Consider the following 72089-nt stretch of genomic DNA (forward strand, 5'->3'; position numbering starts at 1 on the left):
ACGTTTGCACATATGTGTTAATATTGGTCTCATAGGTTGAAGGAACGATAGGGTCTGGAAAACATGAGGAAGGAAATGTAAATGCACAGTGATATATCAAATATGCAGTAATTACAAGCCACTGATTATTATATAAGCCATCAAATCATCAGCTGCTCAGTAATCATGTCTGTTTGCAACAGGGTCTGAAGATTTTGCACAACTATAATGTTTCCTACTGCTCAAGTTTCAGAACAATCATAGCATTTTACACATTTATACTCCAAAAGCTGGCTTCATGACATTTGCAGATACAGAGAAATGTTTTTTTGTCCGGGAATGTTTTCCATGGGTCTGTTTGCTTTACACAAGATATTAGTTTCAGGAGAAGTTACACGCTGCATTATTCATTCATACTATGGATTGTGATACTGAATATGTCAAACTGTGTTTATCATCAAACATAAGAAGTATTAGTATCATCATGTATAGCTTATTCTGTGAAATCCTAAATAAAGTTCAGATGAAGCTGATGAAACTTCAGTCATACACTGACTTTGATATTAGTTTGTTTGATTTTAGCTTTATTAAAATAAGTGTTAATTAGCTCTATTAGTAATCACTGTTATAACTCATGTCCCTCCTCCCCTGCTCATGCACTAAAAGAGAAAAGACATTTTCTGCTTTGCCTGCCCCACTTTATCCAATCAGGACAGAGAACTCCACAACCAAGCGATCCTGTCTGCTACCATTTCCAGCGCTCCCGGCGACGGCTTATATTACCAAACAAACCAAGTGAAGAAAGGGGCTTCAAGAAAAGAAAGAGGCAAAGACAGCTGCCTCGAAAAAAAGAAATGAGAGGTGAAAGTGTGGTGGCGTGGAGAGGAGGGAGGGGATTGCTATCTGCGAAACGGACAGGAAGTTGGCTAAAGTGACGACAACGCTTACAGCAGCTTTAATAGCTAAACTATAGAAAATCAGCAATGGTGCAAGACACAAGGCGTAAGCCTGCACAATCATACAGGTTGTAAACAAACCCCATGTTTAGCTAGACAGTAAGAACAAAATAACAAAAATAAAACAAACAATGACAAACAATTAGTTAGTTAGCCAGCTAGTTAGGCTAGTGATTTTTTGTTTAGCTGGTTAGCCAGCCAGCTAGTTAGTTATTATGGTAGTTAGTTAGTTAGTTAGTTAGTTAGTTAGTTAGTTAGTTAGTTAGTTAGTTAGTTAGTTAGTTAGTTAGTTAGTTAGTTAAGAATTTGGCCACTTGGTTATTTGCTACTTAATTGGATTGGTTGGAAAGTTGGAGTAGTAAGTCAGTTAGTTAATTAGTTGGTTAGTCAGTCATTCAGGTAGTTAGGTAGTTGGTTAATTAGTCCAACTGGTAGCTGGTTAGCCAGTAAGTTACTTAGCCGGTTTGCCCACCAGCCAGCGAGCTAAGAATTTATCATGTAGTTATTGGTCAGTCAGTCAGTCAGTCAGTCAGTTAGTTAGTTAGTTAGTTAGTTAGTTAGTTATGGAATCCACCACTTTGCTTTTTTCAAACAGGGCTAGGATGAGAACAACAGTAGGGACACACCATCAATAATAAAACTTGCTTTAAAATAGGCTACATAGATACAAAAATGAAAAAGTATTTGTGGTTTTACCTCCAGATAAAGTGATTGATCTGGCTCAACTTGTTTTTTGATTTTGATCATCATTAAAAACAATAAACAGTTATCGTAATAGACTCAAGTGAACACATGACAAGGTAGGTGAGCTTCGATCATTCAGGATTTTGGAAATTTGTGGTCTGCTGGGAGCATGAAGTCATATTTCTAGAGTCCTCGGTAGTTGTGGTATGACCCTCTTCAGGCTACAGGAGGCCATCTTGGGAGGTGGATGAGCTTAGAAGTTGTGATGGTCCCGATCACCGGCCAAATGCAGGCGCCTGGGCAGGGGTCGAGACAGAAATAAAAACTAATGGTGTGTCATAGCCAGGAGGGAGGGGGTATACCATGCCTTGGCTTTACAACAAAACAGCCGTTTCTCATTACCAAAAGGGAGGGCAGGGGGAATGGTAGCGTATGCACCGTAAATTACACATTCATCGCTCTTCCTGACCATAAATTCTTACCCTGGCTCCATTGGACGGAGCTCTCCCTCACCTCCCACTCTCTCTTTTTCACTCTCTTGCTCCCCACTCCCATGTTTTCCAAGAGAAATGAATGGTAAATCTTTAAAGTATATGGGTGCCCTTGATTTGCCAAGATCCATAACACTGAGTGATTTTCATTACTTTAGTTTGGCCTTTAAGACAGACCCCCAGGGAGTGCATCACTTCAATAGAGAGCATCAAGTCCATGTCTGCTTGACCTAAATGTACAAACCCTGATCCAAATGTAAATAACAGGGTACCACCCACCACTATACAAAAACTCAAAATCAGAGGCCTTATATCACTCTCAAAATGACCGACAGGTCTGTAAATACAAACATAGACAAAGCCTTGTAGTCTAAATCTAATTGATTAATGTTTTCTAATGCTGGTTATGTTTTGGGAGACAAAATAATCTCAAGTCAAAGGTAGCTTTTTCAGAGCTCTCCGTTGCATTTTACAGTCTTCATTAGCAAACGGAGCTGGCTCAGGTGCTATCATGTGGAACATAAAGATGCAGTTGGAAGCTCCGGAAATTGATAGAGACGTGTGACAAAAAGATTTGCTAAAATCAACAAATAATAAGGCACCCCCTCTTCAATGTTGCCAGCAGAGCAGTGCCATTATCCAATCTTGTCGCACATACTTTTCCTGGGTCAAAACTAAACCTCTACGCTCTTGTGAATAATTTGTTTGTACCAGTAATGATTTCAAAAACAGTGAACTTGGGAGACGTGCAAAGATTTTCAATTGTGTTCATTTAAAAAACATCAAATTCTGATTTTGCTTAGCAAAGTACACATAAAATGGCAATTTCATAAGGAACAGTTTCCTTTTAAATGTGATCTAATTTGTTTTTGTAATAAATTATAACATCATTCACCTCATTTAACCCGTATTGGGACACCAGTGAATATGTCAAAATAAAGGTGGCCTGACCCTTCAGACTCTTACTCTGGTTTCTACTCATTATTTCAGCGAAGATAACATTTCCTTGGCCATGTTCTTCAGTTGAATTATGGAAATTATCAGTGACATAATTCTTGCAAAAATCTCTCTACAGATGTCCTGTCATCAGGCGGGTGGATGAGAGGTCCGGGGCACATGAGGCCATAGGAGTCTTCTATGGAGTCACCAGTGACTGCCAGCAGCATCTACTGGACCCTCCCAGTATAGTGGCTTCCAGCTCTTTTAAGATTAGCCTTCGGAGACGTCCTGTCAGCAATTCTACTGATCCATGATAATTTCCATCTCTAATGCTCCACAACCGTCCTCTTTCTATGGCTCAAGATCTGAGAGGTCGAATCTGGAAATCTACAAAGAGAAAATGTCCTCTTCGATTCGAAAATATTCCAAAAATTGTACATCAACACTGACAGCCTGGCATGTTTGATCAGCAACAGATATCTATAAAAATAGGGCTGCTAAATCAAAATAACAGAAATATTTCATGTTTTGAGAAAGCCAACACTCTTTGTGTGAAGGACAAATCTACATCTGACTGTTATTAAGAGACATAAGTCACTTGAAATGGAAGTCATAACTATGGCAGAAGTGTACGGTGTAGTGAGTTCAATGGTCACTGTCAATGCCAGATGTTCAGTTGTCATTGAGTGATTCGCCAAACTTCTACAGTGTTATCTGTAAGGTCAGTAGCTGAATCTATGCTGAATGAAGCGAGGAACTGTAGGATTTCCCAGAGAAACAATGACGTAGCAAGCCATTCTTTTTAGCAAGCAAGTGGAAAACCCGAGGTATGCATGGGGCAAGCAGCACTCCTAATGAGGTTTGGTTGCTATTTACAAAGCTAATTTAATCCAAATGTGTCTCAGGCTGAGGAAAGGGTCAGAAACTCCTGATACAAGAGAAGAAAGTTAAAAAAGATGCTTGGAGAATTGTAGACGTGATAGTTAACATGTACTGCCACCTTTTGGAACCAATCAGTACTGCATGGGAAGAAACCTAGAACGTCTTTAATATGGTTGATAGATATTAAGGATGTGTGCTTATAGGGAGAGTAAAATAGAAAAAAAATGCTGTCAAAGTTGTTGTTGTTGTTACAATAATCACATCATTCTTTCATAAAGTTATTTTAATCAACTAGAGTCCTCGCTTGTAAAAGTACTGCTTTGATTTCAGTACAGAGAGTGTATACATGCAATGTATCGAAGTGGAAAGAGTATATTTATGTATTTGGTCTAATTGTTTGTGCAGTAATGAAGTTCATCCCTGTGGAGGGCTTTTCATCTGTGATATAGGTCTAACCTTGCTGCAGACCAAGAAGAAACCAGATATAATGTCAAATACCAACACATTTCTTACATTTAATTTAATGGAGAGATATAATGCTCATTTTCAGGCTCATAATTTTATTTTGGGTTATAACTAGAATAGCTTTAGGTGCTTTAATTCTCAAAAAACGCATCAGATTTCTCATACGGTCCTCTGTTTTAGCTCCTGTCTCTTTAAGGACCCCCCGCCCTTCCAAATACCCAGTCTGCTCTGATTGGTCAGCTCACACATGCCTGAGCCATCACAGCTCACCGTGTCTCCTGTCAGCTCTGTCTCGGTTTCAGCTTCCAGTTACCTTGACTTTAACTTTCAAGACCTTGTTCACGCACATGAACCAATAACCAATGAAAACCTCCATTCTGTCGGGCCTCTGTGGCACAGAAACACTGATGTTAATAAAATAAATTGCAGCCTAATGGGAATGAAAACATTTAGAATGAATCAGCATTATGTATTACAAAATTAAATCTTAACATTACTCCTCTCACTCTTACATGCAGGTCTTTGGATCTAAACTCATGAATCATGACTTTAAATCAACAATGTTATGACAGTATCAGCTCATGGTGAGGATCAACAATGTTGCGGCGGAGGGTTAGACAGCAGGGTATCATTTCATGTCATGTATTTTGTTTTATTTACACAATAACATCTTGCAGATTGTGGTTTTTATGGTGCACAAATGCAATTGCAATGAAAGAAATAACCACAAGAGGGGGCCACAAACACATAAAATAATCATTGCACAAATAAGCCACGGGGAGACAGGCATTATCAACTGAAATCGACGGTACGGTTGCCACATTATTCATGAGATCGTAGTAAAGGTCATGTAAAATTTGGCAACGCATATATGTAATAAAAAGTCTCTTTTCATTTCCAGGGGCTTGTCAAAAGAGTTGAAATGGTTTTGGACAAGGACAGAGAGCCACAAAGCCAAAAGAAAAGAGAAAAACAACAAAAGAGGGGATTATAATGACTTCAACCATAATCGTCCTTGTTACAGTCCATCACTGTATTGAAGTGCCATATTTTATGATTAATCTGTTGATATTTCACAAAGAATCACTCTTTTTTTTTTTCACTTTTCCATTGTATCCAAGGAAAATCAGTCACAAAAAGCTTTTTACGCCTACATGTTTTTCCATTCATGACAGTTGGCTTGTACTGGCGTCCTTGTTGAACTTTCGATGATGATGCGTGACTTTTAGTTCCTTCCCTGACACATCATTCCACACAGAGCACGTTGGGTGTGTTTTATGTCTAAATGAGCTGATGAAGATGATGTAAAAATGTTTCAATTCTATCCAATCCGTATTTACAGCATCAATAAACTCTCATTCATCATCGTCATAGTTTGCCAGTCCAAGTAAATCCTTCAAATGACTGATCTCAAATGGATAATCACTAGATATCCAAACTCTGTCTACTTGCTTTTTCTTTTGTTCTGTCAAAATCCAACACTTATCCAATTCTCTCTTTAAACTGAACTGAGACAGGAATCAGATCACTCCTTGACAAAGAGCTGGAGAGCTTGACTGCTTTTTTTCAATGCTAAATCTTCCTGACATTTTGAATTATATAGTCAATCATGGTCAATCCACCCCTCTGAATTTTTGCATTCCAAACATCTTATCTCCAAACAACTGTTCCAGTAGAGCTACCCAGCTGCCAGCAGTAGAGGACTGCAGTTACACTGCTGCTGCTCCAAGATGGAAAGCAAAGCAACTGTAGGAACATTTGAGATAGAAGCATGCACGCTCTGCAAATTCAGATCTTCACATCTTGCGTCAGAAATGTTTTCATTGACAACCATGAATCCCACTGAAGCAGAGAAGTAATCAAGACATTTCTCGTTTCCCGTCAACAGCTTTGCCTCATTTGATCTGTCTTTCATCCTCCTGACCGTTGGCCCAGTTGTGACGGCTGTATTTTCTCCGAACAATCACCAGAGAATCACTGAACTGGGAACCACGATCAGCAGTTTAAACCCTCCTATGACCTTCTTTTATACCACTGACAGGATGAATTGTCCAACACCTGCACCGCCTAACCTTAGAGCGAGGTTAAAAGGGAAAAAAATAGAATTTTATGTCAGGGACATCTTTATTCGTTTCACTCTTTGAATATTGCCTTAAAAGGCGACATGTTGTGCTTTTCATTTGTTTCTTTCCTTCAGTGTTTTAAAAATGTTCATGTGCATGTTGAAGGTCATATAGTTAAAAAGCCTAACGTCTGCGCCAACAGGAGCTCCTCTTTCCCACAGAAAACACTGCTCCTGAAGGGCCCTAAACGCCCTGTCAGTAGTCCCACCTTTAATTCCATGACTTTGGGACATCATCATGTACACATTTGCATAATTTATTGCTGGCAGCTAGTTTGCCATGTAAGAATTAATTTAGCACAGTTGCTCTGTTGTTGTTATGGTGCTGGCTCAGGCGTGCGTGAGCTGACCAATCAGAGGACACTGGGTATTCAGGAGGAGGGGCCTTAAAGAGACAGGAGTTAAAACGGAGCGTTATAGACAGAGGGCGAATACAGAGCTGCAGCACTGGACAGCATGAGAAAACTGATGCGTTTTTTGTGCATTAAAGCGTGTAAACCTATTCTAGTAGTAACTCAAAATAAAATGAAATGAGCTTAATATGACTCCTTTCACTGCTGCCAAAGTTTGGTCTTAAGTCTCCAAGCTTTAGTGCTTCAATTTCAGCATCATCCACTTCATCTCTGACTTTTCAACATTATAAGTAAACAAATACATACTCTAGCAGATAATAATCTGCTGCCACAGACTGCTTTTCTCTTCAGAAGAAGCTTTTACTGCATACTACACATTTCAGGCATTTATATTTTTTATTTCTTTCACCAGAGCAATTATCCAGAAGGGCAAAGCTCAAAACCGCAGTCAGACAATAGATGTGACTAATATTCTTGTGTACCCGAAGATGTCCAAGTCTAAATTGCTTTTTAAGAATTCATCACATTCCTACGCACCCACATTTATAAACTGTTTTAGTTCCAAAACCACATCAAACTCTTAAAAGTGTTAAAAAGAAAATAAAATAAAAATGTATGGGGAGGGAGAAAATGGTGACAGAACAAACAAACTGTGTGCTAACACATTTTGCACTGTAGAATGTGTGAAATACAGTGTGGGTGAGAAATTCAATGTTCAAAGTACAATGCATATACTGTGTCTATATACAGAACATTTACAACACATTTATCATCATAAGGCGATTTTTGAATACAAGCTTTTATAGCTTTTTACAGCGGAGATGTCAGTTATCCCTTGTAAGAATATTAAACAGTACACATGTCATTCAGAGTTGCAGTTGTCATCAGTCGTCCTCAGGAAAGGAGGGCTTATAACAGAGGTTGGATCAGAGCGGTGGACGCATCCGACCCTGAACTCTGGAAAAACAAGGCCTTGTTTTCCTGCTGAGAGCGCTCATTATAAGACAGTGTAAGAGCTTCCCACAAGCAAGCACAACTCCTTGACCTCAGCTGGGAGTGAATGGAGAGGACGAGAGCTCGGGCCAAGCCACAGAGGCAGACTCCAAACCTCGCCAACAAGCGGCAGCCCCGTGAGTGTCAGCTTGGGACACAGATGTATGTTGTTTTTTTCTCTTCTCCATCCACAGCAGATAGGCCCTCAGCACGCAGAGTGGCCCTACAGCTGCTCTGCTGGGGGGTCTCACTTTATGTTGTGGTACTGTTTTTCAGCTGAAGGAATGCAACAAATTTAGAAGAAAAGTAGAAGTGGTATTATGAAGAGTGTCTCTTGAGCACTCAGTGGAAAGTGGAAATGAGATAGTGTTCAGAAGTTGTCTATAACCAGGTGTCTGTGAAAGCTTCAGGTGGTGATGAGTGTGAATCTACCTCCCCAGAAATGAGACTAGGAGTCACAGGGAGTAACTTCGTTCATCATTTTAGTTTAGTGTGTTCTCATATTCTTTAAAACTAAACAACAAACACAGGGTACAACTGACACAGCTGATGGTGAAAAGTCAAAGGATCATCAAAGTCATTAAAGTGCATCTTGAGTGGGACATGAATGTCCGAACCAAATGTAATGGCAGTAGACCAAGCCTAAAATATCTCCAAGTGGCGTGAGAGGAAAAGTCATATGATCATCAGAGTCATAACGATTCATCCTCCGGGCACCATGAATGTCCACGTCCATCGCCTTAGGACTGTAACCCAAACTGTACTTTGATTCAGTACAGTTAGTACACAGAGTTTGAACTTAATTGTGTCTTAATTTCAAAACAAGAGGGTTTCTACCAGCACAAGCAAGACCTCAGATACTAAGATAAATTAATTTTGAACTAACATGAACAGGGCTTATTTTTGGAGGCAATGGGTTATCTTTAAAAGCAAGAAAAAAACCTGTATCTCACAAATATTGAAACAATCAAGCGAGGGCTGTCATATCATCAGAATTTCACCACACGATTATGGTGGCCAAACTCATCCAAGAAAACGATATTATTGGTACATCTATAGAAATTTGAAAAAAATCCTAGCAATCAAATCTGTTTTTAACTTCGTTTTATGAACACAATGTCAATATTTCATTTTTTAATATCACATATATCAAGAATATCATGATGTTGTGATAGTCCTGAGCCAAACTTCAAAATACAAAATCATTCATGTAACTAAATACCAAAATACCAATTTGCTCCTCAATAGAAGGACTATAAGCAGTTATCGGTATTGTTGTACTTTACACCTACAAAAGGATTTTAGGCAGCTTAACAGTCCTTTTAAAACCAAAATTAAAACAGAAATTACAGTATAAATACCTACAATGCTATAGATAAAATTATCAACAAAAAGTTTAAAAGTGAAGTTGTGAACTCGAGGTTTCCTGTGTCTTTGAGGTTATTAAATGGAAACGTTTCAGTATTTGAGTTAAAATGTAAACTGACATGCTTTATGACTTAATTTTACTCTGACTCTGCTGCATCACTCCATTCTGCAGCTTCTCCAGTAGCAAACATGCAGTTAAGTAGTCACTGAGGTATGCTGAATTACCAATGAGAGTATAATCTCACAGACATTTGGGGTTAACCTATGTCTGCTGAGGTTACATACTACAGACATGACTGCGGTGGACCAGTGCACTTTGTCAAGTGAACACCTAACGCTAAACTGAGTAATGACACAGGCCAGGGGAGAGCGGGAGATGTATGGCCCTGCTTTAAATGTCTTGTGACAGCTATGGCAGCCTCCATGTTCAACTATGGAAAATTTTCTGTCACAGCCCGACTCTTTTGGATCTCAAACTTCGTACAGTAAACCCTAAATATTATGGTTTTCTGATTAATTAACATGAACTCATGTTTAAACCAGCCTGTCCTCACCAGAAAAACGGCTTTATAGGTCATCTGCGCAAGCAGCTTCAGTTGACCCATATTCACCTTCATTGTGAGGTGGCGACCTCTATTGGTTGTAGCAATTATGACGGGAGCAAGAGAGAAAGTCAGGTGACAGAGTATAATGCTGCGTTCACGTGCTCCTCAGATGGTCCCATTTCCGGAGTTGGGAAGTCGTTCTTCTGACTTCAGTGTGTTGATGTGCATCATGTTGGAACGTGGGAGTAACATGGACACCAAAAATAACTTGTTTAGCATTTTATCATTCAGAGTGTATAAACATGTTGACAGCTGTTTCCAGTATTTGAATGACAAGGAAACACGCACAGGAAACGATACAATGACTGTACAATACATGACTTCGGTAAAAGGCCCAACGTTTACTTTTGTTTGCCATGTTTCAGCGTCATATGACAACAACTCGGCAACTCGTGAAGCAAAATTTTCTCAGACTTTCAGAGTTGTTGTTCCTACTTGAAAGGGAACTCGTGAATTATTTTTTGGGAAAAACGTTTTTCTGAATATTCTGATGCCACATGAGCGCACAGTAAAGATGGAGGGGGTGGGGTTGAACGATGTTTCAAACAAACAGGACTTTCGTTCACTCAGGAGACCGCTGTTCGCTAGTTATTTAAACTTACATAACGGACATAACTCACGACGTGTACGCAGCGTAACTTTTAGGCAAGTAAAATACTTATTTTAACCCAAACTGTGATCTTTTCCTAAACCCAAAAAAGTTTTTTTTTCCCATGTCATTGATGAATTGACATATTCAGTCATTTAGGTACGAGGAAGTTTTAAACACTTTTTCGAGTGGCTTAGCTGCTCCTGTTGCTTGTTAACTAAATTCATATTCTTGCTTCTGATACACAGTTTTTTCCATGTTGACCTGTAATCATACATTCAGTGGTCAAAAGGCTTCCTCGATTTATCTGATTCTTTCAAGAGTTCTTCAATCAATGAAAATCCCAGAAAATTCCAGTATTTGATTGTGGAATTGAAGCTAATCCCTGAAACAAATGACCACAAATTTGATTCCCACATGAATCAAACTTGCCTCTACAATGCACCTGGATCTTTTTCTTTTCTTTTTTTTTTTGCACTCACTTGTCGAGTGACTCATTCACAAAACAGAAACCAAGCAATGTGTCTGGTGTGAGAGGAGAGCTCACCTCACTGCCTGTTTTTCAGCTTTTGTTCTTGTGTTGCGTCACTGCTGATAACTGAGCTGTAGACTCACACACTTCCAGTCATACTCTTTGTGGTTGTTGGATTAATAAAGATTAAATATGAAACTCCAGCTGATGGAACTTCCAGAGTAGACCTAATTTATGGGAGTCAGAATGACATGTGAGGTACATCTTTGAGTCATCTTCACTGATTATTTGAATACTCACTCTGTCCTTCACAGCCCTTTCATATTTCCTCAGAAAAAGAGCATCTTTTACTTCACTCAAGGTTGGAAAGTCACATGAAAGGTGAAATCTTCATCCCACATGTATCGTTTGTGTGAAATTACATATTGATGATGAGAGATTCGGACATTATTATGCTTTCAGTGCTGATTTAAAAGTCAAATTATGACTGAGAATGTCGACTGCGCTGCACAACACGCTGCAGATTCAATCTTGCGAGAAGGAATCCAAATTTCAACAGTTCTGGTGACACACCACAGTTTGAGATGTTTCCCATTGGAGGAAATTCCCCAAACCCCACTGTCAAAACCACATCAAGGACAGGAGCAGCTTAAAATACTGTTTGTTCTGAAAATAACGTATTCACAGCCACACTTTGATTCAGCTGAATGTCTTCAAGCAGCAAACAGAACAAAGGACACGCCTCACTATATACACACACCATATCACTCACACAGGTGTGTTTGCCAATCAGTAATCAACAGGTGAGACACGCAACACATTTACTGCTCCTACCAGGTGTGTGAGTAGCTACCAGTTGGGCCATAAGACAGACAGTTGGACTGAGTACAGGAAAAAATATTTTAAGTACTTTATTTTGCCATAATGTTACAAGGTATCTCACCAAGTTCTTCCCTCCTCTCCTCATGCTGATAAATTAAACTGATGAGGTGTTTTGCCTGCGGTGTGTGGGACACGTGGGAATACAGCAGACTGTGATGTGAACAGTAACATTGTATAACTGACTCATATTATGTTGTACTTGTCTAGACATCGAACAGGACGTGATCTCAAGTTGCTGCAACACTCACCCGCTGCTGGTTCAGGCCTGATCAAGTTTCCTTGATTATGCATGCCTTGTTGTTTGGAAAATGAAAAACAGGAAGATGGTCATTCATTCATATTTTTACCAGTGGGAAATCCAAAATCAAGTAATTTATAAGACAAAGTTTACAGTGATGAACTCTGTAACAAGTGTCAGAGCTGACAAGGGTGAAGATGTTTTATTTGAAACCCATGTTGGCAGCGCTCACCTTTCTCATTTACTAAAGTATAAACTAAACTATACTAAAGTAGGAAAGGCTTTCATTATAATCACTGACCTTAAAGGACAATGTAATTTCATACTGTTTTACTTTGTTTATATTTGGTGGACCCTGCCATCTTTCTAGCTTCAAACAGTGTTCAGTAATGAAGATAATAAATATTTGATAAATTGTATTATTACCTCAATAATATTGTAAATATTAAAATTCTGAGTTTGAATTTCTTCTCCAAAACTACATAGCGCCCCTTTAATGTTTGCTCTGTGACATCTGACATTTTGAGGCAGTGACGTAGTAATATACCGTGAATGTGGTGCAATTGTGGATGAAACCTTGTTCTAACAAAAGGCAGTTCCTTCCATTTTTTTAAGGGCCTACACACCCACACAGGTGTTTTCACTTACAGGGACTCATTGGGCTTCTGGTCAGATGTCTATTGGGCAAAGCTTTGCTGGGAATTAACTGAGGTTACAAAACTTTATGAATTGATAAGAATCACAAAGGTGCACAGTAAGTTGTCCCAACATGTGAAAGACAAACCGAAATAGTCACATTTCTGACTGTTGTTTTCAGGTAAATCTCTCATTTTTGACAGAGATGCACTGTATTAAAGTCACTCAGCTCCTAATTACACTCTCTTTGAAAGAACACAAATTTAATGATACAAATTTCTGTAACATTTAAACTTAACCGCATAAAAAATAAATATTATTTTGAAAAGTAAGTGCTTCAGAAGCCTTTTTAGCCTGTTATGCAAATACCTTCTCAATAATGAGAAGCTCACTTATGGGCCAACACAAAATTGATGTGACACAACAGATAAACAAGGCCACTGCCTTCTGTGAATATAATGTCATTTGCCGACTGGCCGATACCTATTTTCAGCCTATATATCGGTGGATCCCTACATTTTGTCAAGCCCTCACTGATTTCTCACATAAAGAGACCGCATATTGTGTCCCAGCTGGTTCGAAATTTTCAGTTTGGAAGTGACAAACCTCATCTGTTCCTGCCAAACTGAAGGAAGTTGACATAATCTATTTACGGTCTGGTAAATCTGTCTATGTACACATGGATTCAGTTTAAATTTAATTACATAATCAAGAAAATGAATGACATGGATTAAGCAAACTACTTTCTAACATCACAAAGGTCTGTCATTATAGGCTCCACACAGTATGATGCTCACTAAAAAATAAATTGGATTAGTTTTTTGTTTTTTTCAGACGGGCAGCTGTTGGAAAAATTTCTTTTGAAACAGTTTTATTGTTTCATTATAGTGTTGTGTTACTGTAGGCTTCTGCACAAAACATTGACTTTATGTATTTCAATTACTTACAAAATTTCCATCTAACATGAGCTCTGTGTAAAGTATATTATTATTATCATATTATTAAAAGTATTTCTATCATATGAGTAAATTAGGCGCGGGTAATGCATCTTAACACATGGTTGCTGTCGCCCACCGTAAACAGGAAGAAGAAGAAGAAGAAGAAGAAGAAGAAGAAGAAGAAGAAGAAGAAGAAGAAGAAGAAGAAGAAGAAGAAGGAGAAGAAAGGACCAGATGTTGTGCTAACTTGTTACTGTATTTTACAAAAATGTCCAGTTAAGTGCTCTTCAGCAGTGAAGTTTCAACTCTGAGGTTTGTGCTGATAATAGAAAATGTAATTTTACCCACATTACATATGCAGCTTTGATTAAACTGAGCTGTGTTTACTGTGCAAACTCGACCGCGGTTTCTTTTTAGTGAAACTGTGACAGCCTAACACGTCCTGCTGGGTCTACTTGTGTTAGCCTTGTCGTGTTCAGAGCCTAAATACAAGTCACACTGTTTGTCCGTGCAGTGTTTTAGGGAAATGTTCGGCCTAGCAACAAAACTGTGAGCCTTGTATCTTTTGTGAGAAGTGACCAACCTCTTGTAAGAGAGTGTGAGAAGCCAGCTGTGCAGCTGTTTGCACATTTAAAGCCGAGTTAAAGGGCAAACTCTCTCAGACATGTCCCAGTTTTCATGAAGTTCTGTTGGGTAAACTTTATGGTGGGACGAATTCAAGGAGAAAGAGTTAACATCAGACAGGAGGCAGCTTCTCATATCAATATTCACCAGTAATAACTGTTAAAGTTGAACTTGTTCACAGAGTGCATGTACCATATGATACAGTTAACATCTCCACAGCTCTCCCTCTGACCCTTCCTGCTAGCCGTCACCTCCCCGCCCGCCTCCTCCTTCCTATAAATCCAAAGGGGTCCGTGTGTGGAGCTGACCCCCCAGTGAAAGTGCCATGGAGCAACTCCAGATGTGAACATCCTCTCCCTCTCTCTCTCTCTCTCTCTCTCTCTCCCACACTCTTTTCTCTCCCACTTCCACCACCAGTCACCCCCCCTCCCTCCCGCCCGCCCTCCCTCCCCCCCCCACGCGGCTACGAGTTTTCCATTTCCTTTTTTGGTGAAAAAATCTCAAACGGAGGCAGGGAGGAGGACATTTCACCAATGCCGACAGGAGAGTGTATTTGGCAGTCTGTGTATGTGTGCTTCATCAAGGCCGTGAAACAGTCGACTCAGCATAAACAACAGTGTATATACAGTATATAAATACACATTCAGACACACACACACATAGGTGCACTCATTCTTTCTTTAACTCACACACACACACAACTTTTTACTCTTTTATTACACACGCATGGCTTCTCTCTTCAACACTTTCTCACACTCACACACTTTCCTACCCTTCCCCCATGCTCTCTCGCTCTCTCTCACACACACACACACACACACACACACACACACACACACACACACACACTCACACACACACACACACACACACACACACTGATCTTTCCTAGAAAGACTTTTTTTAAACACACCAGAAGGGATTTCTCTGGCTTAGACAGTAAACACAAATCCACAGAAAGCTATGACCTCATAAATAAGTAAAGGAGGTTTCACACAGAATGTAAAAAACTGCCCAGCGAAGACCAGTCAGTGTAAATTTATTTAATAAGCCTTCACAAATAAAACTAAACATGTAGCATTTAGCCATATCATCTATCATCTTTATTTTCCTTTTTACAGTAAGTTCATACTGTCATCACCTCTCAGTGGAGTATTTTCCATCTCTAAATGCATATTTGCCAACTCTGACTCACCAGCATCAAAGCTGAAATAATGAAATATAGGTATTTTTAAATCATTTTTTCACATACATGTAACAAACTAACAATGCAAAAACAAAAACAGTAACAGCGTTACAGTATAAGCGACAAAAATCATCATTGAGGCAAATCATGGCAGATACATGCATACTCCTGCAATTTCATTTCAGCTTCTCTTGGGTTATAAATGCTGGCTCTTAGAGCAACGGTGATGAAAAAACAAAACAAAAAACAGATTCATTACAACAAATGAAAAAAGACAGAAAAAAGAAGTCTTATGTAAAAATAAGTGTCATTGCAGAGTTCAACAAAAGCAGATACATGACATAAAAAAGTGGTCTGTGTGCCATGTTTTTAAATCGTGTTCTTATGTGCACATAACTTGGTAGCCAGAGAGTATCTTACCCAAAGTGCAATGGACTTTATTGATCATTACTACCATCAGCTACCTCAGTTCTTCTTCTCGTTTTTTTACTTTCTGACACATTGTAATTGAAATGCTTAAAACTGCAGTTATAAGAGCATTACAACAGTACCTCCACCATACTTTGAAATACACACTGTAAGGTACATGTACTATACTATATCAGTGTTCTGTGTCTTCTCTTCAGAGTTTGACCTCTACCTGAAGTGGCAACTTTTTTAATACGAAATATGAAGGAATTTTTGAGCAAAGTGACTAGCATTTTGCATTTCTTTGGTTAAATAGTACATAACATATAAGTAATGTTACTTTTAAGGCACTCTTAACTTTTTGGTTAAAGTGAAAATCTTTGTGGTCGTTCATTCAAACAACGCAGCATCAAAAAAAAAAAGGATTTTTGCGCACTCCTTGATGAAAATTTGAATTTGAAATCCGCGAGGAACTGCTATCTTAATATAAACAACCTGAGAGGCAGTTAGCCTGTGTTACCTTCCTCGGTAATGACTTGGGGTTCTTGAAATGCTGTGACGAAGGAGTGGAAGGTAAGTCAAGGGAAGGGTGGGAATATGGTGAGCGACTGCTCTATAGGTTGGTGTTGCATTCGCGGCACAAGATCTTGTCACCGTTAGGGAAAAAGCCAGCGCCCACCAGTGAAACAGAGCACTGGGAGCAGGTGAAGCAGGGCTGATGCCACTGGCGATCCTCAAATGAGATGTACTTTCCTCCTCCAAAACCTGGGACAAGGAGAGCAGAAGAGAAGAAGAAGATTAAATTTTATGTCGAGCAATAGAGGGCTGACACAAACTCATGTCAGCTTCAAGTTTAAATAGCTCCTGAAAACGTGGCTTTAAATTAATTCCTGATATAATTTATATTCATAACTAAAAAGGCTATAATCTGGGTAAAAAAAAGAAAGTATAACTCAAAAATCTGCTTCATCAGCTCTGTGTGGGTGTGGCTTGATCAGATATGAATGACCCAGCAACCGTCATCAGGTTCTTGGGTTGTTCAATCTGAGACATTTTGCAACAGTTTCCATGGTGAACGACACCTTTTCTTGAAATGTTGCGAAAAAGGGTGTGCGGCTTTGAGGTATGTTTTCTCTTGTTTGGTGCGTGGGTCAGAGGTGTTACCCAATCAGAAGCAATGTGAATATTGAGGCTTTAAATCTGGAAGGGTTTGACGGAATTTTACCAGATGGCACGAAGCGTAAAATGCAGAAACTGTCCGCCAATCTCAGGTTCAGATTTTGTTTGCAGTGTTAATAGCACACAGCAGCACAAATGAATATTATCCTGTAGAAAGTAGTGATATGATCTTGCCTGTGATTGGTTTGCTGCAGGCCTCGCACTTCTTGGCGTACAGGCTGCCAAAGCACTTGAGACAGTAAGGGCTGTCGTCTCGAGAGGTGAAGTGTTGCCCCGCCAGCTGTGTCTTACAGTTGGTGCACACAAAACACTCCTTATGCCACGGCTCCTCCCGATAGGTCACACCGCCTTTAGCCAGGGTCTGACAGCGAGACAGGTTGATGGTCATTAGGAAAGATCCTTATACTTCACTTTGAAATCAGTGCCCGGGCACTTGCAAGGTTTCTTTGACTAGCAATTCTGGCAGTTGTTTGTTCATTAAACTGACCTTTTTACAGCGCGTGCAGCGTGGAGCGAACTTGTCCTCGTAGCAGGACACACAGTAGTGTTCATCCTTGTCAGGGATGAAGGACTTGGAGCCAATGGGCTGTTCGCAGCTGTGACAGATGAAGCAGCCCTCATGCCATGTGGAGCCTGCGTACTCCAATTTCCTCGTGCCTGGCAAAGAAAAAAGAGAGATGACGGGAGGCAGGGAAAGAAAAAGAGAAAGAAGGAGACTCAAGTTGTTTTCCGTGAATCTTTTACCGTCTTTCAAAGGATTGTTACGGCCATTTTGGTATTTTTTTGGTGGTAATTTTATTAAACTATGAAATAAAACACTCAAATTACATGAAGGCATATAAAACTCATTTTGTTTCACTGAGATTTATTTCATTTCAAATCATAATACCACAAGCCCCACACTTCGTTCCTACTGCTGGAAACTGGCGGCAGGCCTTACAGAATGGGATAATGCCATTCCCCCCCCCCCCTCGTGTCCCCAACCAATCTATCTTCTATCCCTTAGCTGTTGAGCTTTTTATGACGCTGGTTGGTTTACTCTATGGTGACGCAGTGGTTTATGTGTGGCCGACATTTTGTACTGCTGCTGTCTGCGGATTGCTAACGTTTCACTGCTTCAGGCTGTGTGCTGTGGTGTCCGCTAATCAAAAACTGCAAAAAATCTGCTGCAGAGACATTCTCTGTTATAAGTTTACAGGAATCACAGAGGGTCAATGAGGACAATAGTAGCATTTAGTTATGAGTATAAGACTAATAAACGAATAAAATTAAACAAGCTGAAATGTTTAATACAGTATGTTTAACTTTTAGGGGCAATTTCACATGAATTCCAACAAGTTTTGAGAGCTTTGAAAGTCATTTGAAATGATTAGATAGGTGTAAGATGCAGTTGGTTGCCAAGAAAACACTTAGTCTGATAGACCTTTTATTTTGTCATCTGCTCAATTTAAAGCAGCTACACGGAACTCTATTTTTTTGTTGATTCTGGCGCCCCCTGTGGACAAAGGCGGTATGAGCACAAGCGGTATGCATTTTACAGGATGTAAGACGATGAGGTAATGCATCTATTTGTGGCTCTGCTGGATTAATAACTATAATATGACGATGGTGAAAGCTTCTTTCCTCGGACTGTGAAAACCCCTCGAGTCATCCTCAGCACTCTGCCACAAAAAATTGTTTTCCAACCCGGATTAGTCAGAACCTGACCTGCTGACAGGCCAGATGAATAACCAGGATACATATATAGAAATAGCCAATCTTATGGAGGTCATATGGAGGCATCAGCATAAAATTGAGACTGTTTCATAACTGGCTAAAAGTTCCTTGTAGTATGTTTAGGTACCGCAATCCTAAACTGTTTCTCCACCCTACAGGTCCACATGTCCTTGCCCCAAATGCTATTATGTTTGTCTTTTCATCAGTGGATTTTCCTATATGTATTTACAGTGACAACAACAGAAATGCTGTCTATGTCAGAGGATTTTCAAACAGAGAGACAAAAAAGTAGAGTTCAACAATACATCCTACGTAACCGTCTCTGGCAACGGGAGCATCGGCACAGCTTAATCAGAGAGAGCGAGTGTTTTAACCAACACGTCTTGAGAAAAATCCGTTTCAATGGTGTTGGTGTTAAGTTTCTTCCCTCCTTTGTGTCACACAACATAAACCCTTTCAGCCAAGCATCCAGTTGTTAAACAAAGATAAGTGTGTGTAAGTGAGTGGATGTGGCTGCTGGTTCTTTTGTTGGCGGAGAGTTGACATTTTTAAAAACTGCAATCAAAGTTTTGATGATACAGAGATGGTGAAGAGCTTTCAGTATTGTGTACAACTGAATCCCAGGAGCTTTCATAGGTAAGATATCATTCCTCTGATCATCATTCTCCTTCTCAAGGTTACTCACCTGAGCACAAACCTAACACTGTAAATGTGCGCTCTTCACAAGAAGACATGAGATTATCTACAGGAGAAATAAAGGGGAATGTTGTACTCTTCCTGTAATCTTTTTCTGCTGTATGAGGCCTGTGTAAGCTGCTACAGGGACGCTGGAATAACTGACTTGCTTATCTCTTCATATCATCAGACTGCTGGCAGCCCACCAGCCCTGGGGATCTGGCTTACAGACAACAAGTCAAGCAGACTGGCAATTACTGTGTCACATTCAACCCTGGCTGCTGCTCAATCGTGGACCCTCGCCTCCGTGTGTTCCTCGTCTCCTTCTTTTTTTCTAAAACCTCTTTCCTTTCTATATCTGCTTGATCTGTTATTTTATACTTTTCATGTGTCCCTGCCTCCTGGGGTCTGCCATGTCATCATTTTCCAAAGTCATTTGCCTATCTATCTTGAAACTTGAATTTGTACACTACATGGAAAATAAAATGTAGGGCAATGAGACGGATGCTTAGTGGGTGAGTGAAGCACCATAATATATGGCACTGTCAGATGCAGTATGTACAAGATATTTCACGTCACTTCTTCTTATGTTTTGTTTCATTTTAATCAACTGTCTCCTTTTAAGCTTTTTACGCTAACCTAGTTAAGCTAATTCATGGGTCAAAAAAGTGAATCCTACTTTTCCAACCTCTACTGTTGGAATACAGTATTCTCTACACATTTAAAAAAAATGTGTTGGGAAAAGAGTCATTAAGAGAGAAAATGGAAGGACACTCTGCACAAACGCTCTGCACATTTACCTGGCATGACAATCTTGTCGCAGGCTACACACTTGGAGGAGAACTCATTACAGTAGCAGTCATTGCAGAGCAAAGCGTCATCCTGGCTGGTGAAAGGCTCATCTGCCAACGAGCGATCGCAGCGGAAACAGCGGAAGCAGTGCTCGTGATAATGCCGGTCCTCGTAGAAGAGCTCCTGGCAGCGGAACAAGAGGAAATACAACACAGAAATGAAATAGCTTGAATTGTTATGAGGCTCTTCCAAATTTTGTTTTCAAGTTTTTGCAGCAATCTACAGGAGGCAAATAAGGAAAAGACTGCAAGACTTAACATCTGCAAATGTTTCTGGTTACAACAGGAGCAGAGTAGGTCAAACGGACACATGTAAGGTCTGATAGGCAGTCAGGAGGAGTATGTGGTTACTCTGTGTACGTGTTCTTGTGTGCACACTTTTGTTTAAAAAAGGTCTCCCAAGTATGTTGAATTGAGTGTTTAAAGGGCACTGAGCCAAGAAAATGCTGGCTTTATTTATCGTCCACTGCCCATGAAGGTGTTGATAACTCACTGGCCTTCTTAGCTAAGCAAACTACTGAGCACTGTAGCATGCGTCCTTCTGTAAACTCCACTGAGTAGCATGTGTCAGTCTCAAATGATCCACTGCATGTTAGTGTTTCCCATTAAGAGGAGATTAAATTTTAACCTGATTGTGGGGAAGAGGGAGACGTTCCCTCATGGCACATTTTTACAATCTCAGACAAAATTAGCCCGTTGGCTTATGTGGACTGAGTGGAAATTGCGTGTATAATTGCATGTTAAATTAGCCTTTACTATGTTATTGCCACACCAAATATATAGAACACGCCTCATTTAGCCTGAATTATGCATCATTAGCGTGACATAACCTCTGGTTTAGCTATTCAAAGCTGTGTCAAAACATGGTAAAAAAATGCTTTAAAGCTAATTAAGGCAAATGTTTGATGTGCTTTGTTTTGTTTAAACTGCTAGTGCGTGGCTCACAGTGTGGAAAGTCACATGTGCGGCACAGATATTAAATGTTGCCAGACATATTTTGTTCACTTATATTCCAATCTAAAAAAGATGCACTGCTTTTCTATTGTGCAGCAGATAGCTGATTGCATGCCCGATCATGTCAAAAATGGATGCCTCACCCTTGCGTCATGGCCGATAAGCTCTTTGCACTCATCACACGTGTTTGAGAACAGGCTGTCGTAACAGGGGATGCAGTAGGGACTGTCGTCTGACTGGATGTACTTGCGGCCATACAAGGACTCCTTGCAGTTATCGCAGTCAAAACGGTCGGCCATCGTAATATTCTGTAAACCTGAAACACAGAAGAGGAGACACTCGGATCAGCAACATTTAAATGAAACAAGAAAATTCCAGGACAAGCGCAGAGGGCTGAGACAATAAGGGTGGAGAAGAAAAGGAGGGAGAGTCTTGAGAAATGATTCTGTCACCTTTTCTGGCACAGCACTTGGACATCAGCATAGACTTTCGCTGCCAATATTTATGCTGTAAATACTTCGGCTTGTACCAGCGATGAAGCTGAGCTCGAACAAAACACGCAGAGCAAGTGGGAGCAAGTGGAAAAAGAGAGAGCGAGGGAGATTGCGACAAGAGAGGCAGCACAAAATGCCTATTAACTTTTATTGCTGTGTGATTGAAGTGTGGTGGATGCAGAGGGAGGGGACGAGAGCGGGAGCTGTCACTGTGCTTTCTCTCGGTAACTACCTTCCTGTTGCTGTCAAGCGCTCGAAATCTGCAGCCTAAAGATTAAAAGCTCCAATGCAAACCGAGCATCCTCTCTCATGCCTAAGATGCACTGAAGTAAGTAATGTATTTGTGAGTGGAGCATGATCCACCAACGGATACAGACACCCCATCAAGCGAGTTTGTGTGTGCACGGACACTTGAAGCCTAACAAGTAGCTTCCTTTCCGCATAAAGACGTCACTACAGCAACGTGCATACACTGACACAGGAGGTCCGAGTACATGGTTTTCACTGAGCGACAGGCCCCTTGATCATGACTGAGCACACAACAAAGTGACAGAATAATATTGTGAGAGCATTATGGCAACAATATCAGGTTGCCAAAACATTACGGCATGGCTGGAGGAAAGCCCAGTGATAAGTGATACAGCCCTCTGGCACAGCGCACTGCTGGCTATTCATTCCCACCATCCAGTAATAATAATCACCTCTGATACAATAATCAATCAAACTTCAAGTTGGCTCTGTGCTGCCTGTCTTACACCCACGCACACAAACAGCATGTAGGAGGCACGCAAACACACAGTAAAACACAGGGTGACATCGTAAAAGGAACAAAACCCAAAAGCCAAATCACACAAGATCCATCATCAAAGAAAACACTAGTCCCAGACTCTCATGTTTCATCCGTCTCAGCCCTTTGCCAGACAAAAGCTCTTAATGAGTCGGGGTGAGAAAGTCAAGATCCGACAGACTTCACCTGCTCGCAGTCCTCATATTTAACACAGTGACAGGCTTTTTGCTAACACAACACCACTTCATCAAACTGGAGAGACACTCTCAGCCCCGTTTGACGACCTTAAGGCGTAAATTAGAAGGTGTAAACGTTCAACAGCCCTGCCGCCATGGCTGCCATATCTCTCCATCTGATCACTGCATGAGTACATCTTTAGTATCTCATGTCTCGTATTATAGCATCCATCTGGAGCTCATGGCAAAATATCAGAACAAACAGCTGTGGTTGGCCTGTGGATGTAGCGTACAGCAAAGTGCTGAACTTGTGAGTTTTAACATCAATTTCTGTAGATTTGTCAGTAAATTCCAGCGGCCCTGTCATCAGCCCACGTAACCGCAACGTCAAGATTATATCAGCAGGGTATTAGGCTAAAAATGAGGCACTATGGCTTTAATGTTATCTGCAGTGCCAGGTAGGTATGCGCTGCCTTCGCTTGCCAGGTAAGAGAACGAGACGAGGCATGATTCACAAAGCTGAGAAGCCAGAGCTATGACGTCTGATGTCAGCTTTAATTTCCAAGGCAAATCAGGCAGCTGCCTATTGCCCTCCTTGAGTTCATATGCCTCATCCACTACTAAAAGGCTGCAGAGAAGTAGGTCACGAAACTTTTTCAGAAAGCTAGAAATATAAATGTTTTCTGACAAAATGACAAATATTCAATACCTGAGATGGATCACTCAGGGTGTTCATGGTTACGTGATTTCCCCACTTGTCCCATGCAGCATTGGCTAATCTCCCTCTACACAAGTGTTTTTATGGTCTCAAGAGAGATGTGTTTTTGAGCCAAAATAGCTAGTTTGCCAGCAATCAGGTTAATATTAAGTCATGGAGAACTCGCTAAAGCACAGATGGGAACATTACACTCGATTGCAAAGATTCCAAAACCTGATATAAATATATATTACTTGAGAAGTCAGAAGAAGGGCTCGTTTTGACCGACCTCCAGGTCTTGTAGCGTTTCCACTTCAGAGAGATCCACTTTGAGTATCGGCGTTTGAGTGGCCATCACGGAGCCTGAAATGAACTCCTGATGGCACAGGCTCTCACAGAGAGGGGCATGACGTCAGCACAGTGACCCCTGAGGGCGATGGACTGAGACGTGACTGCATGCAGAAACTGCTGACCCAAAAAACCCAATTTTCCCAAATTGAAGAGAAGAGAAGAGAAGAGAAGAGAAGAGAAGAGAAGAGAAGAGAAGAGAAGAGAAGAGAAGAGAAGAGAAGTTGGACTAGTGTCACAATGAACTCCAGTCCTGAGGCCAGTTCTCACAGGGCTTTGTATTTACTACAGTGTATGCTAACTTCCCAGCAAAGGTCCATCTCCTTCATGTCCAGGACCCAGTGACTAAGAACCCCACTCTGGGTTAATAACATTCCCAAATACCAGAGCTGTGACTGAATTCAGCCCCCTGGGAAAAGTGTGGGCTTGAAGGAAATCACTGCTGCCTCCACACAGGACAATGGTCCAGACCTATTTTACTGAGTTCAATTATAGTATTGCGGCACAAAGCAAGAATCTCTGTTTAATACAGGCAACAGTGCATTCCATTCTCTATAATCATCCATCAGAGAGACTAAAATATATATCAAATGCAGCTATACGGGTCAGTAGAAATGACTCTATCTGGTTTTCTTAACCCTTGTGTAACTGCCAACAGCAACTGAAAAATAGGACACAGCTTCTCAGTGCGATATTTGCATGAATCTGGACTTCCAGTCAACTAACGATCAGAGGAGGAAAAAAAAGGACTTGGTGGCTTCAAAATGCCACCAAACCCAGAGAGAAAATAAAGAGATGGGGAGAGGAGAGTCAGGGTGAGTGACAGAAAAAACAGACATTCACATGCTCAAGACGGCCCAGTCGCCAGAATGAAATGTATAAAAGAAAGTAAAACGTCATACGTATCATAACTGTGGTGACATGACAGCTGTACAAGACGACTGTTGAGCGAGATGGCTACAAAGTCAGAGACCAATGTTCATGACAGTTTCTACATTTGTAAGCATGAAACCACTGGATATTTTTAAGGAGATGTGGGGACATTTGTCCAGCCATGTTTCTGGCAATAACACCAAATATTTTGACAAGACTTTGGGACAATTTCCAGCTATGTTTGTAGCAATAATAAGGGACATTTTGATGAAACATCGGGACATTTTCCATCCACGTTTGTAGCACTAATACCAGATATTTTAATGAGACATTGGGACATTTTCCAGCCATGTTTGCAGCAGTAATACTGAATATTCTGATGAGCTGTCGGGACATTTCCTAGCCTTGTGGTGACAGAACCAGGTTAGCCAAAACATGATCTTTTCCAAACGCTAACCAAGTTGTTTTTGTGGTTAAACCTAACTATTTAATTGTTTAAAACATGGAAAACAAATCAAAATTAGCTGTATGTTTAAATTAACAAAAAAACATTTTCGCTTTGATTACATAGGGCATTTTGTTGGCAACTGGCCTTGGTATAAGCAGGATAATACTGCATCATCCACTACAATGATTAATATAGGACTTCCCCTCACTTAACATAGTCGGGTGTGTGAACTTTGCATCTGATCGCAGCTGCAAACAGACAATTAGTTTCTGTATGTGTTTTCACACATCCGGCTGTAAGATAGTGGAGGCATGCCAAGGCTACGTTCTATTAGTCATCACAACCCTCCCTGATTGGCATAAGGGGGTGAAGTTCAGGGCCAACTCTCAGACACCACAGAGCAACAGGCCAATGCAAGCAAGCAGACTGCTGTTGCCGGGCAACATAGTCATGGTTGGTTACTGAAGGGCTAGCAGACACCCTGTCCAGTCCGGTCCCACAGGCAGGCCCGTTAATCCCCCAGCCCAAACTTTGCTCACGCTCTGGTTGATTCCAAATGAACAGTCCTCACAGCCTGCTGGGAACGAGCCTGCCAGTTCTTCCCCCCCTTCCCTGCTGCGCGTTAGAAGAATCTGCTTGTAAAATATCTGTTTTACTAAGGCTAGACAAAGCACTTGACATCATGTTACATCAACAGAGAAGGGAGATCATCCTGACCGCAGTGTACTGGACAAGAAAAATGACAACATAAATACAAATTCTTCTTCTCTAATGTCTCTCATTGCCATTAAAGGTACAGTTTAGGGTTTCTGTGGGGTTGTATGAGTTTGTCATCCATAGTCAGTGTATTAAATACAGCTCTCATATCAGTTTAAGGGTACGCTATATTTAGAGTATTTTCTCCGATTTACTTTGCCGTCTGACAGCCCTTTCAGATGGGAAACTGACCAAGCTATATCCATCTACTGTAAGCTTTCTTAAGACCTACCAGAATCCTTTGACAAAAACAGTAATTTTACCTTGCAGAACACGGGACTTGTTGGTGTACTGGTCAGTTTGTTTGTGTCATTGTGAGATTTTGGTGATTTAAGGGGTTAGTTCAGATTCACGAAAGGCGCACATTAACACAAACAAACCAAACAATTGAGGCAGCGGTAGACCAGCAACTGAGATGTTCTGCAAGGTAAAATTACTGTTTTTGTCATAGTAGTCTGGTGGCTTTGAGAGAGCGATATACCTACTGTAACCTTACAGTAGAGGAGAAAAAGATTACACTACTGTGTGCAGGCTCATTATAGAATATGTATTTTAAAATGCAGCTCATGAATTGTCATTGTATGTCATGAAAAACAGGCTTACTTTGGAGGCTGTATTATCTCTAAATGTCTAGTTCGAGACACCTGCTGTGGATCAGTGTGTGTTTGCTTGAGTCAGTGCGGCTACGAAAACATGGCCTTGAGACAGGAGCTTATCTAGTGAAATCACACCCATTATATACATAGTCTACAGCTGTTCAGTGCTTACACATACACAAGACAAATAATGACAATTCATTATGTACAGTGTAAATACAAAGCACAAGTGTCAACAATCATGGTGCGTTCAAAAACAGATGTACTGCTGAGGAAAGAATTCTAATATTCTATGATCATGGATTACTTCTATTGTCAGTGTTCAGACTTCAAATCTACTTACATGTAATCTACTTACATTGCAAATTGAATCTCTTCTGGACACATACTGTATATAGTACCTAAAAGATATTCATGTGTCAGCTATCTTGGCTTCAGTCTAAATTTTTACACTGGTTGCACTGGTGCGCCTAACATTTTCATTTAGGTGCACCAGCACATCATTTAGGTGCACTCAATAATACATTTTATTTAATTTGTCGACACATTATGTAAATGATTGTACACAGGAATAAAGGTGTTTTTCTTAGATTAAATCACATCACATAGAAAAAGAAAGAGTGGATTTTTATATCTGACCTGCTGAATATCAGCTGCACCAGTGCAACCAATGATGGTGTTTGGGCGCATGTGCAAACAAAATAGTCGCACTCTGGATCCCTGGTTATACATCAAGCAACAGCTCCATTCACATTAAATGAATTGGTTCCCAAAAGGTAAACAGAAAAATACAAACTATTCCCAGGGGATAAAACACAGTGATACCAAGTGTTGTGGTGGTTTTTCAACATTTTGGACAATGTTCAGTTTCATCATATACAATCCAATGAAGTCCTATTTTATGTTAAGGAGTCCTTAAAGACAGTGTGTCAACAACGCACAATAGCTAAGTCTGTTTTTTTTTTCTTCTTTACAACCAAAAAACACATTTTGTGGCTATGATAATGCAGGGCCAATGTGGAAATGACATCTCCAACATAAAAAAGTCACAGTGCGGAAGTGGCTCAACTGTATCCACCCTGATAAGACAACGTGACCGCTGGTGGAAATAGCATCACCGTCTGCCAATTTTTAAATGTTTAAGTTTATTGCCAAGTGGGAAACGGGACAAAAGTGGAGGCGACGCTGTAGAATGAAGCAGTTAAGAAGAAACTATTTAGTACCAGGGCAACGGCTCCATCTGTTAGGCCTGTGTTTATAGGTCCATTTTGACTAGTGGCCTTTTATGTCCAAGTGGATACTTTAAGAAGTGTGGATTTTACTGCGCATAGTAAGGTCTGATTTACTTTTAAAAAGTAGTGGCTACGAAAGCCTCTCAGTCACCTCTAACTGTCGGATCTTTTGGCAGCAAATAGACTCACACACCAGAGGAAGGAGTGTGTTGTCGAGCAGGTTATCTTAAAGTACACATGACTCTGTTTCCTTTTATCCAGGTTCCAGAGAGAGTGATGAAGGAACAGAGGAGAAATCAAACAGTGAGACAAGAAAAAGGAGCCAAAGAGAGAGGAAGGTGAAATTTAGAGGCAAATGGAGCAGGAACTTAAACCTATGACAATTCTTAAATCAAATTAGAGGAAAAGTGAAACGGCTGCGTTTGGATAAACACATACAATCACACTGTCTGGTGCCTGGACATCTTCCAGACACAGTAAAGCTCCTTGGCTTGCTTTGAGATGGGGAAAAAGTACAGCACTGGACACTTAAGTATATCATTTGAGGGCCTGGTCGAGCGTATCAAAAATAAAGCACAATGTCAAAAACACACTTCAGAAAAGATCATTTGTGTCTCAGTGCAGTGGCCACTTGAAAGGAGTCCGATGGAGATGTCAGATCTTATTTATTCCAGCACCTTGTGACCATGGAAGACTTTCCATTTGGTGATTAATGCGACAAGGCAAAGGCATGAATTGCACAAGACTTTTTTTTTATATGGTTCAGAACTTATGTTTATGACACAATGTCAGAGGGATTACATTCATGTTTTTTTTCAAGGGGGCTGGAAACCGAGGTCAGCTCCTTTCAGATCCGCATATTCTGAGATACTAGTCACTCCACAAGCCAAATGACATCAACGTGACTAATTGTGTGCATGAACTTCATCTGAAGTGGTCACAAGCATTTAGGTCACCATAACACAATACGAGAGCTGGACGCTGAAATATGTTTGTTATATATAAGTGTGGTGAGCTGCTCCTGCTGGCTTTCACTGCATCAGATAAATGAAGGCCAGTAATCGAAAGGACACACTGAGGCAATGAATCTTATCACAGGAAGAAGAGGAAATTGCTCATGAAGGAGAGATAATGCTGCAGCCCCATTCATAAACAGATGTGCTTATTTAAACAAGCTCACAAGTACTGGTTATGGCAATACAAAAACATTTTAATTGTGATCTTAAAGCTGCAAGGAACCTTAATGTTTTGTTGATTCCTGTGGCCCCTGTGGACAAAAGCAGGATGAGCACCACTGATTTGTGTATAAAGATCTTGATCACGCTAGCAACTGCATTTGTTTTGAAATCGAGTAAGAATACAACTTTATTTTGATAGTATTTTTCCTTTTTTTAACACAGCTGTTGATGGTGATAACATAACGTATCTATTTGTGGCTATAGGATTAATAACTGTTAATCCGCAGCTCTCCGCCAAAAAAGATTTAATTCTATGCCTTATCCCGGTGACGGGCATTAAAGGCTAACTCCACCAATGTCACACATTAAAGTGTGTTTACAGGTCTTGAGGATTACTATGGCATATGTAAAAAAAAAAAAAAAAAAAAAAAAAAGGAGGAAGCTGCATGTAATCTGCCTCCAGTGATGTCACTCTAAGCCAACGCTTAATTGCATTGTGGGTAATGTTTTGAAAAGGAAGAACAGTGTGTGCAATAAAAAGGCGTCTCTGGTTCTGTTGTTTGGATATGATCATTTGTTTTTTGACAGTCCATGATGAGTCCAACAGTGTTATAGGAGAGCATTGCAAACCAGTGGACTGCTTTTCAAAACCTGGAGTCTACATTACCCACAATGCAATTTAGCCAGAGTGACATCACTGTAGGCAATTTCAGATACATACACCTTCCTCTGTACCCACTTTATACCTCTATTTTTAACATATGCAATAGTACTCCGAGATCTGTAAACGCACTTTAATGAGTAAAATGGGTGGAGTTACCCTTTAAAAGGTGCCTCTTGAATACATGCTACAAACGAATGGATGGGCATATCTGCCCAAGTAACTGCCAACTGCTGCAAACTGTAGCTGCTGTAAGCAAGTTAGCTCAAGTAGCCGTGCAGCTAGCGGTCCGGACTGGGAGCTCGGAGTGATATTACAAGACAGAATGGGCTGGGGCTAACTGGTTAGCATGCTAACTTCAGTAGTGTGCACTTTTAACACAATACATAGATGTATTTGTCATGAAGTCAAAACTCTTATTGCTTCACATTCTGTTGATAATTTAAGTTATTTTTTAAACTAAAATTCTGACATATTGCCCCTTAAAGAAAAACTATAATAACTGCATAGAACTAGCCAGTCTTCTCACTGATGGTCTTGTTTGCTTCGAGTTCATATAGAGGCATCAGTATTAAATTGAGACCATTCATAACCAGTTAAAAACCATTGTAGTGCAAAAGAATTTTGCTCACTTAAAGGTAATAAAAAGCGACTACAATGGCAGTTTAGTGTCACAGAATCGTGCTGTTTGGTGTAGCTCTGACACTGATTCGAAACCAGAAAACCAAAACTGCAATCATCATCATGACATTTAAGACTTGAAGCAATCTGCGGTCATCAAAGTTTATAGGATGGGGGTTGGTGCAGTGGTGTGGGGGCACCTGAGACTGCTCCTCTGTGGGAGCCCGGGTCAGACTTGACGACAGAGTACAGGCTGCAGGACCAGACACTGGAGCGCAAACCTGTTATTGTCCCTGAGCGTTTAAACACTGCCTGGTGTGCAGTGGGAGGCGACTGAGGGCTCAAATGAGAGCCAACATCATAAACATAAAGGAGGGAAATGACTACCTGCAGGAGAAAATGTCACCACGGCCTTTGTAATTTGTCCTTTCTTGGCAACTTTTAATGACCATGCAAGTGTAGGGATACGACTTGATGTCTTTTAATATTAGCCTTCATTCTACACTGCAGCATTAGAGGAAAGCTGTATAGCAGCTGTCCTGAAAGAACTGTATGTCAAAGCTTCTGGGGTCAATTATTAAAAGGATTTGATATGGAGATTTAAATATGTACAAAACATAAACAAAAGCACAGCTCGAGCCTGCGCTGACGTATGTTTAGTTATACTTCAAACATAAATTTGTAATAATCTGACAGGCGCTTGGAACACAGAGACTTCGAGGACGTGCTAGCGTGGAGGACTCCATGTGCATATGGATGAAAGCTTTCTGAAGGAAAGCGCAGCTGAAAATGCAATTGTCACATCTCATCTGTCGCTTTCCACAAGCCAGTCTCAATCCCAATGTTCCACAATACTCTACCAACACCAAACAATAACATCGCAATTACTCTAAATCATACAGTACCGTCCCAACCACCATGAGGGAAAGTTTGGAACTCAGGAATGAATCTGAATTTATTTTTATATCACTGTGCGCGGATGGCCAAAAGACTACATTTTTGGCCTACATTTGTCTTCCTTTGAAGAGAAAAAAAAAAAAAAACGCTGCCATACATTAGTGCTTCACATCTGGTTTGCATTGGGGAAACTATGCAGTCAACTCCTGTGTGCCAGTGGAGGTTTTTGGAGAGTCACTGCCTGGAGAATGCAAGAAAGTTTGTCTTTTTTTTTTCTCTCTCTCCTCTCTTTCTCTCTGTGCCGGTATTTGCCGGTAAATGTTTGGATGGCAGAAGGAAAACTGGAGCGGGAGTGAGAAAAGAGAGAGCAAATCTTGAAAGCAAGCAAGAAAAAAAAAAATCTTGACAGTCTCCTAGCTGATCTTTGGATGCACTTTGAGGTGGTAAACAGTGTGGCGAGAGGAAAGGTAAGGAATGCAGTTAAAGAGAGTGTGTGATAAATAATAATTCAACACAAGGATCAAACACTGATGCCTGCTGAACAAAACTGTTCCATCACACAGATAAAGGCACTGTATATAGGAAGAAAAAACTGAGAAAGGTGCTGAAAGATCTCAGGGTAACAGTTACTGTTTTCTGGGGGTCTCACACATTGCTTTGGTGTGGCTGCTGGTTTTAGAGTAAATAAGTTGAGTAGGGTTGTTCTAAGAGTAGTATTTCTCTTTGAACAAACATAGCCATTAATCCTACTCCAATCCCCTTTACTCCAAAGTTTCCCAGGGGCAGATTTGTGCCCAAAAATGGCTATCTTAGTCCCTGTCCTGATATCTTCACATCCTCCCTGTCATTCTCTACCCTGTGATCCAAGGGACAGGGAATCCCTTTGAAATCTAAAGCCTCTGCTGTTTAGTGGAGACCCATCTCAGTTTGGACACCTGCTTTGTTTTTGCTGAGGAGTGTGGACCTGCACAATGTTTTAATAAATATACTCAGTTTTTTTAAGTCTCTTTAAGGCCCCGCCTCCTGAATACCCAGTCTGCTCTGATTGGTCAGCTCACACACGCCTGACCCAGCACGGCTAACGACAACAGAGCAGCTGTGCTAAATCAATGTTAACATGCCAAACTAACCGCTAGGCATACATTAAGCAAACGTGTGACTCCATGTCATAGTGTGATGTCACAAAGTCACAGAATTGAAGGCAGGACTACTGACGAGGTGTTTCAGGAACAGTGTTTTCTGTGGGAGAGAGGAGCTCCTGTTGGTGTGACCTTTTTAAAGTCGTAGACCCATTGTCATCTCTACAATATTGTTGCAATGTTGCTATCGAGGTATTTGGTAAACAATATTGTGATATTGGATTTTTTTTTTGCACTCTTTCTGCCCAGTGCTTATGAGGAGATTTCAAAATATTGTCATATCATCGATTGCGATATAGCCAAAAAAATATTGCGACGTCATTTTAAGGCCATATCGCCTGGCCCTATGCGTAACACAGCCCAGTCTCCATTCAAATCTCAAAAAAAGTCAGGATACTTTCACTTGCCAACTTGGTGATTGAGTTACTGGTTTGAGAGCCCCTGGAGAGGATGTCTTTTTCACAAGACTAACCTCCAGAGGGGAAACAGAAAGAGCCCGTCTGATGCAACATCATCAGTGGCAGGACAGAAATATCAACTTTTGTCATTTGTGTCTTTGCGCCTTTGCTACAGTCCAGGCAGACACTGCAAATGTCTCACATGTCACCACAATGGAAAATTACCTCTGGACTGCTGATATAAATAAAACAAACTTCTTTAAACTGGCAGAGTCGAGAGATTTAGGGGCCAATTTGGCCTCATTTGATTTACACAGGTCCTTATATGGATTTGAGGCACGTGCCTTTGAGCTGTGGAGTTGACCGTGAAATCTGATAATAGAGGAGATTGATATGGTTTGACTTTGTTGTCTTTGCTTCTGATATGATAAGAAATCTATCATGGATGACTTTCTGCTAAGGCTAAATGTCATTATTGTTGGTAGAGGTGTGTTGTACATCAAGTTTTGTGGCCCAAATACTGTCAGTCATTATAATGCTGCTTTGTCACACCCTTTACCTTTATTAAAAAATTGCAACCTCTGCCATTTGGATATTGCACTTGGTCATACTGTGATTTCTATAATATTTAAATTAATTGTTCAGCCCCTGTTGTGGATGTCTGTTTAATTTAAAACCCACTGGTTAGACATAACTAAAAAGCTGAGCCCAGTAAGCATGACAATAATGACTGCATCATCATTTTGACTTAAACATGTCCTAACCACTGGCGCTTACACTCTGGCTTCATGACTCTAAGTAACCCACAGGGACCGAACATCAAGGTTAACTGTGAACCAAAAGACACAAAATGGCTCCCGCAGACTGGTCATTCCCAGGTGGTCTCCTAATGTTGCTGAGTCAGCACAACTAGCCCGGACTTCAAGGAGCTCAGCTAAGGTTTCACAGGCCGCACACTCAGCAGCAATCTAAGCATGCCACACACAACTGCGCGGTACACACCCACAACTGCTAGCAATTATTTATAACTCATTCAGACTTGCGGCTCGTGGCTGCAGTGATGGCACCTGACCCTGAGGTTAATGCCCAGACAAGAAGGGTGTTTTTTAAGCGTACATCCCAACATCCCCAGACATGAATATTCAGCATGTTGTTATAAGCAGGTGGATGTTTCCAATCACCGGGTTCAGAGGGCTTTCGTGGGTGTTACACATTAAAAGCATTAAGAACAATCTACATTCTTGACAACAGCTGCACGAATTATCTCCCCCAACTGCAACAGACCAAAATACTCACCTCTCCCGCTGTCCGACTCTGTAACCCTGACAAGATGGGTTCACATGAAGAAGAGAAAAAAAAAGCATTACGTTAGCTCAGAAAACCGAGGGGCGCCTGCCAAATGTGAAACGACCGGGATGAATATCTAAGGAGTCATTTCCAGTATATGCAGCCATTTTTTCCCTTCTCAGGCACATCTCCCTGGCAACGTGTAAACAGTGCCCTCATACCCCCGGACCATAAACCTCTTGGCAGTGACGTTTAGCTCTCGTTTCATCCTGCGCAGCGCTGACTGAGGGCGCAACCCAGCGTTTTATTAGGGATGCTGTGGCAATGTGAAAATAAATGTGTTGTGCCATTAAAAATACTGAGCCCATCAGGGAACACAGATACTATATTAATACACCCCAAATTTAGATACTTCAGGGAGATTTTAGACTTCCTAAGTATTTCTCCAGCGAAGCCTGTAATGCAGATGTAGAGAATCGGGTCAAACTGGCCTAAAATAAACCTGACAAGTGCGTACAGTTAAATCCATACTATTATATGTGTTTTAAATCACCACACAGCATAAAACCAAAGAGCTAAAAATAGATGTGATAATGTGGGTTGACCTCTGAAAAATCCCCGGGCACCGTTTTCCTGTCATAAAAATATAATGTCTTCTTCATTTACTCTGGTATGTGCTGTTAGAACCAAACGCGGGTTCCTTTCCTTCTGGGCAACGACCCCTTTCACCAGTGTGGAATTGATGACAATGAGGAGTCCAAGCCAGTATGCAGACACACACTGTGCTTCTTCCTGTTACCCTAAACAGAGACATCTCTGGGACTTCTCAGAGAGACGGTCACACACATTCGAACACATGGTCACAATGAAAAACAGGCGTATTATGTCTAAACACACTGACACAGTCCTGCAGGAGGACAAGGTCGCAGAGAGGCAGATACACCTGCTGCCACATGCGCAGCGCTCAGTAGAAATGGATTACATGCCGGATTACATTTTTGATTTTGTCATTAAAATAAGGCGCATCCGAAATGTTTCAGAAAACACACAGTTCACCTGTAGTGCAGTTGTAAGAGTAACTGATTTGACTTAATGCTTGTTTTAACCTTTATTCAGGGATATTTCACTTTCAGGATCAGATTGTACATTCACAGCTGGAAGCGGCACAATATAACCACAGACTGATGGCCACTGAGCAGCTCCACTTAAGTAGTTGGGGTAAAGCAGCTTGCTCATTGATGTTAATGAGGCAGGGGCAAGCGCTGCCTTTCGTGTGATTGCTGCTCCCACCCAGACCTTAAAAGGCAAAAAAACAGCATATTTGTGGAAATATATCTATATATATATATATATATATATATATATATATATATATATATATATATATATATATATATATATATATATAGATATATATTTATACTTGCGTCCATTTTTAGACAAAGCTGCAAGTTATCCAAAATTAATCCAAATTAATTCACACAAGATTGTTTTTTTTGTGTGTTTTTTTTGTAATCAAATGATTATGTTACTATTACTAGTTACAAACATTGCCAAGTCATTTCTAATTCCAAACTGGCAACATTTCTCAGTAATCCAACCGAAACCTGCACGTGCATACATGAGTATTCACTCACCTAAGCTGAGGGAAGATAGATGGATCAAACAAGAAAATAAACACAGCAGCCAAACTGGGGTACAATGGGTGACTTGTGCAGGAAGTGCAGACACAGTGAGCAGTTTGTTTAAGTCTCTTTGTAGGGACTTCCCGTTGAGTGTAATTACCGCTCATACTCACAATCCCTGGCTTTTCTGCTCACATAAATGAAACAGATAAGATCAAACAATTTGATGTATTTAGGAAATGAGTTTCAAACAAAGTGGTAAGATATTGGTTATAGCAATCCAAACACATCGAATATATGATGGATTTAAAGCAAACTGGCGCACTGGGACTGGCTACTGCCAAGCCGCCCTGCTTACTCCTCAATGCTCACCAGCAGAACAGAAGATGGAAGCTTTACTCAGTCAAACAATGATGTCACCATTGGTGAAACTACTGGAGAGAGAGATTTAAACTGCAAAGGATGATAAAAATCAGTTTCCATTCAGACTCTACTGGAGATACTATAAATTTCCCCTGATAATTCTGCACACTGCAGCAAAAAAAGAACTAGCAGGACTCTGTAGGAACATATCTCACTTGACCCAATTTTTATGATCCTGGAGAGGGACCACCTCCTTTTCCTCTTTGTCACTCTCCCCGTTTGCTTTGACCTCTAAGTAGGTTACCGAGGAGTGAGTCACGTGTCCGTCGGATGCCCTGGCAGCTCATTTTTGCTTGCTGGAAACCAAACACACGCTGATGAATTGCCACATAATCAGGAAGTGCATATGTGAGTGGTACACTAGTGGAGGTTAGTGACCTCAGGGTCATTTATCCCCCTTGCCGTAGCGCCAGGAGAATGTCCCTGCTCTGAAATGCAGCAGGCAGGCCGTGTGGCTGGAATGAGCTCACTTCAAAGGTGTCCATAAATCATGCTGCCATGCATCCCAGGACTGCCTCCACCCTCCACCCTCCACTTCCCCCAGTCACTCACCCACCTACCCTTTTCTCTTTTTCTCCGCTGTCCTCCAGTCTAGGTTCAGACCTTTTGCCTTTGTGCATTACTAGTCGTGTGATCGCTTGCATTGTTATCTTCACTCTTCATTTCATATACTTATTCTTTTTCTTCTTCCACGCATTTTCTGGATCGCTTCTACTCACACAATTTTGCCAAATGACACATCATTCCAGTTTTCAACATGTGTGTCTCATTGTGGCCATTAATAAAATGCAGCCATATCTCTTTAGCACAATTCAATTACCACCGATTTTGGGTGATATTATCAGACATAAATCACCAACACAGCTGTGAAATGGGATGTCATTCACTGTGGCGCTACAGCACGAATCTAATTCAACTCCATGCTCTATGACCACAGAATTTTGTGATCGGTTTACCATTTACAGGACTATCATTCTTGTACACATCACTCACCAGAAGCAGCAGCAGCAGATGCAGCAATCACGCAGCAATCACACGCACTTTTCTTCGGGAAATGCGTGACTGCTGCCTCTGTCCAGTTGCTTTTGCATCCACCCATATTGCCAGGAGAGTTGAATTTGACTGTGCTCTATGACCACAGATATTTGTGATAAATTTACCATCTACAGAACTTTCATTATCGTACAAAACACCCACCAAAAGCAACAGCAGCTGATTGAGCAATCACACACATTTGCTTCTGGAAATGCGTGTGATTGCTGCATTTGCTGCTGTTGCTTTTGCATCCATCCACATTGCCAGCAAAAGGTGAATTTGATTGTGTGGTAACCTGGTAAAAATCCCAGCGTAGAAATCAATCATAACAGAAGAACAAGGGAGCGTTGGGGTGGCAGTTGGTAGATGCAATCATGTACTTAAAACCGATTAGCAGTGGTATCAAAAAGCAATACTCTCTTTGGGAGACAATGGATTTATCCGAGGTTCATTTAAGTCTCGAGAAGAGCCGCAAGTTCAGACATCCTATAGCTAGTTGCTCGACTTTGCCAGAAGAGAGCGGCAATCCGTCAGGTCCTTATCTCCCGGTGTCACACACTGGGATCTCTTTATCATGCAGCCATGCAAAACACCATTCATCTTCCCCACCTAATTCATTATCAGTGATAAAATGCAAAGTCCCAGCTGCAGTTGTTAAATGGAGAGACGACGTGAAAACAGGTGCTTTGGTAAACACTGATAGCGTGGTTGAATTATGTTGCTTCCCAAGCAGACCTGTCTATCTCTTTCAATCTATTAACCACGACTCTCGCCCGACTCTCGTCCGACCTCATTCTGCCTTTTTCTCTTTTCTATATAGGAGTATTCTTGGCTTCGAGGGGTGCGGGAACAGTGCTGAACACAAAACAGACACAAACAAAGTGAAAAGCTTGTAGAAGGCATAAGGTTCTCGTCACGGCTCCACAGCCTCTCCATTGATCAAGCGATGTGTAAATGTGTGTCTTATGTCGTGTAAATTAACAGGATATATGGATGCCTTGATTATTGGGCGAGCGGAATCCAGATGAATGTTAAAAGCTCGATGGCCTAATTTACACACGGCGCTGTGCAGTGGCACTGTAATACTGCTCTGACGGATCACCGCAAGCGTGACACGACATGACCAATGGCTGTCATCCTGCATGACTTCTTATACTATAAGACACTTTTCCTCTATTTTTTTCTCCAGCAATTATTAAACCTTAAACAGTTTCCACTCACCACTGTTGAGAAAGCGTGCGATGGGATGAGGGATGGGGGTTTTTTAAGGGGGGTTAAATACTTCCACAGTGAAGTCATGGTGCTTGTGTCATTGGCCCTCTGCTGTGCTTTGCTCACCGTCTGGCCCCCATTTTACCCATTGATCTAATTTCCATTGCCAACATTGGATGTGGTTCTGTTTGAAGCTGAATGTTTAGGCCCATTAAAGCACTGACAGAATTGCAAACGTATGGTGGACCTAAGGAAAAGTAAAGCAGAAAACAACTCGGTGATGTTTGCCAGACTTTTGAGAGCATTTCAGTAAACAGAACGTACAGTTGTGAGCAGCGTCCAGTGAGGTGGGAAATTCCACGATCGTATTTACACCAGGTGTTAACGAGCTTCTCGCATCCTACCTCTGAGCTGGTTTTAATTTATGTTTGGCATGAAAATGTAACAAAAGTAAATATCACCTCTTTTAATTATATTTAAAAGAGAGAGTTCATCTGGTCCATCTGAAAATCTTGTGATTGTATCTCAGTGCATGACTGCTTGCGCTTCTTGTTGTGTCAGCATTTATATCACCTATATGTAGATTGGTGGCAGAGACGTGTTACATTTGCACTTTGCTGCTGCTAATGTGGTCAAGCCCCATCTCTGTAGGTGGTTTGGCTGAATGCCCGAGACATATACGGTACATCAAGCTGCCAGTTGTAATGGGGGTCTGTATCCGTCACATAATTCGTCCAACATCACAGAGACGGCTTCATTTCTGGGCGTAGCTGCAAAGGACAGGATCTCCTAATGGTCAGATATGACAAAATACACCATATTATCGTTACCTTCAAGAAGTTAAATCCACACCTGACTGACAACTTTATTAAGTGCAGAGTGTCTGTTTATTTAGCGATGTTCCAGACGATAAAAGGTTTTGAATGGCAGGGACTGAAAGGCTTTTCCATAGACGTAAAAATATAGGTCTTTTAAGGCTGAAGCTGGCATTGACGACGATGAGGTCCAGACATCTGTAATTTTTCTCCATCAAATGAAACAAAATTGCTACAAAAGCACACCAAGTGACTGTTCATCTACTTTCCTGTACCATCTGTATAAATAATATATATATATGTGCTATTATGTGTACCCATCTATGCTTTTCCAGCTGTGGAAAAGAGACAGGAGGATATGGTTTGTAATAAAGTATATTTATAATTATGCATATGTGTTTTTGTAATCTATGCATCCAAGGACTGCTTCTCTTTAATACTGTATGTGGCTTAAAACACTGATTATAAAAATGTTAAAATTCTTTATTGGTTTCTGCATTTAGGTGACCTTATAGCCCTGGAAAATGCCATAGAATAGAGGTTTCTATATGCATTTTACGGAAACAAAGGGATTATAAACGTGTCTTGTGCTTCATATAGCTCAGATGCAAAATATATCAGAGAAATCTAAGGGATAAAATTTAAAACGCAAGAAATTTCTTGCGTGCTGGACTTTTGGAGCTTGGTTAAAACAGAACTGGCCAGGCTACAGCCCCAGTGGCTTTTGTATCTTCGGCGTTCTACCAACACCAGATGATAACACTAAATAACCATCAAAGCAAAGCAGCAACATCAGTATTCTCTGGTACTGGAGGTCTGTGAATCATTTGCTAATTGAGTTGAATGCAAAAGCTCTGATCTCCCTCTGGACTGAGTTATGCCCGATTACTACAAACATCCCGCGCTCAATATGATCTTCTGGTTGTGAACATGCTGTCAAACAAAGCAGTGCTTCACTGTAATGATCTCACTGCACCACGTTCAAGAACTTTAACTGCATAAGGTGAATGAGAGCTGACGCCGAATGCTTCAGAGGAGTCACAACATGTTCGTTCACTTGTGTACATTTGTTGTGATAAGGGTAAATAGTTCCTGCACACTAATAGAAACTTTTCCGAGATGGAGAGGTGGTACGCGCCGAGTTAACTATACACAGTAGGGACTTCATTTGTCTTTGATTACACTCTTATGTGACGGACCGTTGACAGAGGCGCCCACAGGGAGGAATAGTGTGCTCGGGCCACTCCTCTCTCCATCCCATCCTTCTGTTCTCCCTCTTAACTTCAACTCAAGAAGCCAAGAAATCCCTCCTCAGCTCTCTGTTACTGGTCGCTGTCGTAAATCACCTTCATCTTCTCGTCGAGTAGCTGACGTCCTTTTATAGCCACACCAAGGACACTTTCTGCCATTTATGGCACCGTACGAGGGCCGGTTAGGATGAAGGTGAGAGAACACAGGGAAGCAAAGGAGGCCAAGAAACATCCTTCCCGCTTCCTACTCCTATTCAATGCAACTCTGACAGCTTTTACAAATTAGTGCCAAAGTGTGCCCGAGCGGTGCCAAGTGCACTCTTCTCTGTGACTGACATAAATCCACACCTCAGTGCATGTAGCAAGTCTGGCTTGTCTCAGCCTGTCTCCTCTGTAGACACTATTGTCTCTCCAGCAGAACCACGGAGACGAAAGTGAGAGGTCGGGACAAAGCGTGCATGTGTGAGCGCCTGCGTGGGCAAAAGACGTATAGAGAAAAAAAACACGAGGGGAGAGAGATGGCGTAAGACATAACACATTCTTGATCGCTCGCTAGTTTCATCATGCAGAGCAGGCATTTTCACAGTGTTTACTTTCAGCGAGGGGAATGCTCTCCCTCACAGCTGCACTCCAAATAAACAGTCTTGTATTTATCAGTGACAAGATAATACACATCTAATCTGAACAAGTAACAGCTCTTCGCGCAGTCCCAACAAGTCTGGGTCTTCTGGTTCATCCCTGGAAGACAGTTGTGCAACACGGAGAACATTCAAGCACACTTATGAATAAAAATGTGCACATGCTGAATGCAGACACCTTGCCATACACCCACACTCTCATGACTGCACTTCCTCTGCCATGATCTCACAGTCTGGGTTCATTCTTTGCAGATGTTTGAGCCTATTAAGTGTTTGGGAAGCAATCAACACTAACGCAGTTGGCATTGTGGCAAACTGAAGTTACTAGCCATATAAAGACACAACTACCACAGCGGCAGGGGGCGAGTGTGGGGATACGGTAGTGGAATGGTGGAACAAACACCACACGTATGCAGTGCCAAGGCTAAATTACCTCTCCAAGACATCTGTTATGAGAACAGAGTCCTGCTAGCATGTAGAGAAATACTTTGTTAACGGCCCACTCTCTCCGGGTTTACAGTGTTTTGAAAGGTGACATTTTGAGCCTCGAGCATTGTTGCCTTGTTTAAGGCCTGCTGTGTATCACTGCGTGGTTAAGGACTGCTTGCCACATGGTCTCAAATTATTGCCCAATTAAGCCTGTGTGCAAGAACATCCAATGGGAAGGATGACGACATCGCTACTCCCATAGAAATAAAACCACTCTGTCAGTTATGTAGGCGAATGCTTTCTGTTAGTCTGACTGCTCACACTATGGTTCACTATTACCTCAAAGATACCATGGTGGGTTGAAGTGTCACTGAGATTTGGTCATTCTCTACTGATTCTACAGTAAGAAAAGCCCACAGTATAATTGCAGGCCACTGAATCCCCTCAATAACAATATTATCCAGAAGAGGGCCAGGTATGACGATGTGGTGTTACGGTATGAAGTGTAAAGCCACGGCTCTTTACTGTACTTTGTCATCTCTCTTAGCAGAGATCCATCAGGGTGAAATAACATCCTATTGCCTCGTGTGCTGGAGAAATTCCCCTCACCCAACATTCTTCTCCCTAAGTGTCTCCATTAACCATAGGTTATCCTATGATTTAGCCATTAGCCACAGGCCAACGTAACCATTAGTTATACGAATTCATAATACATATTGCATTACCAGTTGTTTAAAAACCACTGCAATTTGTCTGCAGACTTCAAATTTGTGCTCCCCTTCTCCCTGCCGCTTGATCTGACTCGCTTAGTTGGTTTTGGAGGCGAGTTTGCTGACAAAATATATCCAGCTGTCACGCTTATTTATGGACTTTTGCGACATTTATTCCCTGTGTAGAAATGTACTAATTTCCCAGGATGACGTCTTCAATGGGAGCCAATTATATCTGAATAACCAGTCACATTAAGCAATTCTTCGTGTATTTGCACATTTTGTTGGCAGAGTCTCCTACAACCCACACAAGAGGTGAGGGAGTTCCAAGGAAACACAGACAGGTTTATCTGGGATCTAATGCGCAAGAGCAAACAGAGGCAGGTAAGGCACATGGTGGGAGAGTTGGTAACCGTCACACGATTTGCATCACAGCGATGTGATGCATGTGAATTTGTACGTGCCATCCACTTGTGTTGGCGCATGACCATACCCTCCTACCTTTAGGCGAGGGTGCAGGGAAACAGTCAGGCTGACTCACACGTCCTCTCGCCACGCGTTTATAAATGACAGAATGTGATGATGTAGCAGTGACTCGACAGGCTTCCTGCTGCCAAGTAACATCTGTTTTTATGTGAGACAGGCAAAGGAAACACTGATAAGGTAGACGGGGTACCATTAATTGAGTGTGTAATAAATATAACAGACAGAAGAGGCGAGTGAAAGGTAGAGTGAGGCAAAGTGAATCCCTTTCTTCCATAACATATAATTAGTTTGTATTAAACTAGTAAGTGTGTAGTTATGAGGCATCTTACAATTTGGTATTTCCTTTGAAAACAGCACTTCCTTTGAGAGTAGCAGGTAAGTGCTAGGTATGGGCCTGTAATTGCATGCCTAGAAGAGTGTAATTACCCCATTAGCACAAAGTCCGTTACCTTTTACACTCCTTCGCTGCCTATATAAAGTTTATGTCGTCCTTACAGAAATTCTCACATGGAGTGAAAACTGAGGAAGAGAGTGTAGTGAGACAGAAGAGACAGAAGAGACAGAAAGAGAGCAGAGAGGAAGGATGGCTGCATTGTGAGGGGGGCATATTACCTCCCACAGGGGCCCTGGCTCAAAGGATCAAGTTTCAGACGTTTACCAACAAAGCATCCATGGAGGAAGTCTTGCGCCCCTCACAATAACACCACAGCACCTGGCCGTCCCCACACAGGAAACCTGAGGTCACTTCCCCCCTTTCAGGGAATTCAGACACACTCCTGCTGCCAGCCACGCGCCCCCACAGCCTATTGAAGAGGCAGTGAGGGCCTAGATCTAAATTATGAGAAAATGCGTTTTCACAGATACAGTTCTGTGCCAGTCAGGTTCTGTTAAGACCAAAGCAGAAAGAGTTTCGATTTCCCCTTTTTTGGTCTCACATGTAACACAGATGTGATGTTTTTTTAATCAGTCAGAACAGCTAAAAGCTGGATTGGGTTGCAATGTTTAATTCTGGTTGGAACCACATGAATAAGAGGTTGAAAACAAGGTATGCACTCTAATAGCTCTGCTGGAATGTTCAGAATGTCAAATTTAAGCAAAAATGAGGATGCCAAGACACAACAAAAAAAAAAAAAAAACATAAGTGAACAAGCAGTGGATGATTAGAGAGAGAGCCCATACCTTTTGGATTTGGACAAATGGCTCGATAAATGTGTTTGAAACGCACACAAGAAGCATTATAGTCTCGAGTATAAATCATCAGATATAACCAGCAGGTCGAAACCTCCTGACTGAACGCAGCCTCACACATAATGTGACAGAAAGCAATAACACAAACTGTGTCCAGTGTCCTCTGAGACTCCATGGAGGGACAGGCAGCTGCAGAATGTCAAAAAAAGGAACTGCTTCAACACAAATCTAAATTCTGCTCCCTAACCACCTGCAACCACTTGACCGCCGATTCTCCATCATTATCGTTGGCCTTGTTTCAAACGATGCCAACCCATAAAAGCAGCCACAGCCAGTCCGAGTCATTTAGCTGCAGTCCCACTGCAGTCTAGAGCTGGCCGGGGTCCAACCACCACGCGGGGCTAACCTTTGGAAAACACTGAGACCTCCGAAGAATGTGACCATGGTCAATGAAACAGACAGGGAGGGAGGAAGAGGAAAAAAGCAAACAAATACATTATACAGCCTGTGGGCTCTGTCAAGGCAAGCTTCCCAGATGCTAAATGGGACAGAATCACTGGCTTTTGGCTGCTATAGGGGATTATTTCTGCTCGTTACAAATAGTTTGTGTGAAAACAACCTGTCAGTGGTGAAAGCACAGCGTGATGCCTGGGAAACCGAATTCCTCCAAGGTGTACGAGGTGTGTAAGATGTGTGAGAAATGTGTGGGAGCGAATTCTGCGGAGAATTTGTGGCCTTCAAGACTTCAGATCTGAAGAATGGCTATGACAGTTTAAGTAACTGAGTGGAAAAGTTCTATTAAGTCATTCCAAATCAAACCTTCCTGATGTCTACATGACTACATGTAATGTTAAATGAGTTGCTTATCGTGACAAACCCACAGAGAATGATCACCCAACTCTGCCTCTCCACTCCTCCCCATCTCTTTTAGCGTCTCTCATCTAATTGTTTTGGTTTCAGAGTTCGGTCCCAGAGTCCTCGTCAACCTCATTCCACGCAGCTGTTTACAACAAAAAATGCTCTAATGAATTCACCCCACACTGCCTGATGAGAACCAAACACTCAACAGACAAAATGAACAACTAGCTGGTGAACATAGTGGAGCAATTAAAAGCTACAGAGCCAGAGCTTTACCTCATGAGTTGGTGGAGACCAAAAACAGAGCTTAAAGTAGTTACTATATCAGACTTACATCGGCCAGGTGCCCCGAAACATCCAAAATAAATGTTTTCCATATCCATCCAAGTCATAGTTCAGTAAACTAAAGATATCGTGTTGAAATACTACTTTAGTAAAAGTGAAAGTCAACCATAGAAATAGTACTTGATCAAAAGTGTTAAAGCACCTGATATTAAATATACTTCAGTATCGAAAGTATAAATAAAAGAGAATTATACATATATTTACATGTAATTCTAGTGTAATAGTTTGTTTTTTTTCAGTTTCTCAGACCTTAAATGTTCATATACTGTCAGCAAAATTGGTATCAAATCGTTTAAAATGAACTAAATTCTTTGTTTTTCTGACATAATGTTCTATTTGTGTGGTTGAGGTGTAGGCAATGGCATCAAAGGTTCGTCATACTTGAACCAGACAAAACACTGCAGTCATTTAGTGAACATCTTTCACCAGAAGTACTGAAAAACATGTAAGCTCTTGATCAAATTTTTCCCTTTAGGAAATCTCCAACGCTTTACTTTCCCACAGTGCCCGCTGCACCCACATGACGCAACAGGTGAACCACCATGCAATCGTCATGAGGGTGACACCACTACTACAACGCTGTGATGTGATGATGTACGCCCATAACAAACCTAGAGGCTGCAGCACGGACACACCCTTCCCAGACACACGCTGCCATATCCCACTTCCTGCTGCCGGAGAAAAAGACAAGTTTAGCCTGAGGGACTTTGCTCTCTGAGGCCTTCACACACCGCTCAGCTGGGAGCTTCTGTGACACAACAGTTGTTCCTTAATCCTCCCTCCGCACAGTTCAGTGGGTCACACAGTCCAGTACAGTCTGTGGCTCCACTGACCATGATGTCTCCATGCTGTCTGTTTGTTTTTTTGTGCATTATATGACAGAGAGGCACATGAGTGCAGGTGTGAGACTGCGATTAGAGAAAGGAAAAAAAAAAGAGGCATAAACAAGAAAAGCAGAAAAACACGCAAGCAGACAGAAAAATGCCCAGACCCCCCTCAGTTGTCACAGGAAGTGGTTCCTCTTTTGTCAGGGTTTTACTTTGCAGGCTTCTCCCCAGGCGATGTGTTTGACTAAGGTGTGAAGTATTGAGGCTTGTCATGACGTCAAGCCCACGCCTGCTTTATTCTTGACACTCACAGATTTTAACTAAACAGCCAAAACTCTTAAAACACAAAAAGCAGAGAGCAGTTATGACCTTAAGGTGTTAAATGATAACGCTTACAGATCACAGTTACTGTGCAGCTAATCATGCTACTAATAAATTATGATAATTAGCATAGTTATGATGTTATTGCCTTTAAACTTTTAATTTTGACAAACTTTAACCTATGGAAACAACTTCCTCCCCAGAGACTTTTATGTCAGTTAATTCTAGATTTAAATGTTTTTACCACGGCTGGTAATCACAACGTTAAAAGACTCAAGTGGCTCTTTGTGTCATTCATTTTAATTTGAAAACCTCAGCCAGAACCTCTTTGAATGCCTTTAAAAGTCAGTTGCGACACGTTTGTGCATTTTCCCACTAAATGAAACACTTTACAAAAGTCATTTCCCAACTGATGTCGAAGAGTCGAACGGTGAAAACGTTCATAAAAGTCAAAGAAAGGTATGAAACAAAACCAAAAAAAAGTCGTACCAGGAGTAATGTCTGAAGTCTGGAGGCACCTTCTTGCAACAACAGTGGTAACCCGCCTCCCTGCCTCTGTCAGCGGACACTCGCTCAGATCAGGGCTGGGATCAGTTCGCAGGTCGCTACTCCGGCGGCTCAGGAGCGTCGCCCTCCAGCAGGAACAAACTTTTTTGCGTTTCTTCTGACAGTAGTCAAAATCTCTGCGGCGGAGACTGATGCAGCTTGCCGGCTACATTTGTCCTACTACTGAGGAAGTTGCCTGTGAGTCACAAGATCCCGCCTCTCCCCCCCAAAAAAAACCATTCCTCCCTCCCTCTTCCAGCGACTTCAAACGAGAGGAGTCCAGGCAGTGGAGGGTGTGATGGGAGCTCCCAGCAGGGCCTTCTGTCTCTGGGCTCTGCTGCTGCTGCTTGTTTTCAGACTGTTCTTACAGAATCATGTATTTGTCTTTAAGTATTGGTGGATAGACCAAGTTTTTTTTTGTAATCAGTCAATCAATGAATCAGTAGGCTAAATCTACAGGATAGATACTGAAAAACTAAAATGCTTGTCATATTTAGTGATATAAACACCTCAGTTCAATCATCTGAAGTACTGTATTTTCACAAAAAGGCTAGATTTCAAAATAAAATGCATTATTCTTATGTAATTTCATCACAGATGCTCCTGATTGAGCTCACCCGTTCTTGACCTACATTTGTTGGATATTTTCTCTCAGATGTAACTTCATCAAACAATATTCATGTAATTTTAAGACTATTTATGCCACTCATATAATTATAACATTATCATGCAAGTCCGTCATGCAATGATATTTCCATTCTTAAAGAGGTCATATTATGCTTTTTGGGTTATGTAGCATTTTTGTGCATGTAAAAGGTCTGCAAAGTGGAAAAAGCCCAAAGGGAGTTACTCTCTCCCACAGAAAACACTGCTCCTGCACCGCCTGGTTTGGAGTCGAGCCTTTACTTCCGTAACTTATGTGCGTCACTATGCAACAGGCGTTATATAAATATATTTTTTTGTATATTTATTATAAAATATAAACACTCCAGTCAGTCGGTAGACAAACCGTTGCTACTGCTGTAGCTGCGTTATTTTAGATCACACTACCTTGCTCGGCATGACCCGCACTACTCTGTCTCTGCTTGGCTACATCCTGCCTGTTAAGGAATGTATGTGTGCAACTCTCACCAGAGATTGAACAAAGGCGAGATGTCTCACTCTGTAGCTAAAACGGAGAGTTGAAGACAGTGTGTAAAGGGATGCCTAATTATTATTTTATAATTAAAAATACATCCTGGAGTTCACATGTGAATCAGGGATGGTGGATGATTGGTCTTGGAGCTACTGATCACCGATAACAGCGTATTTAATGGCCGCCCTTATGGCTCAATTTTTAGAGCAGGTGACCCATGTAGCGGCTTAGGTTTGAGCCCGACTCTCTCTCTCTCCCCTGTTTCCTGACACTCTCTAAGCCGTCCTGTCAAATAAAGGTTAAAAAGCCCAAAAAATAGTATTTAAAAAAAACCAAACTGTAATTACAATGGGTTTTGGTCAGACTTTGTTTTGAAAGTCTGAATCTTTTACTGTCAAGTGACCACTGAATATCAGTAAAATGTCAAAAGAAAACCAAACCTTCACAATTCCTTTTAGAAAAAGGTTGTGTGGTGGTGTTGTGACATATTTTCTAGAGAATCAGTCAGGATATTTTTTTCTTCTCTGTTGTTACTCAATAGTTTTGCCATTACTATGACCCCTGGGTTCTAATGGAGAGTTTAAATGTCCTTTAGTCTGAAATCTGTTTCATACAAAATAAATATTCTCTGGAAAACCTCCAATACATGTTCATATTTCAGCATGAAATTAGCGAAACTGAACAGCAGCAAACAGTTTCACTATGAAATAGAGACATTTTAGCATTCAAACTACCACATCACCCTTTTCTGCATTCTGTACTACTTTGCTCTTAAATGACCTTTGTTGACTGTCCTGTACGCACTGACATTACCAAACAGGGTAAAGACCAACTGTTAAATTTCACTTCCCAAATTTTATGTGTGGGTCCTTTCTCCAGTCTTGACGTTTAATTGTTTTCATGACTCAACAAGTGGGAGTGGCGTTTATCCTGGATGCAGCTGTCTGCCGTTTTGTCATACATGGTACACTTACATCATTTGAGTCATTACTGTTAATCATTCTGTGCCCTACCGTCGGCAGCTCCACCCTGTAAGATAGATAGCATTGTTTTACTGCTTCCCATGACATTAAGAATTTAAGAGCAGTTGAAAGTAACCAGCTGAGCGGGCACCATGTGCCTTATGTGGTTGGTGTTTTCAGCCTTATCTGCTCTAACTCAAACAGAGCATGTCTAAATGATATGAGATTTCATAGGCCGTTACCAAGACTGTATTCACCCAGTAGAAATATGTTGTGAAATTACAAGAATTCAGTGTTTCACAAATAACTCTGTTCATGAAGGAGTAACAAAACATGTTGAAGACCAATCTGGCTGTTGTCTTACATCGCTTAAACGCACAGTATGTAATTTCTGACACCAAAGGAACCTCTATCAAAACTATCTATCTATCTATCTATCTATCTATCTATCTATCTATCTATCTATCTATCCATTTCACGACTAAATAAACTCAATAAACAAAGTGACCTGAAAGGACATCACAGTTACATACTGTTTTACTTTGTTTATATGTGGCGGACCCTGCCACCTTTCTAGCTTCAAACAGTGTTCTGGGGACCTTATTTCCCTCTGAGAACAGCTTGTTGATTCAGTTATAAAAATGAGTTTGTATATTTACCTCATTAATAGTGTAAATAGTAAAAATCCGAGTTTGAATTTCTTCTCCAAAATCACATAGTGCCCCTTTAAACACAGATTTTTTTTTTTTTTCACATAGCTGACTGAACATATGACTCTTATCTTTCATGGTCCTGTGACAACTAAAAGAGTTCTGGTCTGACCCCTGTATTTCCCACAACCCCCTAATTATAAATTCTAATTTTACACTCTGAGGCGTGGTCCTGCCAGACTGTGTGCAACAAATTAGAGGAGAGATTCCTGTCAATTCATCGTGATGACTCCCTCACTGTTTGTTTCATCGTTAAAAGGTTAAGGGGTGACTCCTTTTTACCTAATACATAGAACATCTCTCTGTTTCAGGTTGAAAAACAAAGGTTAATGGGGTTAACTGGGTGATTGGGTCAATAAGCATGAGAATTTACACTGAAGAGGACACATTTAATGAAAAAAGCATCAAAATAGCATGGGAAAGCTAATAAAATGTATCTTTATTTAAGATTTTTAAAACATATTTTACCATTTAAAGCTTATGAACAGTGAAGGTGACATCTCAGGTGACTTGTCATGCCCTGCCGAATGAAATTAAAATTGGTGCCACACTTAAACTCTTTTCTTGGATGTGTGGTTTTGAAACACCTGAGTGAAATTAACTCTAATGAGCATCATGGCCCTGAGCAACAGACTAATGAGGCAATTAAATTGTTAAAATTCCCACTTAGATAATGTGTAAGTATGACTTGTAACAGTATCTGTCTGCACCATGACGGCGAGTGGAAATAGTGGTGTTATATAGCATTGTGCTGTAATGTAACAAAAACATGGTTTCTGAGGTGGTGTGACGCAGCAAACATCACATTATCAGAGGGAGCATGAATACAGAAAACACATTTACGAGGGGACGTGTGGAATCATGTGCTGGCTTTAAGCTCAAAACTATAAAAAGACCATCAAGTGAAAGACCCTTTTGATCATATTGGTGGTAATAGTTTCCTCACAGAGCACTTGAAATACACTTTGCCTCATCACTTCTCGCCACTTCACCGCTGTGATTGTCTAAAGTATAAAACAGGTCGTGCGACGATATACACTTCACAACTCAAGCAGGGAAAATAAGCACCGTATTGGCACTTAATTGTAGACAATTTCTGTTTTACAAGAGTTTGTGGTTATGGGACTATGGTGAGAATCCCACCCAGAAGTGCACCTACATTGAGAAGTACAGGGGAATGAAAGAAGTTTTCAGATATTTACTTAAAGGAGACCTATAATGCTTTTTATTTATTCCTTTCCTTCAGTGTGTTATATTGGTTCCTGTGCATTTAAAAGGTCTTGAAAGTTAAAAAGCCCAAAGTCTGCGCCAACAGGACCTCCTCTCTCCTACAGAAAACACTGCTTCTGAAACGCCTCGTCAGTAGTTTGGACTTTTCCGTGATGTCCTGACATCACAATACCTCGCCATGTCACACATTCGCATAATTTATGCCCATATTCACAGTAGAAATTAAGCTAAGTGGAAGCTGAAAACATGACAGAGCCGACCAGAGACACAGTGAGCGGTGCTGGCTCAGGCCTGTGTGAGCTGACCAATCAGAGCAGACTGAGTATTCGGGAGGGCGGGCCTTAAAGAGACAGGAGCTAAAACAGAGCATTTCAGACAGAGGGGGAATATAGAGTTGCAGCATTGGACAGTATGAGAAAACTGATCCTTAAACAAAATTCTGAACCTTAAAATGACCTTTATATGTCTCCTTTTAAGTAAAAGTAGCAATACCATAATGTGAAAAAATACACTATTACAAATAAAGGTTTTTTAACCTAAAAAGTAAAAGTAAAAATAATCAAAGGTACTTGTTCGACAGAAAAATAGCACCTGTGAATGTTATGGTAATATATTCAATTTTTAATACTGATGCATCAATATGTAACTTTACTGTATTCGGTCGAGGTACAGCTAGTTTTTAATACTTTTTACTACGTTCATGTGTTTAGTCCAGTGGATCCGGAAACCGAGAGGTCGCCTTCTCTAAGCAGTCCCATAATGAATCAAATCATTAATGGGGTATGAAAAAAGAGAAAAAACTAAGTTCTACTATTCAAATTTATATCAAGATTTTTTAGGATTTTTCTCTCCTCCTTGGTTTCTTGTGAAATATTGGACACATATACGTATCTGAGAAGTGCTGGTGAAGTCACAAGCCAAAATGGTTGGGAATCCCTGGTGTTAATCTTTGAAAAATCAGTATAATTTGTCAGTTTACTGTGTGTTTTCTTATGCCAGTTCTTTATCTGAAAAGTAATGCGGTTGAATAAATAGTAAATGTACTATTTCCCTCTGAACTGTAGTGGAGTACAAGTCCAAAGTAGCAGAAAATAGAGTGAAGGATTAGTACCTCAAAACTGCATTTAAATACAGTACTTAAGTAACTGTACTTTCATCCCACCATGCCAATAATGACTTCTTTAACAAGCTGACCTCTGAATCTGTCTGATGTTGTTTTTCTGCCTCGTGAGAATTAAGAGATGCAACAAAAGAATCCCACAGGAGGAACTTCTGGCTCATGCATTTTTCAACTGGGTTGGCCTGGCGGCTCGCTGCAGACGAGGACCAACCATGGTCAGGGGAGACATACCAAAGCCCTGAGCTCAGCCCAAGTGCAGCAGTCTTACAATATGTCAGCAGTGTTATTTTTACAGGGTCATATTAGAAAACCAAACGGATCTGCATCTGCCCCACAAGGGCATTCCTCTATTGCTGACCCTGAGCAAACCCACAACCTCTTGTCCTCCTGCTCTTGCATCAGCTTGTTACAAGCCCCTGATTTCCAAAGTAGCATTTACCCCCGCCGCGGCTCACCAGGCATTTCACTTGTAATGATAAATACTCCCATGAATTAAACAGCGAGGAGCCAACTAATTCAGAAAGCAGACGTTTAACCCCTAAATCCTGGTTGCCTTCTTCGTCTGCCTAGTTAAACATGTTAGTGGGTGAGTGGATCAGTCGGGCCTTGGGCTGAAACTTCACAGGAATCGGGGTCATTAGGCATCAGACTGATAAACATCCCTGTGACATAATGTGGAAACAGTCATCCCATTCATAGGTCTAATCACCCGCAAAACATCCTGCATGCCGTGCAAATCTCACACATATAAAACAAATTCCTTGCGGTTGGAGGGGGGATAGTGAGCCGCCATGGGGGGAAAATGGCTGTTTAGTGGAATATCAGTCTCTGTCCTACAGGCCTCTTCTCACATCCACAGAGAGTTGAGAGTCTGGGTGAGATTAGCCGACTGGTGCCGTTGCGGCTTTGTCTTTGTCTGCCCTCTACCCAAAAATATCATGTCAGGAAGTGGATCGTCTTTTCCCCTAGAGTAGAGTGATGACCCCGTCATCTTCCAAGTTCCTGCAGCTCTTTTTCCCTCTTAAAACGGAGAGAAGAAGCTGCCGATTGTGTAACTGTCTTTTGCATGATAGCTGTTAGTTCTACCTATAGGATACAAGTAACAAAATGTTTGAGTTTAAATGAGATGGTGGATGCCATTCCTGTTTGAGAGTGTGTGAATTTTTTCTGCTTAATCTCTTTTAGGCCTATTGGCCTGGACATAAATCACAACAGGAGTCTGGAACCCGAACGGAAACATGCAATAAATGTCCATGTTGGAAAAACATAAACTTGTTACCAATTAGTGTTAACTGTGCGCTCTGGCAAATGCAAGCCCTCATTATAATGACCAAAATGATTTGGTGGATGAACAGTGAAGCCAAAACATATTAAGTCGGCAGCACTGTGATAACCCTCGCTTGTTTTAAGTGGTAACTGTGCCAAGGCAGGCTTGTACACAACTTGAAACTGGCAGATACCAGTCGCATCGGTCTTCCGCTTGGATAAATATATTTAAACTCATTTCCTTTTGTAAGTCCAGTGACGCAACTTTGTGGTTGCGATTACTTAAATGATTTATCACAGTGCTTTGAAGCTAAATGACATGAGGTCAATAGATAATAGACACTATTAAGAAAAGTGGACGATTAGGTTGTTTCAATGTTATTGAATTTCCATCCATTTATTCATTCTAAATGATTTATTCACATAATACCAGCAGCGGAAGACATGTTCAGACCATTAACTTAAAAGTAGCACAAAACAGTACAAAAAAGAAAAAAGTAATGCATACTTAAGAGAAGTAATGCATACTTAAGAGAAGTATTTTAATGTTTTAGCTGGTGTAAATGGGACAAATCTCAACTTCTATCTATACTGTGGGTCAGTTAAATCTTTAACAGTGATTCATGGGCCTGTTTTATGAACTGACCACTTGATTTGTTTGTAAAGATCTTAATACTGTCAATGTAGCGGAGTGAGAAGAAGAAGAAGAAGAAGAAGAATTGATCACATATCATACAATGTACAACATGCATTTAGCCCATCCTGAGGGAGCAGTGGGCAACGGGTTAACCCTCGCTGCTGGGGACCAACTCCAGATCGTAGCCAGTGCCTTTGGTCAAGGGTACGGACTGGAGAATCAACCTATTTGTGCATGTTTTGATGGTGGGAGTACCTGGAGGACACCAACGCAGGCACGGGGAGACCATGCAAACTGCACAGAAAGGCCCTGTCCCAGCGGGATTTGAACCATCAGACTGATAAACAGATAGACTGATCAATATAGGACCTTCTAGCTGTGAGGCAACAGTGCTAACCACTGCGCCGCCATGTAAATAAATATGTTTGGTTAAAAAAAGTGTATGCATCAAATGCTGTTTGTCTCTGATTGTATATTGTGTTCCCTCATTTGGAACATTTTTGCTGCCGTCTTGGCCTGGCCACTGTTGAAAAGGAGATTTTAATCTGAAATGTGCACTGTGAGCACTGTGAGTATAAAGTGCCATAACATGGAAACATGCTACAGTACAAGTAAATGTTATTTTGGAAATGTAGTTACTTCCCAGAATCAAAGGCTTGTGCAGCAGGGTTTAAAATGTGTGCAACAGCACCTCCTGCTGTCTGTTACGCGCTTCTACAACTCGCAGCATGAAATTCAAATGCCTTTATAACATCAAGAAAATAAATAATTCCGCTTCTATTTCCTCTAAAACAACAAAGGTTAATTTAAAGATTTTTTTATTGTTAATAAAATGCCCGGAAAGCTCATTATTGTATAACTTCAAGATGTTTTCAGAGTCAGTCGCGAATCTGCGGACCGGAAATGGAAAACATGCCGTGAAGCAGGCAGGAACCCATGTGTTTAACGTGTACGAGGAAAGAGCTAGACCTGAAGCAGCTAGCAGGGAGGTTTCAGTGTCTCTGTAGCTTAGAAAAGCCCAACATAAACCTGACTTTTCTTCATTAAGCTTGAGGAAATTTTCCAAAATGTCTTCGTTCAGGAAAGCGTTGAAATCCAAACAGAGAAACCACCATGAAAGATCTCAGGTGAGCTTGTCAGTGTTTTGCTAGCTAGCTTGTTAGCTTGCTATCCTGTTATGAGTTATTCCTGTACAGTGACACTTTAGAGATGTTTACATACTATCTCCAACTCGATAAGTTGCATGTTATGTTCTTGTGACAATAAACACTAATATTTAATGTGTATATGTTGTCTTACCTGTCTCATTTTGTTCCACCAGCCTGTTTTCAGGAAACATTTGGGATTGCTGGAGAAGAAGAAAGACTACAAACTTCGTGCAGAGTGAGTTGAAGACATGTTCAAAATCATAAAATGTCAAACAGGTTGAGGAATAAGTCTTGTATTGAGCATACCATTTCTGTTTGTGTGTGTTTTGTTTTCAGTGACTACCATAAGAAACAAAACACTCTTGCTGCCCTGCGAAAGAAAGCTCTGGAGAAGAACCCAGATGAGTTTTACTTTAAAATGATCAGCTCTAAGCTGGAGGTGAGATTGTAGACATGATCAGAGTAAAGAAAATGAAGTCAACAAAGCTTACGCTATCTTAATATATATTATAATACAATATATAATACTATATGTTGACAGGATGGAGTTCACGTACCGAAAAAAGGCACTGAGGAGGTGGAGATAACAGAGGAGCAGAAGAAAGTGATGAGGACGCAGGATATCAAATATGTGGAGATGAAAAGAGTCGCAGAGGCTAAGGTGAGTTTATTTTCCCTGTAATAGATCATGCACTGAGAACCTCTGTTGCTCAATGGTCTTAATTTAAGACAGAAAAAAGGCTTTATTCGCATTGACAGCTGTATAATTCTCTAAACATTTATTGTAATGAAGAGACAGCAGGAAATGGTCAGAAGTCATGCATATTGAAAATTGACGGATGTGGCTTTTTCAGAGCCGATACCGATTATAAGAGATCAAGGAGACTGAAAACCTCTATTTAACCGACTGATATACATTTGCAGTAAAAATGAAACTGTGTAAAACATTTTGAACAGGTGATGAAATAAACCCATGTACAATTTACTCAATACTGTTCTTAAGTAAAATTTTGAGGTACTTGAGTATTTCCATTTTCTGCTACTTTATACTTACAAACATTGTTTGGACAGATTATTCAGTGTCGGCAAGTGGAACATTGTGTAAGAGGATGTTGCATCAGAGCCAAAGTAGCAAGTATTTAAAGTAGTTTATTGTATCAGCAATCTGAGAGAAAATCACTGATACTGATAATCGGAAAATGCTGAATATCGGCCTCGATAATCAGCCAGGGCCGATAATTGGTCTACCCCTAGTTATTTGGTCTGTAAATTGTCAGAATGTTTTTAAAAAATGTGGATCATTGTTTCCCGAAAACCCAAGATGACGAGAAGTTAGACTTTTTTTTCATAAGAAATTACTCAAACAGATTAATTGATTATTAAAATAGTTGGCTGTAAGTTCAATAGTTGACAACTAACAAATGAATCGTTGCAGCTCTATACTCAATTTACAGATTGTCATCACACTAAAATTCTCTCTTCACAACCTGCATAACTTCTCAAATTGAACTTGTTTTTTCCAAACAGCAACAACACAACAAGGCTGCAAAACTTGAGAGAAGCAACAATAATTTTAAATAAGTTCTGGCTTTGGTCCTGAATTTGTTTGTTGATATCACTTTCATGTGCACTCGTATGCAAATGATCAACAATCATATGGTAAAAGTTGTTTAACCAGAGGAAATAAGACAGTACTAGTTTCCAAGGCGTTTTTTATTTATACTGGCATTTTACTGGAACGTTTACACACACTCTGTGTCGAAGGGAATTGATCGAAGCTGTAATGACAACCTTACTTCCCACAGTGAAATTAATCTAAACGAAGCTTCAGTTGATGCCTTCAGTAATCTGTGTGTGTTCATCATTTACTTTCAGAAAATTGAAAGGCTGAAAGGAGAGCTCCATCTTCTGGATGCAGACGGCAAACAAAAAAACAAGCATACATTTTTTGTGGATTCCAAGAAAGAAGGTAAATATAACGTACAGTAGATGGTTATATTGATGTGAACTGACATCTTTGTGTTTGTGGGCTTTAAAAGTTAATATATGACCTGTGAGGCTTAAGTTAAGTTTTTCTTTGTCTCCTCAGTGCAATCATTTGACCTGGCGAGCCACCTGAAAACAGCTCCTGAGCTGGTGGACCGAGTGTACAACAGGCCAACTCTGAAAACTCTGGAGACTAAGACCATCCAGGGAACTGTAGAGCCTCGCAGTATGATGGTCAGTCAGTGTGATGCATGTCGATCACCATCATTTGTTAAGTGACCATCCCGAGCCTCTGTAATCTGCACTGCAGGACATATATCTGAAATGTGCCTCATTCATATTGTGGTGACATAAAGGTTCAGGTTAAGATGCATTTAAACCCACTGATGATTTTTCCCCTCACTTTAAACTGTAGAAAATGGCCAAGCAGCGGAAACACAAGTATAAGATCCTCTCCCAGAGGATTGACAGAGAAAAGAAGATGTTTGTAATCAGCCAGAAGATTCAGACCCGCAAAGACCTACAGGTGAGGAGAAGATGTTTCACAATAAGCATGTTGGTTTTAGTTTTAAAATGACTCGGTTCCTGTTTTTTTCCGTATGAACTGTCAAATTTTAAGCTTTTTTTCTACTGTGTGCACCAGGATAAGAACAAGAAAGTGAAGGTAAAAAAGGAGACGCCCAACGCTGCAGCTATCTACAAGTTTGAGCCCAAAAGGAAACGCTGAGAGGGGAGAAATCACCGGACTTGCCAGTGAGATACTGGTGAAATAATGAACTTCTACATCACACCATGATCCCACACAAGATCATTTTCCATCCCTGAGATATTGTTGCAGCCTTGCAGTTTTGTATATATTTATCTTTTTAGTTTCTTTCAAATAAAATCCAGAAGAACATTCAAATTCATAACTTGTGGCTGATCTTTTTGAGACTGATTGATTAAAATTAGTATTTTACATATTTATTGCCAAAATAGATACTTAATATAAATGGTAGTAGTAGACAACGACTACTGAAAGAGGCCTCAGGCTGAATTTCAAGATGTTGTATGCGCTCCGGTCAGCTGGGCTGGTAGCAGGTTGTATTCTGGTCTTGTACCAGTAGGTGGCATTATTGTTCTTTATCACAATGTTTAGAAAAATAAATCTGTTGTTAGCTGAAGTCCCATAAACATGGACAGTGAGAATACAAAACTAAGTTATTAGTATAACTCAACATCTGGACTTCAGAGTGTTGAGTTAAGTGTGGTTGTGCTCTGTCTTTGAGGGGGTCACTAGCAGCTCTTTAGTTCAATGAGTTGTGAACTGAGGAGTTGAACCCCTCATTCACATTTCAAGCCTGTTGTCAGTGGTGAAGGGAAATATTCATCTCCTTTACTTAAAGTATCGATACCACGCCGTAAAAAAATATTCTGTTACAAGTAAAAGTCTAGCATTGAAACCATTACACAAGTCACAGTATGTCAGTAGAATCAGGAAAATGTACTTTGTAGGATTAACCGTGTAAGAACTCAATGCAGAAAAATGACTTCCTTACTGTTGTATTATTATATATTCTATCATTAGATTATTATTGCTCATGCATTCATGTAAAAGCAGGATATTACTGTTGCAGCAGGCTGAGGTGGAGCCCGTTTTGAACTATCTAGAACTGCAACTAATGATTATTTTCGTTTTGAATTATTCTGCTGAAAATAGTTGTTGAACCTTCACACTCAAAACTATTAAAGAGTTTTTAAAAAGCCATTTAAAGGAAAAGAAGGAAATCACATTTTAACAGCTGGAAATAAAATGTTTTCACATTAAAAATGACAAATAACAGAATGGATTCAAATCATTTCAGCTGTACTTGTCAGTACTGTGCAAAAATCTTATTTTTTTCCTAAAGTAACTAGTAACTAAAGCTGTTAAAAAAAGGTGGTGGAGTAAAATGTACAATATTTCCCTCTCAAATGTGGACTAGAAGTTTAAAGTGGCATGAGATAAACAATACTGAGACTTAATCTCATACTCAAGTACAAACACTTGCATAAACGCACTTAGTTACATTCCACCACTGCCTGTCATAATGAATCATGATGCTCCTTCACAGGCTTCTCCAAAAAGCGGCTGAGAAATGCATTCTTCTTCTGCCAGAATTTGAAGGACACTCTCATACCCTCAGTATCCTGCAGCTCTGCGAGCGCGTCCGTAATATTCAGGTTGTCCTCGTCAACTCAAAAAGTGTGGAAATATCACATCCGAGCCATGTTTGTTAGATATTTGCATCCATGTGGTCATCAGTCACACAACTGAAGTCAGCCAACACAGGTTACCATTCTGTTGGTCATTTGAAGGCAACTTCCTGGTGATAAACTTGGAAATTCCTGACTGAGGATGAGATGATGACGCTGTTAGTGCAGATCGTTGAGGCTAGAACCATCTTGTGCAGTGGAGGTGCAGGTTCAGAGTCTTCAGAGCCCGTGAAGGACGCACCTTTGTTGCAGCCCTTGACTTCGGCTGCGGCGTAAACCTCCAACACACTGTCTCACAGCAGGGTAGACGCAGCTGCAGCTAATAAAATTAATTTAGGTGTCAATTAACAAGCATTGATAATAACAATAGTATTGTCAATGCTCGCTCATTAGCTCACTTTAATCAAAATTACCCATTATTAATTTTATTAGCTGCAGCTGTGCGTATGCAAAAATACCTCTGTTAAAAGGCTCCCTTGAGAGGCAAATGTAACAATTGTTATAGCCACATCCATTTCTACAGCCTAATCTAATTCACCGAGTTATGTCGCTGATGTGATGCTGCCTGGGATTTGTCACAGGTCATCAGAAATCTCTTTTGTCAATAATGCACCCTTTTTGAAATAATTTTTCAATTACCCCTTGACTGAAGCAAAACATCTTTGGTAGGAAAAAATGCCGTGCCTATACAAAGAGGTACAATGCAGCACTACACCATCAGTGTCTGATTTATTAAACAACCTTGTAAATGAAAAAAACACTTGAATGCTACAATTCAAATGTTGAAATCTGCCACTAAATTCATGGCTGCGCAATCTTTTGTCACCATGCATCAACACTAAGATGGCATTGAAGTTGCACTGAACTGCAAGTTGCTCGCTTTCTTTCTCACCGTCTCCCTGTTTTTAGCTGTACTGCTGCTACGTTTCAACCACCAATCCATTTTCTTAAATTTTGTCTGTCATTCAATAATAAAACTAGCTTCTTGCTCAGAGTGAACAAACAGAATCTTGAAAACGTAATTGCATTTGTTGCTTCCTTCTTCTTCTTCTTCTTCATCCATTCAAAAATGTACTAAACAGTTTGATATTACGTCCATGTATTGTGTTGCACAGATATCTCCTGAAGTTAGCATGCTAACCAGCTAGCATCAGCCAGCCCAAAGGTCCAAGCTCCCATCCTGGACCGCTAGCTGCATGGCTAACTGAGCTACAGTTAGCAGCAGTTGGCGGTTATTCTTGTGATATGCGGCCCCAAATTTTGCCAGTTCTCGATTGCAGTTGGAATATTGAATATAAAATGTGGTTTATTGCACTTATATTTACATTTTTTATTAACTTATTATAGAATAATTATTTTTGGCATTTTAGCCGACTGATCATTTTTTTAAAAGTAACATTTTAAAACTAATCTCACTCCGCTGATGCACTCCAAAGTCAAACTTGGGGTACGCATACCCCCATTTGAGAAACACCGAGATATCCCATTCCTTATTAACCAAATCAGTGCCCATACTCAAGTTCACAATATAGTTATCAGCCTGTCTTACAGAAACATTTGGATTTTTCATAGCAGGAAAAGCAAACCAAAGCGGCACATTAACAGTGACTCGCTCTATTCAGGTGTTAGCGTGTTCAATACCATGACCCAGAAACTGAAGCAGCTGAATGGAATCAAGCCATCCTTCATTTTATTAATTAACACCTGTGCTTTTCCTACTGTGACATGTCAAAATGTCTTCCATGAGAAAGGCCCATGAGGACTGTCACTTCACGTGTCTTCCTCTAATCTTTCTGCTTTCACAAGACTCTCCAGCTCACACAGGTTTATGGCCTTCGGCTAATTAGGCTTCTCAGGAAGATGTGCTGATCATTTTGGGTGCCATGTTGGAGCAGGGATTAGCTCAGATTCCTCATTGTAAGATCCCTGGTTTGATTTCCACCAAGGCCAACTCTTCTGCTGAGCCTCCTGCCATCATTCCTCACCAAGTCTCCTGTCCTGACAATTGAAGTCACGACTCTCTGAAATGTACTGCCGCACCATCTTTCAGGATCCTTTTCTAGTTCTTCACAGCGCTGTCTTTCTCCATCAAGCTCTCTCTGGCCACGTATGTGCATGTGGAAAGGACTCACAAACTGTATGTGCGGTTCCTCCAGCCGATAGTGTGAAATAGACTGAAGACCTGGCGCCAGGCAGCAGATCACAGTGACCCGGGTTTGATTGATCACTGTGGTGGCAGCAGCTTCATAAACAGGCCCCATCCATCAGCCTCTCCTGGGAGCCACTAGAGGGGAAGAGGGGAGAGAGGGAGCCAGGCAGAAATGTCACCAGGCACAGTGAGAGGTAGAGGGGCTGGAGGAGAGAGGACCAGAGGCTTTGGCCCAAACACTGCTGACCAGAGCAAAGGTGAGCCAACACCCCAGGATGGGCCAGAACGGGAGAAGAGTGATGGTGGGTGTACGCTTGGAAAAGGTTGATCTCATTTAACAGTGGCCTAATTGCGGTAGAAATGTTGATGAGGAAAATGAAAATGAAACAAATGTAGTGTACAGTTTCTGGAGGCATTTGTGGAGTTGTGTGCCACACAAGCACGCACAAGACCCGGCAAGGTCCTTCAGTGGCATTTCAGTGTTGACCATTCATGTCAGAGTTGCGTTGTGCCCAGTAAAAGAGTGATTGACGTCCTCCGCCAACTCTCCTTCCCTCCTTCCTCACGCCTTCCTCCCACCCTCCCTGCCCTCTGCTACTGCGTCACACCACTGAGAGAGCGTGCGTGTAGCGGGACCCTCGGGCCCAGCATCCATAAGCGGAGGGGGTGGAGGTCATAGAGGAGAGCCCAGGGGTCAAAACACTATGTGCGCAGTTCCGGGACCCCTATGTGGCTGTGCGACCCAAGCACAGATGAGCCACTGTTCCTCCTCAAGCTCTCCTTTCATTCCCCCCCAGCAACGGGACTCTTGCGTCGGGGTGCAGTGGCATGGCAGGGCTCACGGGTGGGCAGTGGGCGACCTTCTGATTTTAAAGATATAGACAGGCATTTCTCTATTGTCAAAAGCCTCGTAATTCATTTGACGACTCGCACAGGCCATCCTGCTCCCCCTGAAAGTTAATGACCCTGGAGGTTTGCTAACCAATAGTCATTTTTGGAATGGGGGGTTAGAAGTGGAGTGCCATGTGGTAGTCACACAGCTGCAGGGGATGACATTGACCCCAATATATAGTAACTGTTTGAGAGTGAAAGTGTAGCCTGGTTAAGAGGGGGTACAATACAATGGATCTTTGTTCTGCAAGTTTAGTTATAAAACACATTATGGCAAAACCTTCTCCTTTAAATAAGGGGGACATTTTGTGATCAGTTATTTTGCTCTTATAAACTCTGCAGTTTGAATATATTTTCATTGTTCCGGGTTTTTTAAGAGAAACCTTGAGATGCCAGTGAGTTTTCGATTGGATTTGTTCCATTTATCTGGGAGAATTTATCAATTTTTTTTTTAAGGCTAGCTCAAGGGACTTTCATTTTTTGTTGATTATGGTGGCCTCTCTGGACAAAAGGTGACGTTGGTGAAACAAAGTCACCCTTTTTTTCTTTCTTACCTCAGGCTGCAAGACTCCACAATTCATCCTCAGCACTTCGACATAAAATAGCTTTAATTACCTGATGACAGCTATTAAGAATAACTATTTTAATTATACAGAAGTAGCCAATCCTCTTGCTGATGGTCACATTTGCTTATGTAAGTCATATAGAGGCATTAGTAGTAAACTGTGGCTGTTCTTATAACCAATTTAAAGGTTCAGTGTGTAGGATTAAATGGCATCTTATGGCATCTTAATGGCATGTTATTTTCCCAAACTTAGATTTGTTTCTATTTGCTCTGGGTTTGAGATTTAAGCCGCCCTGCCTGTACAGGAGAGGGTAAACAACATCTCCTCGGACCTGCTCGCAAAATTGACAGACCTCACTTTGAATTGTTTTCGTAGGAGCGACTTTATTCTGGAGAAATAACCTCATCCAAACTGTTGACACCATGTGATATATTATATATGTGAAAGTGATGTAGCTGTTAAATTTTTAAAATCTAATATTTCACTGCTTGCCTCATTTGGATCGGGGTGGCGGCAGAATTCTCAGAGGCGATAAAATCTGGTCAAAAAATCCTACTTTATGTTTTATTGTAATTTTGGGTGGAAAAAACTCATATTTTTTAAGCAATAACAGCTGATTTTTGCTGTCACATTTTCTCTCCTATTAGATGACACAGAATGCAAATGAGTCCCAAAACACCATCACCTCTCCACATGGTTTTAACCTGGCACTTGATCCGTGCAAACCACAAGTGCTGCACCTCCACCCACCTTGTTTCAGCAACACAGCTCTGCCCCGCTCCAAAGCTCGCGCACAGAGCCGAGGTTAAGGATGGTTAAGGACAATACTAATCGATCCCCCAATTACGGAGAGCTGGAGAGCGAGAGGTGGGGAGAAGAGAGAGGTAGCCTGGGGATTGAGCGTTGGGAGGGTGTCTCAGAATGCGAGGGGTGGGGGATGAGAGGTAGTCTTTATCTTCGGATCCCTCTCTCCTTTAACTTGAAGCTGGGTGTCATGGGGCTTTTGAAGTAGTGGATAGAGAGGAGGGGACAGAAAAGGGGGAGGAGAGGCGGGGTGGGGTGGGGGGGGTTTGGGCTGGCGTGCAGGCAGGGTCTCTCTCCATGCCAGGGGGAAGACGTCTGAAGGAAAATCTTTACAGCCTTGACAGTGCCCCTGACGTGTGTGTGCTTTTGTGTATTTGTGTGTGAGTATTTGGATATCTGTGTGTATCTTAGCATGTTTGTGTGTGTGTGTGTGTGTGTGTGTGTGTGTGCGTGCGTGTGTGCCTGAGTTGAATGTCTGGCTCATGCAATGAGGTGGGGATCACAGAGCCCCCTTTTTAAATTGCCGCTAATGAGCCCTGGCTGGCGAGAGGTACTCGAATTGATTAAATTTGCATGGGAGCCTAAATCATGACGGGGGCCTGATACTTGTGCCCCCCACCTCTAGGTGCACACACACACATACATACGCAGCACCTCTGGTCCCCCCCCCCCCCCCCCCCCCAAACCCACCACACCACCACAGCACCACCTCCACATCAGACCTACAGGGGGTCCCTCTCTGCAGGAGAGAGGGACAGGAGAGAACAGGGGGAGGGTGTGTGTACATGTGTGTGTGGTGTTGAACGGGGCGTGGAGGGCACCCCATCTGCCCCAGTATTACTGTCAGTCCATCATTCAGGGGAATGCCAGGCGCGCGCCTCGGGGACGTGTTCATTACGCTTTAACTACCGGATCTGTCCTTGTCTCGCAGCCTCCCCGTGTCATTGTCTGCCTGAGATTGCGTGTGTGTGTGTATATTTATGCATGTGTCTGCTTGCATCACAATTGAATGCACCCACTTCTTGTGTATGGCGGGGGGGGGGGGGGGGGCAATGTTTGTGTGTGTTTTGATATTGAGCAATATTCTGGCAATACGCACTCCGGACACTTGGGTTTGATACTGTAGGTGTGTAAGTTTTTGAAAATTACTCATGATATTAGTTTCCTCTTCTGTCAGGCTCCTTTTCACTTCATTATAATATCCCAGGTATCTTAATCTCTGCTTCTATCTGTCACACAAACACTCCCGCTCCCGTCATGCACGTGTGTTGTTTCTCTAATGCTTACCTCTCCGATGCCACTGCGTGATGAGAGCTACTTTTTGTGTACTGGTGCGCCTCAGATCAATGTTAGAATCAGTGTGCACGTGTGTGTGTGTGCGTGTGTGTAGGTGTGTGCTGGTAGGGGACAGTGCTTGTGCGTGGTTAGCCCGGGTGATTGCAGTAATCAGATGGGGGTGTTAATCAGAGTTTGTTCGTCAGTGGCCTGATGAGGGGCGATGAGGGCCGCTGATTGTAATGCGATGCTTCAATCGGTCCCTCTGACGACTACAGAGACAAACCGCCAAGAGAATCATTATCATGCCGTGCACTTCCCCCCCCCACACACTTCTGGAACACCACGACAGTGTAAACAAACAAGCAAAACACCACACTTCTATATGCATGCAAGTATGTCAGTGACTCAATTATAATAACACGGGATGTTTTCATTCCAGTGGACACAATGAAGCACTGTGACACGACCGGGTTATATATCACTATTTAGGTGTCAGTGTCACCCCTATTGAATAACAAGAGCAGGGGGGGAAGGGATGTGTTGGGGTTAGAGGGGAGAAAAGACGTAGTTGAGAGAAAGGTTGGGGGTGGGGAGGTAAATATGACCCCGTGGTTTATAGTCCTGTCTTGTCACAGAGAGGCTCCTATCAGATCTTTTTTTTTTTTTTGCTCCTTTTCTTTTTTTTTTGCAAGGGAGGGGAAGGGTGGGGGGGCACAATCGCTGATGCTATTATGGCTGCCTCATCAGCCAAGTCCCTACAAGGGCTGATACAAATTAATTAACCTAATTAGGGGCTGCGATTGCGGGTGTGATTATAGGGGCTGGAAGGGGGAGGGAGGGAGGGATGGAGGGATGAGGCAGAGAGGGATGGTTCGTGGAGGTGGGGGTGCGCTGGCAGCCAGGGCCCAGGCGATGATGAGCCGGGAGGTGTGGGAGAGGAGCCAAGATGCTCTGCATGGCTAATGAGGAAAGCTAGCTAGCTTCAGCCTTCCCTCCCCTTTCAATTCTCCATCTACTATTTACTCCCATTGTGTCCTTTTTATTTCTCCTGGTTTTTTATATTTTACTTCTTTTCTCCTTCCTTTGATCACGTTTTTTTTTTTAAATTTCTGTAATCTTTACTCTTTCTCAACTTCTGATGTATTTTCTATTAATTATATATGTTTTTTATAGTTGTTTTGTCCCTGTGCTTTTGCTTTGACTTAATCTATAAAACTACACAATGCACCTGTTGCAGTGCAGTTACACTGAATGTACTCTGCTGTCTTTTCTAAGTAGAGGGTCAAAGCCAAGACCAGAACGTCATCTAGGTTTACACTGATGTTCAAGGCCTTTTTTTGGTCCAAAATTTTAGCCAAATTTTGGACCATTTCCAAAACTGAAGTAAAATTCCAGATTCCTGAACAAAGCTGTAGTCTGCCTTTTGTTGATGTTCTGTAGTATCACGCTGCATAGGGTGCAGTGCAGCACTGCCTATTGTTCACTTTAACTGTACTCCACACAAGGAACAGAAATACCCTCTGGGAACACACATAGTGTCACACACACACACACACTTTCACAATTTCTCATCCTTTCGTATGCGCAACCAATCGCGGCTCGACACACGGATACACACAGTACACTCAAACTCTCTCTCTCTCTCTCTCTCTTACACAGCCACACTCCAGAGGAGCAATATTTAAATCTCCTTCTATTTGTATTGGAAACAGAACAAAGATATTCTTCAGACCGAAGCAAAATGTGTTTTCTTGCCGGCATCAGCAATTCTAATGTTTCTAATGAGTTGGAGGAGAAGACGAGCGACTGGAAGCGGTTAGGTATCAGTAAATAAAAAAAGAATCAAAAGGCAAGAAAAGAAACACCAGCAAGAGTTCCTCAGAAGTGCAGTTTTGGGTCGTCTACCTTCCTGAGAGTGCAGGAACCCGTGCCAGTATTGTCCACTGATTGCAATGTCACCTTTGAATATTGTCCCTGTATCTGTGCCATACTAAGCATGCGGTGGATTGTGGCATTTGATTTCCAAGATTGTGCCTTTAGCTGCCTCTCTCTCTCTCTCTCTATCTCTCCTTTCTCTTCTTCTTGCTCACCCTCCCTCTCACGTTCTGTTTCTGCCTCAGTATCAGTTGCAGGGATGTGATTAGGAAGCCACTACCAGACAGTGATAGGGAGGTGTTCATATCGCCGCTCTAATCTGGAGCCCCAGGAAAAAGAAAAAAAAAGGCCCCTTCTGTTTTCCTCTCCCAAGGATTCTGCATTGTAAATGGCTGCAAGGCTCCTCTTCATATATGGAAAATACAAGATGGATTTTTACTTAGCATGAAGGTTGAAACGAAATAAGCAGGGTGAAATATTTCAATTATATATTATATATTTATACATTTTATATTTGCAATGGATGAAATGAACGTGAGAGAGGAAGCTCATACCGATGAACCCACAGCCAATTATCATCCGACCATCATCTGTAGTTCCCCTCAGTTCTAGCATTTTAGCATCTTTTAGCTCATTGCTTTGGTCAGAGCTGTTTCCAGATGTCTTTAGGTGTTTTAGGAAAAAAAAAAAAAATCATTCAAAACCACACTGTACATTACCTCCACACCACCAAACGGCATTCAAAGTTTGGGCACTTAGCTGTTAAAGCGCCAGATGTTTCCTTCAGCAGTTGGTGAAGCACAGGGAGTGAGGATATAGGACTTACTGTATAATGTCAGCCATTTACAATATTCTTTCTTTTTTTTTTTTTTTGATTATTTTTTACAGCCTTTTTTGGCTTATTTTATTTAATAGGACAGGCTAAGAATGAAGGGAATGGGGGGAAGAAAGGGTCCAACACGCAGCAAAGGGCCATGGGTCAAAGCCAGGCTGAGGTGATAAGGACACAGCATTTGGGTGCAAGCTCTACCAAGAGAGCTATTTATGATACCCAAATTATCCAGGCTTATAAAACGAAAGTTAGGCAGGTAAACTTCTGCAAGTGCAAGTTTTATGTCTTTCCCGCAGCGCTGCCTGGGCATCCCTCACAGCCTGGGATCCCATCAAGTTCCTTGTGTGAATTTGGCCGCTGCCCCATCCAGCGCACCTCACTCAGTCCGACCAATTTCTGTTTACTATTTCATATACTGCAACATTTTCATTTAAATCTTCTCTGCATTGCTTTTCTCTTGCTATTCCATATAGAACAACAGGTAATACAACTGATACCAGTTTCTTCCTAGGGAGAAATCCTCTGGCACGCAGGAAGTGAAATGTTCCAGTAAAACAGTAAAAAGACTTTGTTTGTTTGGAATTAATAGAAGAATAATTAGCATGAATCGCTACAGCCACATGACTGAACATAAGAAATTCCCCTCTCATACATTGTTGTGTTGTTTTGTTTCGTCTTAATGAGGTGTTACGAGTGTTGATTTAGTTAAACTCTTTGTACTTACTGTACGTTTCATTAGATAATCTACATTCCTGAAATTGATGAGAGCTAAGCATTTGTATTCCATATGCATGCAAACAGGGAGAGAGGCATCACAAGATGGGTGATGCTCAGGTTCAGTATATATGTGTGTATGTGTGTGTATGTGTGTTAAGGGGCCCGAGCGATTACTCAGGCCTTTGAGAAGTCCCTGTCTCTTGGCTCCAGTACTCGCGCCTCACTGATAAGCATGAGCCCTGTCAGAGGGAAGGTAAATACGGCACTTAAGGATTCCTCTCTCATTTTGTAGTCACACTTACGCTTTAATTAAAGCCAGAGAGAGAGAATGAGAGAGAGCGATAGCCCTGCAATGAGCCGATGCTATCAGGGGGCCGGGCAGGTAGAACCACAGGGAGATGTAGGGCAGATATCTGGCCTCCGACCAGCATGCGTTTGTGAAAGAGAGAACAATACAGTACATGTTTAAGTGCGTATGTATGTGCACATGGATGCAGAACCCGGTCAAAATGTTTGTTTGTGTGTCTGTGCGTGTATGCGCGAGGCGCTTTACGTTGCTCTCCCAGCTAAACAGCTGTAGCGAGGCTGCTATCAGATATTTATAAGCGGCTCATGAATATGGATGGGCGGCGAGATGGGACTGATGTTTGTCCTCTAAGAGGGGATGAAAGGAGAATGTGCTCCCTTCCCTGAGAGACCCAGTCAGGGCCGCTCATAGAGCAGGGGATGGGAGCTCCGGATTGGGAGTAAGACGAGGATTGGGGTGGGTGCCGGTGGTTCAGGACAGATGGTAAAATTTAATGAAATGTGATTTGGATACTCAAGGCAAAGCATTTCCCTCATGGATTTCTAAATTAAAAACTTGTAGCGAAGTATTAACACTCTCATCAGTATGACTGTGGGTTCCTGCTACCTCTTTTCCATATCCTCCATTCAAGATTTTTCCTGCTTTTTGAACAGATATTTGCATTTTTAATAATAACATAAGATTGTCCCAATACAAAAATGTTATGTTCTTTTTAGTGTGTGAGTGTGTTGTATTAGAGGATAAGTCCAGGATGTACAGTTTCTACATTTACACTGCATCTTAAAGGTATTTTTGCAGTGGGGTTGCATGACGTTGTTATCTATCAGCCCTCGGTTTGGAGAAGCAGATTGGTGTACCGGGGTAAGAAGCGAAAGCTATGGATGGGAGGAGCAGCATAGCATATTTTACGCACCAGAAAAATACCCACCTAAAAAATCAATATCAGTTTAAAGGTCCTATTTGCAAGAAAAGTAGATTTTCGAGTCTTATTCCCAACTTGTCAAATTCCGAAACTTTGGAATTGTAGGACGGGTCGGCCACATCCCACTGCGTCTGTATTTGACGAGTTGGGAATGAGACTCAAAAAATAAACTTTTCTTATAAATAGGACCTTTAACTGTAAGCCATAGTTGGAACATTTTCACCGCCTCTTCGTGCCGTCAGATATCCCTTTCTTGCAGGAAACTGAATCTCTTCAAAGCCACCAGACTCATTTTAGCTCACAAAAAAATGGTAGTTACTGACCATCCGCTGCCTTGATCGGTTAGTTTGTGTTATTGTGTGACTTCTGTGTTTTAAGGGCTTAGTTCAGATTCATCAAGGTAAAATTACTGTTTTTGTCAAAGGAGTCTGGTGGAGCAATACAGTGGCCTCAGTTCTCCATCAGAAAGGGCAGTCTGACAGGAAGGTAAAGGTAGGTAATACACTAACTATAGATAAGTACCTCATACAACCTCATTTCAAACAACCCAAACCATCCCTTTAAGTACATTTAAGGTTGTTGATGACGATGAAACACAATCATGTCCTTCCACCCAAATGGAAATTATGAGTATTTTTCAGCCCTCTGAGAAAAAAAAAAAGGAAAATTTCTTTGTCAGTGTCACAGTGAATAATAAATGTCCTTGTCCATAGCGGTCACTCTGGTTCCCAGCAGCAAACATTTGGTCAGGGACATGCATAACTGGCCTAAAAGTCCACAGTAGAGGTCACCACGTTGAGAGACAGGATCAGAGGACGGCAAGCACAGGGGCAAGCGGCTGCGCTGTACTACAATGTACCTTTCAATGCTAATCACTGAGTCATCTATCAGAGCTAATACATGGGCGCTAAGCAACCTGTACATGCATTAGACCTCCCCAATTACCATAATGGGTTGGTTTTTAATATGGCTAATAGGCTGGCACGACCTTGCCCATTCACTCAGCAGGTACATGCACCAAGCCGATGTGAAATGGACATATTTAGAGACTAAATGACCATTAGGGACTTTTAGCTGTTATGGGTCCATAGTTATGCATCTGAAAGTGGAAGGATAGACAGATGGACGAATGGATAGATGACAAACAGGAACATTTGCGAGCAGCAGACAATAAAATGAGAGGAAAAAAGCTGAAATGGTGATGTATGCAGAAGAGAATGGATATTATTGTTGGTTTTGCTCTTTGGGAGAACAAAACACATAATGACTATTTTATGGCGCAGCATTTTGACCAAGCAGCTCTGAATGTGCTGGTATAGAAGTGCCCCGTGGGCACCGCTGGGAAGTACGTCAGTGTGGGCGCAATGTGGTATCGGGAGGGCGGATGGGTAGAGAGGAGGAGAAGGGGCAGAATCTGAAAAATGTGCCTCCGCAAAACCCTGGGGGGTTAACATTTTGGTTTTCTCTGAGCCTTTGTGGTAGTGGACAAATGATCCCAGGAGTTGGACAATAATGTTTTTATGGGACTCTAAATGTTGAGCTCAACAAGGTCATTGTGGGAGTGTAATGGCCAACACGTGGCCAGGCTTGAACTCCAGCAGTCTCGCAGTTGGTCCGGGGGCCAGAGGGGAGGGGAGGAGGTGGGAGGAGAGCAGGGACTCACCCCTCTGGGTTGCTCCAACAAGCCTGTACTTTGTTCTTATGGGAGACAAGAGCCACTCAGAACATAAAGTACCTATGACCAAACTATGCCTGGCCAGGCCAGACTGGGTCTTGTAAACTGGCCCAGAGAGATAATGTTTCCCTGTCGCTTATCTGTGCACGGATGCCCACGCCTTGGCATCTGGTGAACAATAACCCCTTCCTGCTTCAAACAAGAATCCTTTTCTTGGTCTCTCTTGGGACATATTGGACTTTTACTGTCTGCCTCTCCCCTGTGAGTGTGTGTGTGAGTGTGTGGGTAACAGCTGAGTGATTTATCTGTTTGTTGCTCAGGATAAAGGACTTCACTGTAGTCTGGCTGTCCACTTCACTGTCACCAATAAAAAGATTAAAGCTGTGTGTACTTCGGTTTTAACTAAGGTTTGGATACATAATGGGATCAAATAGACTGTTAATTTGTCTTTTAAGCTGAAAGTTTGTTTTTTTCTCAAGTGTATGTGCTCCGTTTCGCTAATGTGTGTGACATCTTTAGTTATCTGCCATCTCCACTAGTTGGGTTTTAACTACTATCCACATGCTCTTTCTCTAATGTGTTTGATCATATCCTGTGGGTCAGTGTCATCTCACAGATTTTGTATAGCTGTTGTTATTTCACGTCTGTTGTTGAGTTTAGCGAGGACATTCTCACACTCAAGGATTGACACACGCTGTGACTTTGAGAAAAGCTGGCAGTGAATGTCTTTTGTGCATCTGTGTAAATGTGTGTGTGCTCTCTCATTTACGTCTAATGTTGACAGAGCACTGTAAAGAAAATCTAGGGCAAACAGAGCAGCAGAAGATGTATTCTTTCTTCTGAGAAGTATGTTTTCAGCAGACATACAGTCAATTCTCCTTCTGTCTTCTGTCAATTGAATATCAGTCACATCATTTCATCTGAAAAATGCTGATAAGTGACTTTAAGTTCTGAGACGTAAACAGGCTTTGAGTCACAAAATGTGTTTGAACAAGCATCGACTTCTTAGACTGGCCGAGCAGATGTTTAACAGGACAGCGCTTCAAGAGGCAGCCTCATCTTGTCTCTCCTTTGTCTCACAGTCCCGATAGTCGCATGGGAAATAGATGGACCTGTGTGTCTCTGAGGCCAGAGCTTCACGGTCCCCTGGGTGAAGCCGTATG

General features: G+C 41.5%; 2 protein-coding genes across 3 annotated transcripts; one reads left to right on the forward strand and one right to left on the reverse strand.

Annotated features, from left to right (window-relative positions):
* Positions 1 to 15238: 15238 nt before the first annotated feature.
* On the reverse strand, positions 15239 to 46616 carry fhl3a (four and a half LIM domains 3a). 2 transcript variants are annotated; one of them, XM_073486142.1, is made up of 6 exons: positions 46425 to 46616; positions 21329 to 21501; positions 20181 to 20355; positions 17477 to 17646; positions 17164 to 17350; positions 15239 to 16575 (listed from the first exon to the last, which is right to left on the reverse strand). In XM_073486142.1, exons 2-6 carry the CDS (start codon positions 21482 to 21484, stop codon positions 16424 to 16426), a joined length of 840 nt encoding a protein of 279 aa, XP_073342243.1. In that variant the 5' UTR covers positions 21485 to 21501; positions 46425 to 46616; the 3' UTR covers positions 15239 to 16423. The 2 variants fall into 2 exon arrangements, with proteins under 2 accessions (XP_073342243.1, XP_073342242.1); XM_073486141.1 differs by lacking the exon at positions 46425 to 46616 and adding an exon at positions 21638 to 21737.
* Positions 46617 to 54452: 7836 nt separating this feature from the next.
* On the forward strand, positions 54453 to 57586 carry utp11 (UTP11 small subunit processome component). Its single transcript, XM_073485413.1, has 8 exons — positions 54453 to 54668; positions 54863 to 54924; positions 55026 to 55128; positions 55231 to 55350; positions 56565 to 56658; positions 56779 to 56909; positions 57091 to 57201; positions 57319 to 57586. Exons 1-8 carry the CDS (start codon positions 54609 to 54611, stop codon positions 57400 to 57402), a joined length of 765 nt encoding a protein of 254 aa, XP_073341514.1. The 5' UTR covers positions 54453 to 54608; the 3' UTR covers positions 57403 to 57586.
* The last annotated feature ends 14503 nt before the right edge of the window (positions 57587 to 72089 follow it).

Source organism: Pagrus major, chromosome 17 (assembly GCF_040436345.1).
Source record: "Pagrus major chromosome 17, Pma_NU_1.0".
Classification (NCBI taxonomy): Eukaryota; Metazoa; Chordata; class Actinopteri; order Spariformes; family Sparidae; genus Pagrus; species Pagrus major.

Coding starts and splice junctions, on each gene's coding strand:
- fhl3a (XM_073486141.1), bottom strand. CDS start 21,668: ATGCTGATGTCCAAGTGCTGTGCCAGAAAAG. Junction 21,502..21,637: donor CAAGTGCTGTGCCAGAAAAG/GTGACAGAATCA, acceptor TCTGTGTTTCAG/GTTTACAGAATATTACGATG. Junction 16,576..17,163: donor CTGCAGCAAACCAATCACAG/GCAAGATCATAT, acceptor TCCTTGTCCCAG/GTTTTGGAGGAGGAAAGTAC.
- utp11 (XM_073485413.1), top strand. CDS start 54,609: ATGTCTTCGTTCAGGAAAGCGTTGAAATCCAAACAGAGAAACCACCAT. Junction 55,129..55,230: donor TGATCAGCTCTAAGCTGGAG/GTGAGATTGTAG, acceptor ATATGTTGACAG/GATGGAGTTCACGTACCGAA. Junction 56,659..56,778: donor TGTGGATTCCAAGAAAGAAG/GTAAATATAACG, acceptor TTGTCTCCTCAG/TGCAATCATTTGACCTGGCG.